General features: G+C 45.8%; 2 protein-coding genes and 1 long non-coding RNA gene across 3 annotated transcripts; 2 read left to right on the top strand and 1 right to left on the bottom strand.

Annotated features, from left to right (window-relative positions):
* Window positions 1-32401: 32401 nt before the first annotated feature.
* LOC127318430 (uncharacterized) lies at window positions 32402-36947 on the top strand. Its single transcript, XM_051348915.2, has 6 exons — window positions 32402-32704; window positions 32812-32936; window positions 33192-33288; window positions 33372-33481; window positions 34433-34507; window positions 36723-36947. Exons 1-6 carry the CDS (start codon window positions 32635-32637, stop codon window positions 36771-36773), a joined length of 528 nt encoding a protein of 175 aa, XP_051204875.1. The 5' UTR covers window positions 32402-32634; the 3' UTR covers window positions 36774-36947.
* Window positions 36948-36999: 52 nt separating this feature from the next.
* LOC139833704 (uncharacterized) lies at window positions 37000-38098 on the bottom strand. The gene is made up of 2 exons (XM_071824046.1): window positions 37605-38098; window positions 37000-37090 (listed from the first exon to the last, which is right to left on the bottom strand). Exons 1-2 carry the CDS (start codon window positions 38096-38098, stop codon window positions 37000-37002), a joined length of 585 nt encoding a protein of 194 aa, XP_071680147.1.
* An 18595-nt stretch (window positions 38099-56693) lies between these two features.
* LOC139833116 (uncharacterized) lies at window positions 56694-57998 on the top strand. The gene is made up of 3 exons (XR_011748208.1): window positions 56694-56761; window positions 57646-57721; window positions 57888-57998. It is a non-coding gene; the product is annotated as an uncharacterized lncRNA (long non-coding RNA).
* The last annotated feature ends 14091 nt before the right edge of the window (window positions 57999-72089 follow it).

Here is a 72089-nt window from a genome sequence, read left to right as displayed (position 1 = left end):
CACATGCTGCCTCTTCACCACCGTGTGGTCCGTATCTTCCGTTCCACCGAGAACCACCGCATGCAGGGCCGAGACTGCAAGTTCAACCTCAGGGATGAGAACATCGTGGCCGACTGGATGGACAAGCTCCTGGAGTTCACGAAGGGGACATGGACGACTGGTAGCAACCGGCCGGATGCCGTCAGCCTCGCGCGCGCCACGTTGACGGAGCTCCTGCCAGTCGAGGCGTCGGCCATCGCACGCCTGGTCCCGCGGGTCAAGGGACGCCCTGCGTAGTCCTCCGTCGAGCCGTCATCTCCAAGCACGCCACGGCCTCCCTCTCTTTTCCCATGCCGTGCACCGCGAATGCACATCCAACCCCAAAGTTGGCGCCGCCACCGTCGAATTAGCACGCGGGCGCCTGGAGCAGCAGCCGCCGCCATCGCTGGACGTCGGTGCTTAGAAACCCTTCCGACGTCAACCTTACTTGTGCGCCGCCGGGAGCAACTTGGCGACGCTCCTCGCCGCGACCGGCATGCCTGGAGCACGCATCGGCATGCTCTGGATGCAAACGCCGGCCCAAACTCCGGAGGAGGACCCACCGAAGGAGCGTGGTGCCGGTCTCGGAGGAGGATCTCCTTCGTCCTCGCCATCTCCCTCCTTGCCCCCCCCCCCCCCCCCCCCGCCGCCCACACGGCGTCGATCTCGTCAAGGCGGCATCCCCCGGAGCGAGCTGCGTCGGCGAACGCGGTAGCTTCCAAGACGTATGGGTGGCCGGACCACCGCGTCATGGTCACCGTGCGGGAGGAGTGGACCAACGCCGGCGGTCTTATCTATTTAGTGAACTTTGCAGCCTAGCCCACCTTTATTTTTATTATTTCAAAACTAGGACAATACCCGTGCGTTGCCACGAAGCAAATAAATTCATACATTGCTACGGGTTATCTCTATTAAAAAATCTATTAGTTCATGGAAAAAGTATCGGTGAACATTTCTGAATGAACAAGTTTTTTGTGATTCTTATCCCGACGTGATATAAAGTGCTTTTTCTTAATGTTCTTGTGTTTATTTTCGGAAAGGATTACTCCATATCTGACGTCATATGTGTCATCGTCAAGAAAACAGTTCGAACATCCACTTAGCAGGAAACTTCTTTGGTGTCTGGCATGACACATTCTCCTGTAGCTCTGGCCATGTTTAATACTTGTTGGCGTACCGAAGTGGAATGTCAATTACAACAAATTAAACATTGATTTTGGAATGTACAAAGAAAGTAAAGAAACTACATGCCTACTGTTGTGCGAATAGGAAAATTTGTTAGAATTTGCAGTAGGCAACCGCCGGTGACTTTAGGAAAATGTAGTTAGATTTGTTTTAGTGTGGGTAGCTGAATTTTCTTATTTCAACAATTAGCTAAATCTTTGGGACAAGCTTTGACTCTGAATGAAATGTTTGGAAGTGTGCACAGTGCATCACTGCATCCTGTATTCAGGACAGTAAACGAAATGAACCAAAGGCATCGTGTGTGTACTTCCTGGCGGATTTTCTCTTTTAACTTGGTGTATATGCTCTTGTCGAACCTGTGTATCAGCCTATCAGGTGCCTTTCTCAAATGTACTTCAGCTGCTAAAGGTATGCGCTACCAAAACATTGAGTAATATCCAAACTGAACTTCAGTATCCAAACTGAATTTCAGTTGAAGCTGTGTTTTATTTGTAATCCACAAGTTTAGTTTCAATGTTTAGCAAAAAGAAGTTTAGTTTCAATCGACTCACCAGCGCATCCGCTATCTCCAGGTTTTCTTTCATGCTTGTGCGTCTACAGCTGGCTAAAGCATCAACCTGGTCAGGAGGCGCAGCTTTGCGAGCGCGCTTCTCAGGGACAGAAGCAGCATTAGCAGGGCGGGGGAGCTTAAATGGGTTGAGCAGCAGAAGGAACAATTATTGCTGGAGAGTGGAGACTGGCCTAGTGGGAAGACGACGGCAGGTGTTCTTGCAGATAGAGGAATCGACCAACGCCGAGAGTTCGACCCGCAGAGTAGGGAGAAATCTGGGGTACGCTGCCATGGGGGTTTTGTGACAGAGCCGGGTGGCCACGACTGTGGAGCCGTGCGCTAGGGGCAGCGGGCGGTCCATCTTGGGGAAGCTGGAAAGCGCCGGCCGGGTCGGCGTTCAGAAAGGGGGAGAGGAAAAAGCCGATCGATGAAAAAATGAAGCCGAAACAGCCTATGCAGACCTCGTCTGCAACCTCCCAGCTCGCGCCTCCCGATTCAATCCATCGATCAGCCCCGCATGTCTCCTGGCTCCTCTTGCGCCGCTGGCAGGTCCCCCGCACCTCCGAGTTTTCCTCACGCCGCGTCATTCTCCAATCTCCAGGTCTGTCCGGGCGGAGCCTGGTTAGATCCGGCACTCGACGCTCGGATCCCCGCCCCACGCCGCGTCATTCTCCAATCTCCAGGTCCGTCCGGGCGGAGCCTGGTCAGATCCGGCACTCGACGCTCGGATCCCCGCCCTCCACAGCCACATCGTGGTTCTCGCGCCGGTCGCCGGATGCGACGCTCCCCGCCGGCTCTTTCTTCTTTCACCGTCCCAGCCTCTTTCGCGTTTGGAAAAAGAACGGACTATGCGTCAAACGAAACGTTTTCTTTTCACTATGCGGTGGCAGAGTCTGTAATTTTGACAAAAACTATGGGCAATAAAAAACGGACGAACAAGAAGCCTTATTTTCTTTATTATTAGGTATAGATAGATAGCAAAAGTGCCCGTGCGTTGCACCGGAAAAAAACAAATAATCAGATGTTACCCTGTTGGTTACATGTTTTTCTAATCACGACCAATCGATCTGTTGGTTACATGTTTTTCTAATCACGACCAATCGATTTGAGCACTTCCAGAGCTGCATCATCTCGCCGTAGTGCTTCTTCTCGTCATTGCAACGAGAGAGATAACCCGACAAAGTAAATTTTTTGCTGGTATAATGCATACTAAAAATACTCAAATAGTAGATATTTTATGTGTTCCAAATAACACTTCATTTTGTAGCCAACTCACACCTGGTCAAATAAAAAAAACTAAGAGGTGAGAAAAATTCATCAAGCAACCTAGTCTATTGTATATCTAACATTCAAGCCCTTCTTGTATTTAGGTCCCAAAATCACACTCTATTCAAAGGTCTTAACCAGACAAACCAGACAGAATGCACTCCATAGTATTTAATTAGTATAGATACGTCTATTGTATCATTAATTAATGTGTAAAAATACTCCATAATTTCTGTAGAAGAAACCAACGACATATTTATAAAAACAAAAGCATCAAGTTAATCCTTTAGGACTAATCTAGTAACCAAGACCAGCCGTGGTGCAACAATCAGGCCACAGCAAATCGGACAATCATCCACAACAAACTGAATTCAGGCTGGCATGTTATTCAGCTTGGCCACAAGAAAATACAGGTATCCAATTCTCAACGCAGATTCTAACAAAATCTGATCTGTGATATTTGTTGTATACTTACAGAATTCGGTCGCAGGTGTAGGCGTACGTCAGCAAGGCAGCACAGCCGGTGCATGCGCCCTGGAGGTTCCTGGCACTGATTCATCCCAGACTCAAACAGGCGACAGGAGGCCATCCTCGACAGGTCCGCCGTCGTCCGCCCACGCGGCGCACTCACAGCAGACCGGCAGACCGCCCTCACCAGATCGGGGGACAACGGGAGGAAAGGTAGTCGAGCGCCAGGAGGGCGACAGAGGGCCCGCGCTGGCCCTGCACGCGCGGTGTCGCGCGCACTTGACGGGACCGAGAGTAGCAGCCCGGCGTGCGCACGCGGTGGAGATCCATGGCAGGTGAAGATTGCTGCGTGTGGCAGCGGGTCATCATGGATTTTGCCGTCGGTGCTAACCCCATGGTAATGATACAGATTCAGATGAAGTCCGATAATTTGCAGAGCGCTCCCTGTGAAGGTTCACCCTGCACGTGATCGTGTAGATCACTTGTTCCATGAGTGAGTTTCCAATACTCAGCAACACCACGTCAGGGAAGACCTCCACGGGGACAACCCTGACTAACGAACAGATCCAGCTCCCACATGCCGGCGTAGTGGCGACTTGAAGAGGATGATGTCGATGTGCCCTCTTCGACGGATTTGGTGAGGAGAAGGGGAACCTTGCACCTCCCTGCGCACCAGTACGTGGCCGGCAGCGGCAATCAGACAGATCGAGCACAGCGTGCGGCTGAGCGGAGAGGTAGTCGGGAAAGGATCTCGGCGGCTAGGAACGTCTCTATCATCCCGGCGGGCGGCGGTGCCTGTGTCTCTGCTATGTCGCAGCGCATCATCCATGTCGTCGAGCATCTCACACGTTACGTCCACGTCGCCGTCTCGCGGATCACTGCGTCATCAACTCTTGTCGACGGGCGAGCTCGATGCTGGCGGCGAGGAATCGTTGAGATTGCAGGCGATGTGCGGCCTTTATTGAAGCAAATCCCAAAACTCCAGGCGTCGGGATTGAACTGGACTTCGTGAATCTAGCAATCAAGCGGTCGGGGTGAACTTGGACATCTTGTTGGACTCGGCTCCGGAAGACATACGATGGATGGCAAGCCGTGTTACGCGAGCTATGCTAACACAAACCTAGACGGACGTACGAAACGTTGCGACGGTTGACGGAAACAACGGACCAAACCACGGAAACGCTTTTCCCTTTATTATTACTAGCAAAAGTGCCCGTGCTTTGCACCGGGGGACAAATACTCAAACGCTCGAGCAAATCTTCTGCGTTGAAACTTCTCCTATTTGTTACCATCATCGATGGTGGTCATATTTTCTCTTATTCATGATGAAAATAATCACGATTGCAACAAGACAGCCTCATAAAGCACCTCCTATTCTTCGGAGTTTCCGTAGTTGAACTACCTTTTGCCCTAGAGAGAGCTAACATGTTCTGTTCATCTAATCACTGACACGACACCATCTCGTCCAAGAAACCAAAGATTACACCGAAATATCTCCAAAGCGATTTGCACACATGCAATAGCAGGTATAGATTGAGCCAAATATCTCAGCAATTCTTTATACAATACAAACTGTCAATTGTTTACTTGAAAAGTATTATATCGTTCACATGTAAAACACCCGTGAATGCCTGTAGTGGGGTCGTATGTGGGCATGGCGCTGGGTACAACAACATCTAGGTGATGTTCCACATCGGGCAAGTCCATGTTGGTTTCTCCTTGTATTGGAATTCATCATCAGCTTCAATTCTTCATCTTCATCGTCTTGGCCATGGTGATCCGCCGGCAGCATGGCCTACTTGAGCAACCCAAATTGTTCTCGTTTAGCTACAATCCCCACTTGTTCTGGGCTTGATCCTAGATCTTACAGTGTTGTGCCGGTGGCAGTGTGGCCGCCTCGAGCAACCCGCCGTAGTTGCAGGCTCGTAGCACCTGTTGTCGCTTGCCATGGCTAGCCGCTAGTGGTGTGAACTTCATGAGCAGCCCATCGTCGTTTGCCATGACGAGCCGCCAATAATGTGTTCTTCTCAAGCAGCCCAACAACCTCTACATCCCTCTGGCCGTCGTCTCCAGCTGGAGTTCTCTCCCATTCGGTCCCTCCCTCCGGTTGAGGTCTTCCGGTGCTGAGTTATATGGTGCACAATACATGTGTTGTAGTCGATCAGATATACTTTCGCGTTGAAACCTCATCCATCAGGTCGGCTTAGTGCGACCTGCTACATTTTGTGATTTTTGTTATCATATTTTAGGTTCCATGTTCTTCCTGCTCGATAATAAAAATATATGTGCTAGTAGCCTAGTAATGGTGTTCCTAACCCGTGGTAATTCATGCACCACGCAAGAATAATTATTCCAACTATTTATTCGTCTCCAGCTTTATTGCCGTCGTTTCTAAAAGTACCTCTAATGTTCTATTTTCTTTTTGAGCGTAACCTCTAATGTTTTATTAATGGAGGCTAAATTCCACAACAATGCTTAGCCAAAATAATTGGCCTCAAGTTGGGCTCAACTTGGCCTTTTCCCCAACCGCTTAATCCCCTTCCCGTGAGTTGGAAGTGTTCCCTCAAAAAAAAAAAGTGAGTTGGAAGTGGAGCCAGAAAACTCCCCTTCTTGTTGACTGGTTCCCTTGCCGTGGCTCGATTTGGATTAGATAGTTATGCTTCACTGATGACGGTGAAGCCAACGAAGAGCTAGAGCGCGCACGCGGAGATGACCGCCACTGCAGAGCTGCGCGTGGCCTTTTGCTTCTGCGGGCAGCGCGTAGGGGCGGCGAGTGCGCCGCGTCCGGATCCCAGGCGAGTTGCGCATCCCCACCCCTTCTGTTCGATTTTGAGTACCAACGAGCTGTCCTTCTGTGCCGTCTTCTGCTGGAGCGCCGCGCCGCTGTTCATCGTCGAACTCAGTCTCTCTATCACGGCAAGGACAACATGTAGTTCGTCCGGCCTCCCAATCCTTCTCTCGTCCCGCTCTTTTCCATCGCCGACAGCCGCCGTCTCGTGGCCGAGCTCCCCTCTTTTCAATGGTGCTACATCTCGTGATTCACCTTCCTGATATTCTAGGCTAATCAGAGCGTATATAAGGTGGTGGTATTTATCTTAATGTAACGATGTGGGACTATTGAACCCGTTCAATCAATTGACTGCAAGAACTTTCGTGATTTCTATTACCAACGGAATTGGCTTGTGGCCCATTAATTGATACAGGGACGGCCCTTTGCAGTCGATGAAACCGGCCGATGGAGTGGCACATGACCCGGAGCGTTGTGCGGTTCTGTGCAGCGTCGTCCGCGGAGGCAATTCTCGGAGAAAGGCATGGTCCGCAGCGGCAGTTCGCCATCGCCACGCATGGGGTGCCGAGCGGCGAGCAAGGGGCCGCAGGTCTACGCAACGGCAAGCGAGTGGGCGGAGCGAGAGGATCAGAAACTGGTGCGGCCTCCACAATCCAGGCGAATGAGTTCGTCGGCAGCGCGGCTGCGCGGGTCATCGGGGAGCTACCCCGTGGAGCAACAACGTCTGCGCGTGCGAGAAGAAAAGACAAGACGACGAACCGGTACAATGGCAATCTGCTTATGTATTTTGGTGGGAGGGCAAAACGGTCCAAAAAAAGCGTTGACAAAACTTTTTGGCAGAAACCTTAGGACCGAACCACGGAAACGCTTCTCCCTTTATTATTAGGTATAGATATAGATATATTATATTTCAAAATAGTTCTACCTGACTGGGTCCACAACGTGCCACATTGATAAATACTACGCTCTACCGTGAGGAGTGACCGTAGATGGAACACATGACCGTATTCAAGTACCGTAAATAGCATATTTCTAAGTCCAGTGACTGTATTGAAAAAGGCCAACAAGTTTGGTGACCTTGGATGGATTTTACTCGGAGAGGAAATCGAGGGGAAATTGAGCAGAGCTAGCGCGGGGGCAGGGTCGAGCGGGTGCTTGCGCTGCGGGCGTGCAAGGCGGGAGGATGGTGAGATGCGGAGTTGGGTGTTGCTCGCTGCGCGTGGGCGGTGGTGGCTGCGGGGTGGGCCAGGCGGCGTGGGCTCGCGCGCGGGGGCCTGGGCCTGCTGATGCAGAGCGCGGTGGTGGAGCGGCCTGGTGCGTCGGGAGCAAGCCTTGCGGCGAGCTGGCCGGTCGGGAGCGAGCGTGGCAGATCGAGGCGGCTGCGCATGGCTAGCGTGTGCTTGCGCTGGGCATTGACCCGCGGTGAGGTCCGTGAGGAGGCTCGCGGGAGCTTGTGGCTTGGGCGTGCGGCGGCTCGAGCGTGGGTGGGGCGGCGGTTGGTGCCGCTGGGCGAGCGGAAGGCACGGCGGGAGAGCAGGTGGGCAGAGCCGAGCGAGCGCGGTGCGGCTGGGGTGAAATAGGCCGGGCGGAATTTCCGCCGTACGCTGGAGCAAGCCTCTCAGGAACGTGTTTTGTCATCCGGATGGACGAAAAGTCGAAAACGGTACAGTTGTGCCCCGATTCCTTGTTTTCGTCCGAAATAGATCGTTTATCCGTCCGGAGAGTCCAGACCATCCCCGGCCCCCGGGGAGCGCTCGGACTCCAGACGAAACGAAAGCGCGGGAAACGCCGAGGAAACTTCCCGCGCGTCTGGTGGCCCCAACTTGTCAGCGAGAGACACCGATCGTCGTCATCATCGCATCGTCTTCCGCGCGCTGTAAAAGCCTGCCGCCGGTCAGTATCCGCCGGACGCGTAGCTTCCACGCGGCGAGTTAATGTCGTCGCCTCGGTATCACGCGCGCCTACGCCTACCTCTATTTATCGCCGAACTACCGCGTCTGCCCCGCATTCACCTCGCTCACCTTTCCCAAATCTTTCCTGAGCTCGAACGAACCAGCGGCGATCAAGCAATGGCGAACGACGGCGCGGGCAACAATGGCTTCGGCCGCCGCTCTCTCCACCAATGGGAGGGGCGGCTCCTCCACATGGCGGGCTACCCGGCGCTGCCGGACTTCCGCGCGCCAGGAGGATGGAGACTAAGCGTGGGCGGCGTGCCGATCCCGCCGACGCCAATGGGTCGGGCCGCCCTGGAGGCGGAGATCGAGGCAGTGCTCGCCATGTTCACCGATGAGCAGCGCGCGGAGCCGCGCTTCTTCCCCGACGCGTACGACTCGTGGACCGAGTTCTTCCGGCGCAGGTACGAGCGCGAACTCGCCGCGTATGACGACCCTTGATATGGGGTGGCCCGATCTTCTCAGTAAGCAACGGTGGTGATGATGATCACGGGTGGTAGCAGCGGAGGAACACGACAATGAAGTGGATGATAACCTGTATGACGCAACGAGATCTCTCGATTGGTCCCTGTCGCCAATGCAACAGCTCTCAACCCTGCAAGATATTCGCAACTCCACACACTTGCGCACGTAGCCGCCGACCACGAAGCGGTAAGTTGCAACCGTCTAATTCCCAATGGAACAGCAGATCACACAAGACTTTTTTAGGATCTACACAATATCAAGCAATATGGTGTAGGGATTCAATAGTTTTGCTAGAGCAAACAACTAAGAACCGAACTAGGGTTTATCTTAAACGTGGTCTAAAGCAGCTAGGGGGCGTCCTGGGCACTTATATAGGTGTCCGGGACGAGTTCTGGTCGAAAAGATACAAGAATAACCGACCCAGAATAGATCTGGTCGAGACAGACTCGGACGAATCCGGTCTGGAATCCGGTCAACCGGGCCAGGGACCGGGTCGGCCGGTCTGGCGTCCGGTCAACCGGGCGGCAACCGAAACTTCGCAACTTTCCGGTTTGCCCGGTACGATAAATCTCATCCGGTTGGCGGCCGGTTGGCGACATTCGACCAGGGCTGAGGCCGGGCCGGCCGGTCAGTGGCCGGATCGGCCAGTTCAGACCGGCACAGACGTCGTCTTCTCCTCTCGCGCATGCCTCCCCCTCCTCCCTCGCGCGACCATGAGATATCTTCTTGTCCAGCTCTATGTCCAGCTTCACGGCCATCTTGACGTCCGTCTTCATATCCAGCTGCTCCTCTACTCCTCGTGCGACGCTCGTCTCCTCTTGATACCTGATGATACATAAGTAATAGGACTTAGGCAGTATAAAGTTCTCATCAATCAAAGTACCGTTTAGAAACAAGTTCACATGTTGTTTAAGTAGCTTCGCACGAGCCCTTGTAATTGGTCCAATCCGAACTTCATTGGACTTGAGCTTCACAGCAGGTTCATCTTCATTTATCAATGACGGAGGTAGTGGTGTAGTAGGGATGTCCTCATCATCTCCCCCCCCCCCCTTCAAAAGGCGTCGACCTCGACGCTCCAAGGTCTTCTCCGTCATATGGTGTCAAATCAGCAACATTGAAAGAATTACTAACACCAAACTCATCAACTGGAAGATCTATCGAGTATGCATTATCATTGATCTTGGCAAACACTTTGTAAGGACCAGCACCACGAGGCTTCAACTTAGACTTCTGCAGCTTCGGGAACCTATCCTTGCGAAAATGTACCCAGACCATATCACCAGGCTTGAACAACATCTCTTTGCGCTTCTTGTTCATCCTTGCAGCATTGCTCTTGCCTTTCTTCTCGATCAACTCTTTAGTCTTCACATGGATCTTACGCACAAAATCTGCCCTCTTGGATGCCTCCATATTAACTCGCTCATGTATGGGCAAAGGCAACAAGTCAAGTGGAGTAATGGGTTTGAAACCATACACCACCTCGAAAGGACACAGCTCCGTGGTAGAATGTACCGCCCTGTTGTAAGCAAACTCTACATGCGGCAAACACTCTTCCCACTCCTTCAGGTTCTTCTTGATCATGGATCTCAACAGTTGTGACAAGGTTCGATTCACCACCTCGGTTTGACCATCAGTTTGAGGATGACAAGTAGTACTGAACAGTAGCTTTGTCCCTAGCTTTCCCCAAAGTGTCTTCCAGAAGTAGCTCATGAACTTCACATCACGATCCGAAACAATAGTCTTCGGGACTCCATGTAGTCGAACAATCTCCCTGAAAAACAGGTTAGCAATATGCGACGCATCGTCGCTTTTGTGGCAGGCAATAAAGTGTGACATTTTAGAAAATCTGTCCACTACCACAAATATAGAATCATGGCCTCTTTTAGTACGCGGCAAACCCAACACAAAATCCATACTTATATCCTCCCATGGTGTAGTAGGTGCCGGTAACGGAGTATACAAACCGTGAGGCTTCAGCTTGGACTTGGACTTGTTGCAAGTAATGCACCTCTTCACATACCTGTCCACATCCCGCCTCATCTTTGGCCAATAAAAGTGATCAGCGAGCATGAGTAGCGTCTTCTCACGCCCAAAATGACCAATCAAACCTCCAGCATGTGATTCCTGCAATAAGAGCAAACGCACAGACGATTCTGGAACACATAGTTTGTTAGCTCGAAACAAGAACCCATCATGTATGTGATATTTATCCCATGATTTACCAAGAGCACATAAGCGATATGGTTCAGCAAAATCATGATCCGTAGCATACAAATAACATAGTACCTCTAATCCAGGAATTTTAACATCAAATTGAGTTAATAGCATATTCTTCCTAGATAGAGCATCAGCAACAATATTATCTTTTCCTTTCTTATGCTTAATAATGTATGGAAAAGACTCAATGAACTCAACCCACTTAGCAAGACGCCTATGCAAAGTAGATTGGGCTTTCAGATATTTCAAAGCTTCATGATCAGAATGTATGATAAATTCTTTTGGCCACAAATAATGTTGCCAAACCTCAAGAACTCTAATTAAAGCATACAATTCTTTATCATATATTGGATAGTTCAACTTAGCACCAGAAAGTTTCTCAGAAAAATATGCAATTGGGCGATCCTCTTGCATCAACACACCACCAATTCCAATACCACTAGCATCACATTCAATCTCAAATTGCTTATTGAAATCAGGAAGTGCAAGCAACGGTGCAGAAGTTAACAATCGTTTCAGTTCATCAAAAGCATGATCTTGGGCAACGCCCCATTCAAATGCAACACCCTTGTTAGTCAATTCATTCAAAGGTGCAGCAATAGTAGAAAAATTGGGTACAAAACGGCGATAAAACCCAGCTAGACCATGAAAACTTCTTACTTGACTCACATTCATGGGAGTAGGCCAATTTTAAATAGCTTCAATTTTAGACACATCTACTTCTACTCCATGCTTAGAGACAACATAACCCAGAAATATGACCTTATCTTTGCAAAATGTGCACTTCTCAAGATTACCATAGAGTTTACTATCACACAACACTTGCAAAACATGTCGAATATGTATAATATGATCAGATTCATTGCGGCTGTAGATTAATATGTCATCAAAATACACAACCACAAACTTGCCAATAAAATCACGCAAAACATGGTTCATCAGTCTCATGAAAGTGTTAGGTGCATTAGTTAAACCAAAAGGCATTACTAACCACTCATATAAACCAAATTTTGTTTTAAAGGCGGTTTTCCACTCATCCCCTTCTTTCATCCTAATTTGATGATAACCACTACGCAAATCAATTTTAGTGAAAATAGCAGCACCACTCAATTCATCTAGCATATCCTCTAAACAGGGAATAGGATGACGATATCGAATAGTAATGTTATTTATCGCTCTACAATCTACGCACATACGCCATGTACCATCTTTCTTAGGAACAAGAATAACAGGAACAACACAAGGACTAAGGCTTATGCAGATATAACCTTTGTCGAGTAGCGCTTGTACTTGCTTCTGTATCTCCTTCGTCTCTTCGGGATTCATTCTATATGGCGCCCTATTGGGCAGCGATGCTCCGGGAATCAAGTCAATTTGATGCTCAATACCTCGCAATGGTGGAAGTCCTGCGGGTACCTCATCCGGAAACACGTCGCTGAATTCCTGCAAAACATTAGAAACACCAAAAGAAAGAGGGGTCATGTCGTTAGAAACCAAAACCGTACCCCTGTACAAGAGCACAAGAGGCATGGCTGTAGGATCCTCACTAAATTCTCTCATGTCTTCTTTAGTGGCTAATGAGACTAAGGAATTCACTCTCTCACTTTTCCTTATATCACTCACAACATTACAATTCTCTTGTCTATCTAATGAAGCATCCTCCAAGTTGACTTCAACTTTCTGACGAGACTCATTGACAATTTGCTGTGGTGTCATAGGCTGCAAATTAATTTTCTTGCCCTTGAACTCCAAGTGATATGTATTAGCACGGCCATTGTGTTGCACAGAACGGTCATAGAGCCAAGGCCGTCCCAATAATAGGTGACACACCATCATAGGAACGACATCAAAATCAATGCAATCCTTATACGGTCCAATAGCAAACTCAACACGCACCATGTGGTTTACCTTCATCTCACCATTGTCGCTCAACCACTGAATATAGTATGGATGCGGGTGCGGTAGATACTTCAACTTCAGCTTGGTACATAACTTCTTGCTTGCTAAATTGCGGCAACTCCCGCCATCAATAATGACCTTGCAAGCCTTGTCAGGACCAACTAAAGCCTTTGTTTGGAACAAATTGCAGCGCTGAGTAGATGCACTAGGCAACACATTAAGAGCACGCTGCGACACAACAATGGTGCGAGCATCAGACGGATATGCATCTTCACCATCAGTGTCATAGTCATCATCTTCTGGAGCATTAGGATCAACATCATCTCCAGTCTCATATTCATTGTCCTCATTGATAATCATGAGTTTGCGGTTAGGACAATCTCTCTTGAAATGACCCTTGCCACCACATGTATGACAAATCATATCACGGTTACGCGCAGTAGACACATTAGCGCCACTCGTACTTGCAGCAGATTCGGACTTCTTTGTGTTAGACACATTGGAGACCGGCTTACTAGGCGGAGTAGAAAAAGGTGCGGAGCGCGTTGAAGGCGCCGGCGCCGAAGATGGTGCCGCGCGGGGTGTGAAACGCCCAGCTCCTGTAGTTCGACCTTTGATCTTTGCTTCGTCAGCCAACTGTGATTCAGCTTCTCTTGCATGATGTAACAATTGATTCATATTGGTGTAGCTGTAGTAACGAACAATGCCTTTGATATCATACTTCAAACCGTTGAGAAAACGCTGCATTGTCATCTTGAGAGACTCACGGACACGGCCACGCTGCATAAGCATCTCCATCTCCATGTAGTATTCATCCACAGTCTTCACACCTTGTCTCAATAGAGTCCGCTTATCATATATATTTCGCAAGTAATTTGTAGGCACAAAGCGAGAAGTCATCGCCTCCTTCATGGCACGCCATGTGCGTATAGGTTGCTCACCATCCTTGTCTCGATTACGAACAAAAGCATCCCACCAACGCAAAGCGTAGCCATCAAATTCGGAAGAAGCAAGTTTAATCTTCCGATCTTCAGTATAATGTGGATGTAAGCTCCACAACTTCTCAATCTTCAGCTCCCAAGTGAGGTATTCTTCAACATCAGCTCCTCCTTCAAACTTGGGTATTGATGTCTACGGGTGCTTCTATTCTTGTAGACAGTGTTGGGCCTCCAAGAGCAGAGGTTTGTAGAACAGCAGCAAGTTTCCCTTAAGTGGATCACCCAAGGTTTATCGAAATCAGGGAGGAAGAGGTCAAAGATATCCCTCTCAAGCAACCCTGCAACCACAAAGCAAGAAGTCTCTTGTGTCCCCAACACACCTAATAGGTGCACTAGTTCGGCGAAGAGATAGTGAAATACAAGTGGTATGAATAAATATGAGCAGAGTAACGTAGCGCCGAAAAAAGTGCTTCTTTGGCGTGCGATTGATGGTAGTAATATTGCAGAAGTAAAGATGCGATAAAACAAGTAAACAAGCAGCGATAGCAGTATTTAGGAACAAGGCCTAGGGATCATACTTTCACTAGTGGACACTCTCAACATTGATCACATAACAGAATAAATAGATAGATGCTAGACTCTACACCCTCTTGTTGGATGATGAACACCACTAACTGTGTAGGATTACACGAACCCTCAATGCCGGAGTTAACAAGCTCCACAATATTCAATGTTCATATTTAAATAACCTTAGAGTGCATAACAGATCAACATAACCAAACCAAGTACTAACATAGCATGCACACTGTCACCTTCACACTACGAAAGGAGGAATAGATCACATCAATACTATCATAGCAATAGTTAACTTCATAATCTACAAGAGATCACAATCATAGCCTACGCCAAGTACTACACGATGCACACACTGTCACCATTACACCGTGCAGGAGGAATAAACTACTTTAATAACATCACTAGAGTAGCACACAGATAAATTGTGATACAAAACACATTGCAATCATAAAGAGATATAAATAAGCACTTCACTATGCCATTCATAACAGTGAATAAGTATTCTGTGAAATATAGCCTAAGAGACCCACACGGTGCACACACTGTCACCTTTACACACGTGGGACAAGGAGTCTCCGGAGATCACATAAGTAAAATCCACTTGACTAGCATAATGACATCTAGATTACAAGCATCATCATATGAATCTCAATCATGTAAGGCAGCTCATGAGATTATTGTATTGAAGTACATAGGAGAGAGATGAACCACATAGCTACCGGTACAGCCCCGAGCCTCGATGGAGAACTACTCCCTCCTCATGGGAGACAGTAGCGTTGATGAAGATGGCGGTGGTGTCGATGGAGAAGCCTTCCGGGGGCACTTCCCCGTCCGTGGCGTGCCGGAACAGAGACTCCTATCCCCCAGATCTTGGCTTCGCGATGGCGGCGGCTCTGGAAGGTTTTCTCTGGTTTCGTCGAACGTGATAGGGTTTTCGCGACGGAGACCTTAAGTAGGCGGAAGGGCAGGTCAGGGGGCCACACGAGGGCCCCACACGACAGGCCGGCGCGGCCAAGGCCCAGGCCGCGCCGCCCTGGTGTCGGGCCACCTCGTGGCCCCACTTCGTAAGCCCTCCGGTCTTCTGGAAGCTTCGTGTAAAAATAGGCCCCTGGGCGTTGATTTCGTCCAATTCCGAGAATATTTCCTTACTAGGATTTCTGAAACCAAAAACAGCAGAAAACAGGAACTGGCACTTCGGCATCTCGTCAATAGGTTAGTTCCGGAAAACGCATAAATATGACATATAATGTGTATAAAACATGTAGATATCATCAATAATGTGGCATGGAACATAAGAAATTATCGATACGTCGGAGACGTATCAGCATCCCCAAGCTTAGTTCATGCTCGTCCCGAGCAGGTAAACGATAACAAAGATAATTTCTGGAGTGACATGCCATCATAACCTTGATCATACTATTGTAAGCATATGTAATGAATGCAGCGATCAAAACAATGGTAATGTCATGAGTAAACAAATGAATCATAAAGCAAAGACTTTTCATGAATAGTACTTCAAGACAAGCATCAATAAGTCTTGCATAGGAGTTAACTCATAAAGCAATAATTCAAAGTAAAAGGTATTGAAGCAACATAAAGGAAGATTAAGTTTCAGCGGTTGCTTTCAACTTATAACATGTATATCTCATGGATAATTGTCAACATAGAGTAATATAACAAATGCAATATGCAAGTATGTAGGAATCAATGCACAGTTCACACAAGTGTTTGCTTCTTGAGGTGGAGAGAAATAGGTGAACTGACTCAACATAAAAGTAAAAGAAAGGTCCTTCAAAGAGGAAAGCATCGATTGCTATATTTGTGCTAGAGCTTTGGTTTTGAAAACATGAAACAATTTTGTCAATGGTAGTAATAAAGCATATGTATCATGTAAATTATATCTTACAAGTTGCAAGCCTCATGCATAGTGTACTAATAGTGCCCGCACCTTGTCCTAATTAGCTTGGGTTAACACGGATTATCATTGCATGACATATGTTTCAACCAAGTGTCACAAAGGGGTACCTCTATGCCGCCTGTACAAGGGTCTAAGGAGAAAGTTCGCATTGGATTTCTCGCTTTTGATCATTCTTCAACTTAGACACCCATACCGGGACAACATAGACAACAGATAATGGACTCCTCTTTTAATGCTTAAGCATTCAACAACAGTTAATATTCTCATAAGAGATTGAGGTTTTATGTCCAAACTGAAACTTCCACCATGATTCATGGCTTTAGTTAGCGGCCCAATGTTCTTCTCTAACAGTATGCATACTCAAACCATTTGATTGTGAAAACCGCCCTTACTTCAGACAAGACGAACATGCATAGCAACTCACATGATATTCAACAAAGAGTTGATGGCGTCCCCAGGAAACATGGTTATCGCACAACAAGCAACTTAATAAGGGATAAAGTGCATAAGTACATATTCAATACCACAATAGTTTTTAAGGCTATTTTGTCCCATGAGCTATATATTGCAAAGGCGAATGATGGAAATTTAAAGGTAGCACTCAAGCAATTTAGTTTGGAATGGCGGAGAAATACCATGTAGTAGGTAGGTATGGTGGACACAAATGGCATAGTGGTTGGCTCAAGGATTTTGGATGCATGAGAAGTATTCCCTCTCGATACAAGGTTTAGGCTAGCAAGGTTATTTGAAACAAACACAAGGATGAACCGGTGCAGCAAAACTCACATAAAAGACATATTGTAAACATTATAAGACTCTACACCGTCTTCCTTGTTGTTCAAACTCTTTACTAGAAATTATCTAGACCTTTAGAGAGACCAATTATGCAAACCAAATTTTAGCAAGCTCTATGTATTTCTTCATTAATAGGTGCAAAGTATATGATGCAAGAGCTTAAACATGAGCACAACAATTGCCAAGTATCACATTATCCAAGACATTTTACCAATTACTACATGTAGCATTTTCCATTTCCAACCATATAACAATGAACGAAGCAGTTTCAACCTTCGCCATGAACATTAAGAGTAAAGCTAAGAACACATGTGTTCATACGCAACAGCGGAGCGTGTCTCTCTCCCACACAAGCATTTATTCAAACATAAACAAAAACAAACAGACGCTTCAAGTAAAGTACATAAGATGTGACCGAATAAAAATATAGTTTCAAGAAAAGAAACCTGATAAGTTGTCGATGAAGAAGGGGATGCCTTGGGCATCCCCAAGCTTAGACGCTTGGGTCTTCTTGAAATATGCAGGGATGAACCACGGGTGCATCCCCAAGCTTAGACTTTTCACTCTTCTTGATCATAGTATATCATCCTCCTCTCTTGACCCTTGAAAACTTCCTCCACACCAAACTCGAAACAAACTCATTAGAGGGTTAGTGCATAATCAAAAATTCACATGTTCAGAGGTGACACAATCATTCTTAACACTTCTGGACATTGCACAAAGCTACTGGAAGTCAATGGAACAAAGAAATCCATCCAACACAGCAAAAGAGGCAATGCGAAATAAAAGGCAGAATCTGTCAAAACAGAACAGTCCGTAAAGACGAATTTTAAAGTGGCACCATACTTGCTCAGATGAAAATGCCCAAATTGAATGAAAGTTGCGTACATATCTGAGGATCACGCACGTAAATTGGCAGATTTTTCTGAGTTACCTACAGAGAATTCTGCCCAGATTCGTGACAGACAGAAATCTGTTTCTGCGCAGTAATCCAAATCTAGTATCAACCTTGCTATCAAAGACTTTACTTGGCACAACAATGCAATAAAATAAGATAAGGAGAGGTTGCTACAGTAGTAACAACTTCCAAGACTCAAATATAAAACAAAGTACTGTAGTAAAGAAAACACATGGGTTATCTCCCAAGAAGTTCTTTCTTTATAGCCATTAAGATGGGCTCAGTAATTTCAATGATGCACTCGCAAGAAATAAGAGTTGAAGCAAAAGAGAGCATCAAAAAGCAAATTCAAAACACATTTAAGTCTAACATGCTTCCTATGCATAGGAATTTTGTAAATAAACAAGTTCATGAAGAGCAAAGTAACAAGCATAGGAAGATAAAACCAGTGTAACTTCAAAAATTTCAGCATATAGAGAGGTGTTTTAGTAACATGAAAATTTATACAACCGTATTTTCCTCTCTCAACCACATGAGTAGCATCCAGCTTTTGGGAGATCTCTTCAACCTTCCCATTAAGCACATCGTCCTGAGCGCGGAATTCACGTCGCATCTCATTACGAAGAGCCTCATATTCCCTCCATGTGATGATATCGGCAGCACTCTTGTTTTCCTGGTTAACAAGTTTATGATCACTAGCAGACATCGTTAGTAGATTAGTGCACTAAATCAAAAATATATGGTGGTACTCTCACAACTCACTCAAAACTGATAAGAAAAGGAAATCTTACCGTTCCAAAGTAAATTAGTGTTGCTTACCACTTGTAGTAACAACTAGTGCACGGATGTAGCGAAGCGAATATCAAGGGTAGAAGAACAAATCACACGACAAAGCAGGGTATATGTGGGGCTGTAGGTAGGCTACCTATTTGCACCAATAACAAGCTCTAGCGCTGACCGTAGACAACCAATGATACTCACACAAGGCGATATAATGGGGCAATGCAACTATATGTAGGAAAAGTTGCAATGCACTAGAGAGACGCTAGCAAAGCTCAACGAGACAGGCACAAGATTGCTCAACTACGGGTGCAGTAAAGTAAACTTAGACCTTCACTTGATTCAACTAGCACGTCACTTTTCTTTTGTATAACACACGCAGCTATGTAGCTCTTTTTGCTTCTTTTCAATTTTCTCGTTTTTTTTGACTTTTGACTCAACTCCTTGATAACACGGCCAACAGAAATATGCAAAGCACCGATAACCTAACGAGCAGCCTGTCGAGCGGTAAAACTAGTCTCTTCTGGGGAAGTTCCTAGTCACTTATATCGATAGGCTGTGTCTATGGTTGGGAACAAGCACACTATACGCTATGTGGACTCGGAGTAACAAAAACTGACACACTATGATAAACTAGATGATAGAGGAAACACAAACCCTAACAATTCTACTAGAAGAAAGATAAAGATATGCAAAAATAACTACGAAAAGCAACTAAAACTCGAAATTAGTGCAATCTAAGGCTATGGCAAACCATAACCCTAACTTTTTATGGCTTTTTTTCTGGATAGGAAACACTCACAACTCAACTATGGGGTGGATTGTGGATGGCTTACCGAGGAAAACTGGAAATCTGATACCAAGATGATATGGGGTGGCCCGATCTTCTCAGTAAGCAACGGTGGTGATGATGATCACGGGTGGTAGCAGCGGAGGAACACGACGATGAAGTGGATGATAACCTGTATGACGCAACAAGATCTCTCGATTGGTCCCTATCGCCAATGCAACAGCTCTCAACCCTGCAAGATATTCGCAACTCCACACACTTGCGCACGTAGCCGCCGACCACGAAGCGGTAAGTTGCAACTGTCTAATTCCCAATAGAACAGCAGATCACACAAGACTTTTTCAGGATCTACACAATATCAAGCAATATGGTGTAGGGATTCAATAGTTTTGCTAGAGCAAACAACTAAGAACTAGGGTTTATCTTAAACGTGGTCTAAAGCAGCTAGGGGGGCGTCCTGGGCACTTATATAGGTGTCCGGGACGAGTTCTGGTCGAAAAGATACAAGAATAACCGACCCAGAATAGATCTGGTCGAGACAGACTCGGACGAATCCGATCTGGAATCCGGTCAACCGGGCCAGGGACCGGGTCGGCCGGTCTGGCGTCCGGTCAACCGGGCGGCAACCGGAAACTTCGCAACTTTCCGGTTTTTGCCCGGTACGATAAATATCATCCGGTTGGCGGCCGGTTGGCGACCGGTCGACCGGCCAGACGACCGGGCTGGCCGGTCACAGTGGCCGGTTCTGGATCGGGTTCTGGACCGGCCTGGACGTCGTCTTCTCCTCTCGCGCATGCCTCCCGCTCCTCCCTCGCGCGACCATGAGATATCTTCTTGTCCAGCTCTATGTCCAGCTTCACGGCCATCTTGACGTCCGTCTTCATATCCAGCTGCTCCTCTACTCCTCGTGCGACGCTCGTCTCCTCTTGATACCTGATGATACATAAGTAATAGGACTTAGGCAGTATAAAGTTATCATCAATCAAAGTACCGTTTAGAAACAAGTTCACCTGTTGTTTAAGTAGCTTCGCACGAGCCCTTGTAATTGGTCCAATCCGAACTTCATTGGACTTGAGCTTCGCAGCAGGTTCATCTTCATTTATCAATGACGGAGGTAGTGGTGTAGTAGGGATGTCCTCATCAACCCTCCTCCTTCGGCAAGGAACAACGCCGCCGGCCGCCGCCGGTGGTGGAGCGCGCCTGGACGCACCCTCCCGAATGTGTTCGCGCACATCGAGGGCGGGAACTACCCCGTCCTGGAAATGCCGCCGCCGGGGCGGCTACCGTGTCGCGTCGGCACGCTAGCTCCTGGATGTCGAGGAGGATGGCTCCGTCCTCCTCCTCGTCTGGGTCAAGGTCGGCGTCCAGGTCCGGCGGGTCGACGCCGGTTGATACGTCTCCGACGTATCGATAATTTCTTATGTTCCATGCCACATTATTGATGATATCTACATGTTTTATACACATTATATGTCGTATTTATGCATTTTCCGACACTAACCTATTAACAAGATGCCGAAGAGCCGATTCTTTGTTTTTACTGCTGTTTTGGTTTCAGAAATCCTAGTAAGGAAATATTCTCGGAATTGGACGAAATCAACGCCCAGGGGCCTATTTTTACACGAAGCTTCCAGAAGACCGAGGGGGAAAGGAAGTGGGGCCACGAGGCGCCGCCACACTAGGGCGGCGCGGCCCAGGCCTTGGCCGCGCGGCCCTAGCGTGTGGGGCCCTCGTGTGGCCCCCTGCGTTGCCCTTCCGCCTACTTAAAGCCTCCGTCGCGAAACCCCCAGTACCGAGAGCCACGATACGGAAAACCTTCCAGAGACGCCGCCGCCGCCAATCCCATCTCGGGGGATTCAGGAGATCGCCTCCGGCACCCTGCCGGAGAGGGAAATCATCTCCCAGAGGACTCTTCACCGCCATGGTCGCCTCCGGAGTGATGAGTGAGTAGTTCACCCCTGGACTATGGGTCCATAGCAGTAGCTAGATGGTTGTCTTCTCCTCATGTGCTTCATTGTTGGATCTTGTGAGCTGCTTAACATGATCAAGATCATCTATCTGTAATTCTATATGTTGTGTTTGTCGGGATCCGATGGATAGAGAATACTATGTTATGGTGATTATCAATCTATTGCCTATGTGTTGTTTATGATCTTGCATGCTCTCCGTTATTAGTAGAGGCTCTGGCCAAGTTTTTGCTCTTAACTCCAAGAGGGAGTATTTATGCTCGATAGTGGGTTCATGCCTCCATTAAATGCAGGACGATGACAGAAAGTTCTAAGGTTGTGGATGTGCTGTTGCCACTAGGGATAAAACATTGATGCTATGTCCAAGGATGTAGTTATTGATTACATTACGCACCATACTTAATGCAATTGTCTGTTGTTTGCAACTTAATACTGGAAGGGGTTCGGATGATAACCTGAAGGTGGACTTTTTTAGGCATAGATGCATGCTGGATAGCGGTCTATGTACTTTGTCGTAATGCCCAATTAAATCTCACTATATTTATCATATCATGTATGTGCATTGTCATGCCCTCTCTATTTGTCAATTGCCCGACTGTAATTTGTTCACCCAACATGCTATTTATCTTATGGGAGAGACACCTCTAGTGAACTGTGGACCCCGGTCCTATTCTTTACATCGCATACAATCTACTGCAATACTTGTTCTTTACTGTTTTCTGCAAACAATCATCTTCCACACAATATGGTTAATCCTTTGTTACAGCAAGCCGGTGAGATTGACAACCTCACTGTTTCGTTGGGGCAAAGTACTTTGGTTGTGTTGTGCAGGTTCCACGTTGGCGCCGGAATCCCTGGTGTTGCGTCGCACTACATCCCGCCGCCATCAACCTTCAATGTGCTTCTTGGCTCCTACTGGTTCGATAAACCTTGGTTTCTTTCTGAGGGAAAACTTGCTACTGTCTGCATCACACCTTCCTCTTGGGGTTCCCAACGGACGTGTGTTAATTGCACGCATCAAGCTAATTTTCTGGCGCCGTTGCCGGGGAGATCAAGACACGCTGCAAGGGGAGTCTCCACAATCCAATCGCTTTACTTTGTTTTTGTCTTGCTTTATTTTATTTAGTACTTTGTTTGCTGCACTTAAACAAAACACAAAAAAAATTAGTTGCTAGCTTTACTTTATTTACTGTCTTGTTCTCTATATCAAAAACACAAAAAAAAATTAGTTACTTGCATTTACTTTATTTACTTTTTGTTTATTTCATCATGTTTCCTCCTAAGTACATTCTAAAAGACATACCGGTAGGACGTGGGTCTATAATTAGGAGAGATAATATAGAAGATTTTTTCACTCATGTTAGTACCACTGAAGATTTTGAAGATAGACACTTGGTGGAACTTGCTCCTACTTATGAAATTGCTGCTGCTTCTTTAGTTCACATGTTGGAAACTAAATTTGTTAATCTTAATCCTATAATCCAACACATGTTTCTCACACTTGGCGATATGGAAGAAGGGGAAAAGAAAGATTTTGTTTTAGAAACCTTTCTTAAAGAATTTGGTGGCGTAGCAAGAGAGGCTAGAAAAGTCTTTATCAAATATAAGATTCTTGGTTCTTGCACCAACTTTGCTAGTACCCTTGAAAAGATGGACATTGATAGAATAAAGTACACTAATAATATTAATGATGTAGGGGATATTAAGACATCAATACCTTGCAAGCTCGCAGGAATGTTCGAGGCACTAGAAAAGAATTATGATTGGATTGTTCCTGAAAATTTGTTTAATGAGAATAGCAAGCCTAAGAGTAATGAAAAGGGAGCCTCTGAAACTTACATAGATAAGATAACGTGCATTGTTGAGGCAACTCCCAACACCCCTCGTAAGAATGTTGATGCTTCATCTCTTGATAACACTTGATATACACTTTCTGCGCCTAGCTGAAAGGCGTTAAAGAAAAAGCGCTTATGGGAGACAACCCATGTTTTTACTACAGTACTTTATTTTATATTTGAGTCTTGGAAGTTGTTTACTACTGTAGCAACCTCTCCTTATCTTAGTTTTGTGCATTGTTGTGCCAAGTAAAGTCGTTGATGGTAAAGTTGATGCTAGATTTGGATTGCTGCACAGAAACAGCATTGCTGTCTGTCACGAATTCACGCAGAAGTATCTGTAAAAAAATCAAATAAATCTGCAAATTTACGTGCGCGATCCTCAGATATGTACGCAACTTTCATTAGTTTTGAGTTTTTCCGTTTGAGCAAGTTAAGTGCCCCTTCCAGGTTCATCTTTACGGACTGTTCTGTTTTTGATAGATTCTGCCTTTTATTTCGCATTGCCTCTTTTGCTATGTTGGATGAATTTCTTTGTTACATTAATGTCCAGTAGCTTTGTGCAATGTCCAGAAGTATTAAGAATGATTGTATCACCTCTGAACATGTGGATTTTTATTGTGCACTAACCCTCTAATGAGTTTGCTTGAAGTTTGGTGTGAAGGAAGTTTTCAAGGGTCAAGAGAGGAGTATGATATACTATGATCAAGAGGAGTGAAAGCTCTAAGCTTGGGGATGCCCCGGTGGTTCACCCATGCATATTTTAAGAAGACTCAAGCGTCTAATCTTGGGGATGCCAAGGCATCCCCTTCTTCATCGACAACATCATCAGGTTCCTCCCCTGAAACTATATTTTTATTCAGTCACATCTTATGTACTTTGCTTGGAGTGTCTGTTTGTTTTTATTTTTGTTTTTGTTTTTGTTTGAATAAAATGGATCCTAGCATTCATTGTGTGGGAGAGAGACACGCTCCGCTGTTGCATATGGACAAATATGTCCTTAGGCTTTACTCATAGTATTCATGGCGAAGGTTGAATCTTCTTCGTTAAATTGTTATATGGTTGGAATCGGGAAATGCTACATGTAGTAATTCTAAAATGTCTTGAATAATTTGATACTTGGCAATTGTTGTGCTCGTGTTTAAGCTCTTGCATCATATACTTTGCACCCATTAATGAAGAAATACATAGAGCTTGCTAAAATTTGGTTTGCATATTTGGTCTCTCTAAAGTCTAGATAATTTCTAGTATTGAGTTTTGAACAACAAGGAAGACGGTGTAGAGTCTTATAATGTTTACAATATGTCTTTTATGTGAGTTTTGCTGCACCGGTTCATCCTTGTGTTTGTTTCAAATAAACCTTGCTAGCCTAAACCTTGTATCGAGAGGGAATACTTCTCATGCATCCAAAATCCTTGAGCCAACCACTATGCCATTTGTGTCCACCATACCTACCTACTACATGGTATTTCTCCGCCATTCCAAAGTAAATTGCTTGAGTGCTACCTTTAAATTTCCATCATTCGCCTTTGCAATATATAGCTCATGGGACAAAATAGCCTTAAAAACTATTGTGGTATTGAATATGTACTTATGCACTTTATCTCTTATTAAGTTGCTTGTTGTGCGATAACCATGTTCCTGGGGACGCCATCAACTCTTTGTTGAATATCATGTGAGTTGCTATGCATGTTCGTCTTGTCCAAGTAAGGGCGGTTTTCACAATCAAATGGTTTGAGTATGCATACTGTTAGAGAAGAACATTGGGCCGCTAACTAAAGCCATGAATCATGGTGGAAGTTTCAGTTTGGACATAAAACCTCAATCTCTTAAGAGAATATTAACTGTTGTTGAATGCTTAAGCATTAAAAGAGGAGTCCATTATCTGTTGTCTATGTTGTCCCGGTATGGGTGTCTAAGTTGAAGAATGATCAAAAGCGAGAAATCCAATGCGAACTTTCTTCTTAGACCCTTGTACAGGCGGCATAGAGGTACCCCTTTGTGACACTTGGTTGAAACATATGTTATGCAATGATGATCAGTGTTAACCCAAGCTAATTAGGACAAGGTGCGAGCACTATTAGTATACTATGCATGAGGCTTGCAACTTGTAAGATATAATTTACATGATACATATGCTTTATTACTACCGTTGACAAAATTGTTTCATGTTTTCAAAATAAAAGCTCTAGCACAAATATAGCAATCGATGCTTCCCTCTTTGAAGGACCTTTCTTTTACTTTTATGTTGAGTCAGTTCACCTATTTCTCTCCACCTTAAGAAGCAAACACTTGTGTGAACTGTGCATTGATTCCTACATACTTGCATATTGCACTTGTTATATTACTTTACATTGAAACTATCCATGAGATATACATGTTATAAGTTGAAAGCAACCACTGAAACTTAATCTTCTTTTGTGTTTCTTCAATACCTTTACTTTGATTTATTGCTTTATGAGTAAACTCTTATGCAAGACTTATTGATGCTTGTCTTGAAGTACTATTCATGAGAAGTCTTTGCTTTATGATTCATTTGTTTACTCATGTCATTAACATTGTTTTGATCGCTGCATTCATTACATATGCTTACAATAGTATGATCAAGGTTATGATGGCATGTCACTCTAGAAATTATCTTTGTTATCGTTTACCTGCTCGGGAAGAGCAGGAACTAAGCTTGGGGATGCTGACACGTCTCCGACGTATCGATAATTTCTTATGTTCCATGCCACATTATTGATGATATCTACATGTTTTATACACATTATATGTCGTATTTATGCATTTTCCGGCACTAACCTATTAACAAGATGCCGAAGAGCCAGTTGCTGTTTTCTGCTATTTTTGGTTTCAGAAATCCTAGTAAGGAAATATTCTCGGAATTGGACGAAATCAACGCCCAGGGGCCTATTTTTACACGAAGCTTCCAGAAGACCGAGGGGGAAAGGAAGTGGGGCCACGAGGCGCCGCCACACTAGGGCGGCGCGGCCCAGGCCTTGGCCGCGCGGCCCTAGCGTGTGGGGCCCTCGTGTGGCCCCCTGCGTTGCCCTTCCGCCTACCTGAAGCCTCCGTCGCGAAACCCCCAGTACCGAGAGCCACGATACGGAAAACCTTCCAGAGACGCCGCCGCCGCCAATCCCATCTCGGGGGATTCAGGAGATCGCCTCCGGCACCCTGCCGGAGAGGGGAATCATCTCCCGGAGGACTCTTCACCGCCATGGTCGCCTCCGGAGTGATGAGTGAGTAGTTCACCCCTGGACTATGGGTCCATAGCAGTAGCTAGATGGTTGTCTTCTCCTCATGTGCTTCATTGTTGGATCTTGTGAGCTGCCTAACATGATCAAGATCATCTATCTGTAATTCTATATGTTGTGTTTGTCGGGATCCGATGGATAGAGAATACTATGTTATGGTGATTATCAATCTATTGCCTATGTGTTGTTTATGATCTTGCATGCTCTCCGTTATTAGTAGAGGCTCTGGCCAAGTTTTTGCTCTTAACTCCAAGAGGGAGTATTTATGCTCGATAGTGGGTTCATGCCTCCATTAAATCTGGGACAGCGACAGAAAGTTCTAAGGTTGTGGATGTGCTGTTGCCACTAGGGATAAAACATTGATGCCATCTCCAAGGATGTAGTTATTGATTACATTACGCACCATACTTAATGCAATTGTCTATTGTTTGCAACTTAATACTGGAAGGGGTTCGGATGATAACCTGAAGGTGGACTTTTTTAGGCACAGATGCATGCTGGATAGCGGTCTATGTACTTTGTTGTAATGCCCAATTAAATCTCACTATATTTATCATATCATGTATGTGCATTGTCATGCCCTCTCTATTTGTCAATTGCCCGACTGTAATTTGTTCACCCAACATGCTATTTATCTTATGGGAGAGACACCTCTAGTGAACTGTGGACCCCGGTCCTATTCTTTACATCGCATACAATCTACTGCAATACTTGTTCTTTCTTGTTTTACGCAAACAATCATCTTCCACACAATACGGTTAATCCTTTGTTACAGCAAGCCGGTGAGATTGACAACCTCACTGTTTCGTTGGGGCAAAGTACTTTGGTTGTGTTGTGCAGGTTCCACGTTGGCGCCGGAATCCCTGGTGTTGCGCCGCACTACATCCCGCCGCCATCAACCTTCAACGTGCTTCTTGGCTCCTACTGGTTCGATAAACCTTGGTTTCTTTCTGAGGGAAAACTTGCTACTATCTGCATCACACCTTCCTCTTGGGGTTCCCAACGGACGTGTGTTAATTGCACGCATCACCGGTCTTCGTCAAGAAGGAGTCGGCGTCTCCGTCGACGCCGACCTTCGTCAAGAAGGAACCGGCGTCTCCACCGCCGACCAGAGGGCGCAGCAGCGGCGCACTCGTCATCCGTGACCAACCCTCCTTTCCGCAGCGCGGGCGGAAGAGGAAGTCAGCGAAGCAGGAGGCCGCCGCCAACCAGCTCGCCGAGGAGGAGGCGAAGCGCGCGGAGGACGCCGCGGTGTCGGAGGCGATCGCCAGGTCGCTGAAGGACCTGGTGCCCGCCGACAACAGCCTCCCTATCGACGCCGCACTGGAGTGGTCCAGGCGCGGCCCCGGGAGCGCCAGAGGCGGAGCGACGGCAGCGGCGGCCTGGATCGGCCGCCGCGCGTCAACTCGCCGCCCGCGCCGCCGCACCAGCCGCCGGAAGGAACGCCGCGCCCAGGGAGGTGATCAAGCTCGAGGAGAGCAGCGACGACGACATCTACCAGCCGTCGCCGCCACGCGCCGGTGATGCTGGCCATGGTACGAGCCGCCGGTACGAGGCGCCGCCGCACAGGACACCGCCGGCTCGAGCGACGACGATGACGGCGACGACTACACAGCCTTCTACCGCCATTTCAGCATGTAGGAGGCCGGTTTTAGTTTAAGTTTAAGTTATCCCATCGCCGAATTAAAATATATGTACGAAATCGGTCTATTTATGTACGAACTCGCCTCTATATGTTAAATATCATTAAATTTCTCTTATGTTTGAACGAACTTCGCTCAATTTTGTCTGAATTCGCCGTATTACGTCAAAATACTTTCTTCCATCCTAGACTCGTGGCTGGGAAAATGGGCCTCCCCAGGCCATTTTTACATCCATCCGGCGCTATTTAGCGCCGGATTTGGGCCTGGGGAGCCCCAACGGTTGGAGATGCTCTTACCCGTAGTATCGATTTTTCCAGATATTTCGGATCTGAGATCTGCGGGGCGGAGATTGCGAGATTAATCGCTGGATTTTGAGGGACAAATGATAAAATTTGTCTAAGAAAAGTTGGGAAAACATAGATCAACACCAATAACAACAGATCTGTGGACCAAAATCACAAAAAACACAATAAATTCTGAGATCCAAATTCGAGCTATTTTTTAGGGCAATTTTATTTTGGGATTTTCAAATTTTTTAAAGAAAAAACTTTTGTGAGTCAAATCCGTGGCAATCAAGGAGCTCTTGATACCATATGATGTAGGATAAGGCGCGTGGGTTGCCCGATCTTCACGAATTAGCCTAATGGAGTGTGATTGCGGAGGGGATTCGCGGGGAGGTGGACGCACGCGAAGAACACGATACAAACACACGCACACAAATCGGTTATCCTTGTTGGCCCGAACGACCAACTCGATAGAATTGCAAGACAAATACCAAGTGGGAGAATCTCTCGCAAAAGATCAACAAATCCAAATAGAATTCCAAAGAGTAAAAGATCAATTGAGAATAGAGTTTTCAAAGCAAGAGATTCTCAATAGATAGAATTAGCAGAATGGAAAAGATCCGGATAAGAAGGGATACAATAAATTGGTAATCTAAGGAGGCAGTTTCCCTAATCCATTAGGGATGGAGGCACAAGCCAAGTTCATCTAAACATCATCTCTTCTTCATGAAGGTGGGGGTAGGTGCCTATTTATAGGTAGGGGACGAAGGGGTAAGTTACAAGCCAAAAGGTTGATCTGCATGTAGGCTTCGTAGGGGTGGAAGTTCTGTCCCTTGGGGGTGAAAGTTCCGGCCATGCGGTAGTAACGGTCTTGAGGGGCGGTAGTACCGGCTTGGAGCATCTAGCTCCTCTTCCTCCTTCTCTTTCATGCTTCCGTGACATTGGCCTTGCATCCTCGCGTCTCCATGACATCCTCCCTTCCCTTCGTACTTGTCATCGAGTTCCTATCATCAAGATATGACAGAGTATGAAGTAGTATACCGTTCCATATAGACGATTGTAGGCACACATAAAGGAGAAGATTCACCTTTGTGTGACGTGTTGGCGATGGAGCACATGATGTGGCGAAGACCAAAGGTCGAGCTACATCATCTGGTCAACTCTTAGGCCGACAGGTCTTGTCAGGCCACGGAATCCCGAGGGCGGGTTCTCGGGGAAGCCGTTAGCGATTAGTGCCTGGCCGCGAATAAATGCCCCATCGACGGCTCCTTCTTCCACCTCGCGTCTACTTCTCTCGCAATTTCTGCTCTTCGTTTCCATGCTCTCTCTCTCTCATTTCCCTCACATTGAAGCTATTTTATGTCCAATCTTTTGCATTCTTCAAAAATCTTGTAGCTAGACCAACAAGAAAGCTATAGAAACTCAGATCTGTTGATGGGTTAGTTAGTGGAGGCGTTTAGGTGGTGGTGCTGGGGGTGGCTGTTCGTGGTGTTGTTGTTGGTGTTGTTCGTGGTGGTGCTGCTGATCATGGTGGTTCGGTGAATCTTCGCAGCTAGACGGAGTGGCTTCGCACGCTTCAAAAGGTAAACCCTAATCCCTGGCTAATTATTTGTTAGTGGATTTAGTTGTGGTGGGTGGGGGGTAGACGGTACGGCGAGACATTAATGTTTACATTGGTCTAATTAGTTTACATGTATTTGTAGTTGGCTCGAGAGAAAATATTTATTTAGTTGAACCAGGAGAAAATATTTATTTAGTTGGCCAAGGAGAAAATATTTAATTACTTGACTTGGTAGTAAATAATTATTTAGTTTGCCCGGGATAAATTATTTATTTAGTTGACTCAGTAGTAAATATTTATTTTATTGGCCGCGCTTCCAATTTTTTTATGTGTCTGAATTCTATATAGGTGAGGAGACATATCTGACTTAGTAAAATTTGTTGTTCACTATTGTCGTGGCAATGTTTGAATAACTCTGATGGGAGCTGTCTTGAGTGAGTTCCAGTTTGTTGAGCTGGATTTGTCGAACCCAAAGACTCTAGAGTGGTTGACATTAAATTTTAGACTTAATCCTGAAACATACACTGTCGGTGTCCATGCTTTGTGGAGCAACTCAAGTACAAAAATAATCTGACCTTTGAAGATGATAGAGCGGACCTCTCAGTGGGTGAATTGGTTGGAAGCGTGCAAGAGCAGGGGAACTCACCCCATCGCCTTAATGCTTCATGTGGGGTGAGTTCCATCCAGGCCAGAGCAGTGAAACATCCGATGTTGGAAGCATCAGTTTTCAATCAGGGCAAAGTAGTCGCGCATGAGGAGGTAATGCTGGTAATAGCAAGGTTGATGGCGACGACAAAGAAGAGTACATGCATCACATGATGGAAGATGAAGACCAATATGGATTGGATGATGATCTCGATACTAATTGGTCAAATGAATCCGATGATTCATAGAAAGATGAGAATGAGGAAGAGGTCCCGATCCGATGATTCAGGCCATTTTCTAGTATTATCACCATGTTCTTCTGCTGCCTTCGTCTGGTCAGCTCTTTTGCTTTTCCGCATTCTCTCCGCCTCACGGAGCTCCTTCCGCACCTGTTCCTTATCCTTCGTCATTCTTGTCCCCCTGTTATCAAGCCACTCTCATTTCTCCTCACGATGGTTCTTCACCCATCTCTCTCTCACTGCTTTCGCCTTTGCAGCAGCCTCCTCTGCCCCCTCCTCGTCCTCGTTGAACTCGGCCCACGCACGACAGTGCCTATCCTCAATCTCTTTGGCCGCCCACTCAGGCTGCTCCGTGTCACTCCAATGGTACCAGATACACAGTAGCAGAGGAGACTACACCACAAATAAGAACGTTAGTTCAAAGAAAAAAAATACCAAACAATATGTCTATTCCCCTTTCTTACAACATACCAGAGGCCTAAGGTACGTCGTGCTTGCCGGTGCATCGTAATCATAGTTGGCACACATGAAAAACTTCATGCCAAACTTATCAGAGATATTTTCCGCCTCCTTCACCTTCACAAGATCGCCGCACTGGCAACGATTTGCTCGAATCCCTTGGGCATGCTTGTGTCATTTTTCTTCCTCGACATCCAGTCCTGGTCTGAGCAATGTACACTCATGGCAGCAAAGAGTTGGTTAGAATAAATGGGTTAGACGAAAGGGAGAGAATCACTAGTACTTCGAAACAATCCGGTGGCTCGGTTTTTTTTATAGCAGAAAAGTTTAGTGTTGAAGAAATTATTGAGACATTTGATCTTCGTGCCATAAAGCCGAGTTCAAATTGATAGATATGTAATTTCATTCATATTCCAGAAAAGCATGCAGACCTATTAAAGTTTACTGTGTTGTGAGACAAAAAAAAACTATGATTTTGATGCTTATGCTTCAACCCCGTCTTCCATTTGTGGCTCTGTCTCTGTGTGAGGGTGATGGCGTCCCCTCCTATTAGGTTAGTCTTTTGGGGAGAGAGGTTTCAAAACCTCTTTGTAGGTTTGTGTCGGTCTCTAATCGAGCCAAGTTGGTGGGCGAAGACACTCTTACAATGGACACATTACATATGTGGGTCGGAAAACTGATTAAATGGACACGAGATTGTGATTATAAAGTTGTTGCCGTCTCCAATGACACAGTTGACCAAACTTCTAATCTGATACTTCATCCGGACCATAATTCTTGTCATGTATTTGAACTAAAACCACAAGAAAAATTATAAAACAAAGAAAATACATTGAAAAGCCTACTTTTATTAATATATATACTCTGCTATAGATCAAGTTTCGATGGAGGATGCCGCGGCTAGGGTTTTTTGAGAGATGTCGGCGCTTCCTATCCGTATGGCGCACTTCTGTTAATCAGTCGAGCGTTGTTAGCATTGCAAAAATACCAATCCGGTGAAATGATGAATGATGAAATATTCACGTACCAATATACCGGACGGCCCTGATTAGTGCTAGTCAGCCTGCTGCCGATGCAGATTTGTCACGCTCAGGCTCAAGATCTGTTCGCGAGTCCTGTCTTGTCCCCAAACTGAGCCAGCCAGCAGCCCTACCGCCACCGCCACCGCCGTCGCCCTCTCCCTCTCCCGTGCACCGCCGCTGCATTTTCCCGGCGAACTCCTCCTCCGCGACCCGGCCGAGATGGGGAGCACCTCATCGATGCTCACCCAGTACGACATCGAGGAGGTCCAGGACCACTGCAGCCACGCATGTGAGTTCGCTGCTGATTAACCATCGATCTTATTCCCCACCCGTCGGTTCGCTGCTGATGCGGTTGCTCCCTGGTCCGATCTGCTACTTCGCGATGGTGGCCGCTAGTCTCGCAGCAGGAGATCGTGTCGCTGTACCACCGCTTCTGCCAGCTCGACCGCAACGGCGGCGGCTTCGTCTCCGCCGACGAGTTTATGACCGTCCCCGAGTTCGCCGTCAACCCCCTTTCCCAGGTAAGCCCACAGTATCGCATCACAATTCAGTTCTCACGTTTTTTTTCCTTTCATTCATAGGAGTGTTTGTTATCTCTGTTCATAACTTCATATAACATGTTTTGTTAAATCAAGAGATTTGGCTAAGAGAAGTAGAGGACTGAGTAGTGTGATATAAGGAGAAGAGTGAACTGAACATTATGGTTGAGGATGTTTAGTGATTTCATAAAATTGAGAATGCTGTGTGATTGATGCAATTTGCGATGTATCTCACAGAGGCTCCTGAGGATGCTGGATGGACTAAACTTCAAGGAGTACGTCGCATTCTTATCGGCGTTCAGTCCCCACACGAGTCTGCAGCAAAAGATTGAATGTCGGTGCTCGATTCTTTTTGCACTTCCCTGTTAGCTTTCAAGTCTCTGCTATTCAGATCTCGTAATTTTGTTTCCTATATAGTTATTTTCAAGGTCTACGACACTGACTGCAATGGGAAGGTTGCGTTTGATGACATCTTGAACATATTGCGAGATCTGACTGGTTCTTTTATGACGGAGCAACAGAGGCAGGTATAATATGTTCAGGAATTCTGATGCCTTCTTGTTTTATGTCACATGATAGACATTTTATGGATCATATCATCAAATAAATGTAGAGCCTTCAACTGTTAACATTGTGCTGTCTGATGAATTATAGCGACCCCAAGAAGTCACCCAGGGCTTATTGGCTAGCACCAATGATGGTGGGCTAGCCAGGCTGGGTTCAAATTTCGGCCCCATCTGAATTAAAATTGATGTCTAGTTCCTCCTAGAGATTACTCATTCTCTTTAAAGTGACCCCTGTTTGTTTCCATCTAGTGATTTTTCCAAGACATTCCTTCTAAATGCTCATTCATGTCAGTAGAGGTTGTAGTGGCATACAGTTGTAAGTACATTTGCTAAATGAATGCTCGTGTTGTTGCAACTGGAATACTGCTCAAAGGGATACCTCATATGTTGCTGCCTGCTGGTGGTCCAGCATCAGTTCTAATTTCTGTGCTGAATTACATATCTGTGCCATAATTATAAATGTAGTCATGCTTGACTGTTAGATTGGTGGTTGTTAATTTTGAATCTACCTGGGAGGAGTTAATTCCAGTAAATTTTAAAGCTACCATTAACTTTGTCACAGAGCACTTCTAAGAAATATTAGCTTTTAGCTAGGGCCCTGTCCCAACATTTTTCTCAAGCTGCAGTTTAGTATAAAATATAAACATGCAAAAAAAAATTATTCCCATTTGAAATCACCATATGTTTTTATACATTTGATGCTTCATACATGTCCATCCTGTATGAAGCCATGATGTCATGTCCCATAGTCATTAAATAGTGTGATTCGACCTGTCATAGCTATGAACAATATGTCCAGCTATCTATGCTTCTACTGGCCAGTACAATAGGTAGTTCATGTTTCAGAATAGACTGTATTTACCACATTAATTTTCTACTGTACTGACGATAATATTTGGTATGGAATATCAGAAAGTCTTGACTCATGTTTTAGAAGAAGCTGGCTATACAAAAGATTCGAATTTCACTCTGCCAGACTTTGTGAAGGTAAGCTCCGATCTACCTTTTTTGTATTGAATCTGTCTGGAACCTTAATGTATGAGAATATGGTCTGCACCAGAGTATTACCAGCATGCACATTATTCTACCAGGGTCAGAAAAATATTTTTTGTTTCAAAGAAGATATGTTGTTTGATAAACATACTTTGAATTTGACGTATTGCGGTAAGGGAGCCTGCAGCACATTCATTAAACTAACAAAAAGCTTACAAGCCTAAGTACGTACAACAGAGCTAAAAGGATCCTACCAGAGGTAGGGAAGGTTGGTCTAAAATTGAAATCTTATCTATGCCGCCTTCCTCTTCGTTGACAAGTAGTCATTCTAGCTTTAATTTTTTCTGCACTAGGCTCTCTTGACTTTATGATGGCATATAATGATTTAAATGATAGGTCGTACTTTATACAAATCAACACGGTCGCATTTTTTTTTTTTTTTTTTTGGAGAGAAAGCATATAGCTTTATTACGCAACAATCTGGGCAGAATCGCCCATTACAGCAATACTGGCGCACTCTGGCATCTCATACTCCCACAACAACGTGGAGTTTACATCACATTTAAGACCATGTTGGGCTAGTTCATGAGCAGCTCTATCAGTAACTCGCCTGGTATATAGGATTGAACATGAAGAAAACCATGTTCTGCTCTGAACCTTGAGGTCCTCCACGATCACCGTCTCCCTTGAGAAGCCAGGCTTCCTGCTGTTCAGCGCCATAGCTAACACTTAGCATCAGTTTCAAAAACAACTCTGATCATGCCTAGCTCTGCTGCAAGATTAAAGGCTTCCTCCATTGCCCTGAGGTCAGCTGAGAAAGCGTCATGGATGGCGGCTGAGCTGCCAGCTCGAGCTGCAACAACCTGTCTGTCAGCCGAACACGCTAAGGCTTGTCCCTCCACAAAAGCTCAATAGGTATTTATCTTTATAGTGTCTTCTGGCGGTGGCCTCCAAGCTCCCCTCATTTAATCTTGACTGGTCTGTATCCTTTGCAAAGCAGGACTAAAATTCAGCTGCAGTGCACTTAACCTGATGTGCTAGATTATGTATCTGCGTTGGAATTTCTCCCCCTCGTATCCTGCTTCGTTCCTGCCACCGTAGCCACCACATGGTAATGGTTTGTATCTTTTGTGTTTCTGGCAAACTCCAGACAACATCCATTGCTGCTTCAGTATTACTAGTCTCCAGATTGTGTCTCAGATTTTCATATGCCAGTGATCGCCAAAGCAGTTTCACTTCTTTACACTTCACAAATAGGTGACAACCCTCCTCATGAGCACAATTGCAGATCAAGCAATTTGTGTTCTCTATAGTAACACCTCTCCTGATTAGATTGTCTCTGATGGCGAGGGACTTGTGGGCACATCTCCACCAAAAATGTTTGACTTTATTTGGGAACTTGAGCTTCCAGATACGCCACCATTTCTGCTTTCCTCCTCCTCCAAGGACCTCTGGTCTCTGCAGACTAGAGCCAGCATCAGTTCCGGTTCAGTAAAAAAATTGTAGGCATTCTTGACCTAATGAAGGCCATGGGGATCAAAATGCCAGGCTATGAAATCCACCGCTCCGTCCCGAAGAGGCATGTCAAGTATCATACGTGCTTCCGCTGCTGAAAACATATCCACAACCAGCTGTTGATCCCATTGTTCTGTGACTGGACTTATGAGCTCGGCCACCTTAGTCAGCATACTGTGTATATTGGTTGGATGAAACTTAGCTGTTTTTTTTTTCTAATAATAGAAAAAGAAATTGGCAGCGAAATGCTTTTGTTATGCCAGTATGCTGCACACCATTAATATATCTATTTTAAACCAGATTTTAGTTGAAGCTATGATAATTCATTAATGACCACATGTGCATGAAAGATGAAACATTCCCATTACCCTTTCGTCAAATATGGACAGCACTACTTCACAGGTCAGTGTAGTAAATCAACCAACTAATTAAACAGCTGAGAGGTGAAAAGGCTACTGTGGAAGAGGAACATACTTCCCTCCCCAGGTTATTATATTCTAAGATATTATACTCATAAACCTGTGACTATTATGATTTTGACATAAACAAATACTGTTGTTTTCATTGCATTGGAATTCTACTGTACTCATTTCAAACCATACACCATCAAAGTTAATAATGCACCTTCACATTACTCGATTTTAAGCTGGAAAGATGGCCTTCTTAACTCCCTGAACTTGTTTTCATTTTTCAGGTCCTTGGCAATTCTGATCTTAAGATGGAAGTTGAAGTTCCTATCGACTAAGAAGTACTTGTATAATTGTGCTGCTTCCAGCATATATATATATATGTTAATTTATGTCAGTGAAAGCTGCCCGACTATTTACTAGATCCGTGTACTTCATATCATGAGTGAAGCTGTAATTAAGGAAGCATATGTACTTAAGTTTTTTGGCGTTTAATTTGACCTATTTACATAGACCATGTTCTGTTTCTTCTTATTCATGCCTCCTGTGCTCTTTCAGGTACTGTTACCACTTACCACTGTAAAGTTTACACTCCAATACGTGCGCAGCAATTTCCACATATTCAAGAGGCATGCGAAGTGATATTCTTTCAGATCTGTCGAAAAAAATTAAAATGTTTTTAAGTGCTTAATATGTGAAGATAAAAGACAGAAATTGGAACTATTGCATCATGCAGAGTTACATGTTTTGTGGGTATCCGCATGACTGCAGATGTGAGGAAGAATCAGTACTTTGCCTTTCTCGTGATAGAATGTGAACTTCTATATCGCTAGGTCTGCTTGACTAATAAGGCAGCTTTAAGGAACGGTGAGTCGGTGACGAAGGATTAGAAGTTCTAAAATGGCAGTTTATGTTGGGCAGCTAAAATAATTAGAAAAATTATAGTACTAGATTTTTTTTTTGAGCAAAACTCCGCCTTTATTAAACCCGAACAGGGATACAAAGGCCCAGGCGGATCTACAAACCAAACTCTACGACTAAACTCTTCAAAAACTGCACTACGCGCAAGATTGTGCGCCTCTTTATTTGAAACTCTTCGTTCATAACTAAAAGATAGCTCGTCGAAATCAGAACGAGCTGCCAAAACCTCCTGGATGACATGTGCATACCTGCCCAGCGATCGCTCCTCCAGGCTTCGCACCACATTCTGGCAGTCTGTCGCCACCCTGATCCTGTGCAGGTTCAAGTCTCTTGCCAGTTCGACAGCTTCCCGGCAAGCTAAGGCCTCGAGGGTCTCCGCATCAGTACGACCTTTGAAGATTGTCGCCGATGCTCCAAGAAATTCTCCAAGTTCATTCCTAGCTACTGCGGCCGCCGCGCCCCTGATGGAGTTCTTCCCTACCGCTGCATCGACGTTGATTTTCGCCATGCCGCTCGGTGGCGGGATCCATCCTTCATTGGTTGGCACATGCCTGGCCGATGCTTGTTTCTTCTTCTCCTGCTCACTAAGGTTCAAGTCTGAGACGAAATTCTCCACAAACATGTGAACTGTGAGAGGGCTTTGGAAAATCTGCTCGTGGATAGCCTTCCGACGTGCATGCCAGATGGCCCACAGAGTGACAAACACTCTTGTTTGATCATCATGTTTTAGTGACTGCATCATCGCTGCCAGCCACTCTCGCGTTCCCCTCCTCTGAGCAAGAGACATGCTCAGCGAGTTCTGTGTTCGCTAGCGCCCACACGCATCGGGGCATAGTGCATTCTAGGAGTGCATGACGCCACGAGTCATGGCAGCCACAGAGCTGGCAGCTGCTCGATTCTGCCATCCTCCGCCTGAAGCTGACCTCGTTGGTCGGTATCGATTGCTTTGCCAATCGCCAAAGGAAGACCCTCACCTTGGAGGGCACCGATGTACTCCACAGCGAGCTCCATTGCTTCTCTATTCTCCTCAGATCCGAGCCCGATGCTCTCCCATCTAACCATGCTTCTCTGTTTTCACGTGTATTGATTAGCATGTTATATGCCGATTTGACCGAGAAGACTCCCTTCCTCTCGTAATGCCAGCTCCAAAAGTCCTCCTGCCTCCGATGGCTCAACGGGATCTCCATGATTGCATGTACATCCATCGGTAGGAAGACCTACTTCAGCTTGTCTTCGTTCCACTCCGCTGCACCAGGCAGTATGAAATCTGCTACCCTACTCGGAGGGTTATCGGAGATACACGATATAGGGCGCAGCATACCCTCCCTCGGTATCCACTGATCGTTGATCGTATCAGTGTCCTCCCCGGTGCCAATACGCTTTATCAGCCCAGTTTGAGCACTTCAAGCCCATCTTGGACGGCCCTCCAAATTAATGAAGGGTTTGAGCCGGTGGTCGCCTGCAATAAGCTCTTATCAGGGTAGTATCTGGCCTTGAGAACGCGAGCACTTAGTGATTCAGGGTTCTTCAACAGCCGCCACCCTTGACGGGCCAGTAACGCTAGGTTAAAGAGCTCCAGGTCTCTGAAACCCAAACCCCCTAGATGCTTGGGTTTGCACATATCTCTCCATGATACCCAGCTGGGTTTCCTTTCTCCTTCACGACATCCCCACCAGAACTTCCGCAACATCGAGTTAATATGCTCACAGAGTCCCTTTGGTATTCTGAAACATGCCATGGAAAAGACTGGGATGGCCTGCGCGCCAGATTTGATAAGCACCTCTTTCCCCCCTGTCGAGAGAAGTCTCTCCAACCATCCCTGAATTTTCTTCCAAACTCTATCCTTTAGGTATTTGAAAGCACCACTCTTGGACCTGCCCACATCCGATGGCATTCCCAAGTACTTCTCATTCAAAGTTTCTGATTGCACATGAAGAATGTTCTTTACTTCCTCCTTTACTGTCCCCGGACATCTCTTGCTGAAGAAAATAGAAGATTTGTCACGGTTTATCTGCTGGCCAGAGGCCCTACAATACAAGTCCAGTATGTCCTGCACTTTCCCCGCTATCTCTGTCTCTGTCTTGAAAAGCAACAGGCTGTCATCAGCAAAAAGGAGATGACCGACCGCCGGAGCTGACGGTGCCACCTTTAATCCATGGAGCTCCGATGAGAAACTGTGTTTTAAGAGGCACGAAAGGCCCTCTGCCGCTAACAGGAACAAATAAGGAGATATTGGGTCACCCTGCCGCACACCTCGAGTGGGCGTAAATTCATCCAGTTTGCCTCCATTGAAAAGCACCTGGAAAGAAACCGTGGTGACCAGACACATCACCATCTCAACCCATCTCGTGTGAAAACCCAGCTTGATCATAATAGCCTCAAGGTAGGTGACAAGGGATTAACTTGTCAATGCCTACAGGTTGTAGACTAGGGTTTAGTTGGAAGTAGAGGGCAAGTAGATCTCGAAGGTTTCAGCCGAAAAGTACTCGATGATTATGAAAACTAGGGTTTGAGAAACAATGATTCGATGCTTTCTTTGTCCCTCGACTCCCCCTTATATAAGAGGTGGAGCCGAGGGATTAAATATCGTACAAATTACGTAGTCCGGGAGGGTTTCCAACTCATCCCGCAAGATTACAAACATCATCTCCTAATACAACTCTAGCTTTCCTTAATATCAACTTGGGCTTCCGATTCTTCTTATTCTTCGGGTCGTGGGCCTTCAGTAAACCCCGGGTACTATCTTCGGCAGGCCCATTGGGGATGCCTATGTCAGTAGCCCCCGAGATTTTGCTTGAATCGTAGAGTCAGGGAAAATCTCCACTGTTTATATTTACTCGACAACTTTAAGCTTTTCTATATTTCTTCATATGAATTTCTATATTGTACAGGGATAATGGTAGTTGGGGCTAGTTCATCTGACGGATCGGGTACTAGTTAACTGCTCTAGTGGCAATCCGCAAAAACCTACTTCAAGATCACGTCCCTGGACATGATCTCGGGATACTGGTGTAAACTTCGACAGGTGCCGCTTAAGGTCTTACCATTCTGTCGAGTCCCAGTCATATTTATCGGGTACCTAACGCGTCCGTTAGGATTTTTCTTCGTATCTGTTGATACGGATAAAAGTAGCAAACCGACGTCAGAGACGGCGCCACGCCACACAGAACGGATCTGGGGTCTTACCTTCGCAAATTTGCGGCATTCAGAAATTGTTCGCAACTTTGGCGTTCTGAGAATATATTGTCGAGTGCTTATTCGGCTGTTGGAATGGCACATTTTATTGAGTCAACGGATGACTTATATTGCTCTCCCGATGGGAGTATATGTAGAGTTACTTATAACTCGAAATATACTCTCTTGTTCTTCTATCTTTCTTTCTTTTTTTATAATTTCATCGGGCACGTGAACAGCGTTCCCGATGGGAGTAGCCCCCGAGGCTGCAGCCAAGGACTTGTGCTTGGGTGTAGGCTCCACGTCTTATGCCGCTATATTTTCTTTCTCTCCCGAAATTTTCAAATCTCTCGGGTGCGCGAACAGCGCTCCCGATGGGAGTAGCCCCCGAGGCTATGAGCAAATATTTGTATTTGATCATAGGCTCACGCCATTTCTATTTTGTCTTTCTCGAATTTTTCATTTTTCCAAAGTAGCCCCCGAGCATTTGATCAAAAACTTGTATTTGATCAAAGGCTCTCCAATATTTTTTGCTGTCAACACCCGGATTTTTAAGTCCGAATGCCTATTATGTCATACATCGAAATCCCAGGAATATTGTTGTTGCGAGGCATAATAGTTAAGTATCACAGTCATCATTCATTACAAACCATAAGTCTTACAAATTGGAATCACATGATCCATATTACACGAATAGTTGATCTATTGATCAACGAACAAACACAAGTTCATAGTTCAACATAGCGGAAGCGTAAGATACAAGGACTCTCTAGTCCACAGGCCAACGCTTGACGTCGGAAGGCGCTTAGTTGTCGTAGGCGTCCTGCTGGTCATCTCCTTGGTTGTCTTCATACTCTGGCCATTTGAATAGCCAGGGACAAGGCCGTGAGTACGTTGAGTACTCGCAAACTAATACTAATGTAAGTGCTAGACATTCTAGTAGGGTTTGCTAAGCTCTAGTTTCTTTGCATAAAGCTAGTTTTATTTCACAAAGTTTTGAGAAAAAGCTTACTCAAGTGCTAACTAACTTAAGTGGGAACATTAGTGTCATTCCCACCATTCAAGTGGTGATTTCAGTTCAATCCACCACAAGTCATTTCACCATCATCCTTTTCAACATCATTTTCAAAGATATGATATCGGAAACTGTATGGCCTTTCCAACCGTCCGTAACCGTGGACGCGGCTATTCGAATAGGTTTACACTCTGCAGAGGTTGCACACTTGTGCCACAACATTTGATTTCATCCGTCGGGATTTCCCCGAATCATCGTAACACAGTACGCGGATCATCAACCATAACCTTTCACTTACGAATCCTAGTATGAGCACCTCTCCCCATGAGCTTGGCCTCCCGGTGAAGACAGACGATCGGCACTGGGAACTGCACAGGGCTTGGGCCGGACATTCACCTCATTTCGCATCATATCGTATCGTTTCTTTTGTGGTAGAGGCAGCTTTCGGCATAACCCCGATGACGCTTGTTTAGAGGGAACCCATACTAAAACGCGTAAACTTCCAGTTAAGCCCTACCCATAATCAGGTATTGTGGGGGTACTTGATAATTGGAAAGGTATCGCATTCAAACCAACATCATGTTTTATCAAAAAAAATCACCATCTTCTCTTGGTCATATTCACCTTCAAAAATCATTCAATGGAATGCATCTTCATTCCAAGGTTTTTAAAAATCCTTTCAAAGTCACATGGTTCCCATCTAGAGTAGTCAAGTTTTAATTCATTAGCACTAGCTCTAATTCATGAGGGGTGCTAACTTGCTTTGCTTGGGGGAAGACTAACTCACTACTCTAGTAATCAACTTGTACTTTGACCAAAGTTAACTATAAAAGTAACTCATTTCGAAAACAAGTAAAAACTTGTAAAGCAAAAACTTGGGATGGGTTCATATAAGAAAAGATAAGAATCATGGTGCCTTGCCCCAAGGGGGCTTTGCACCTTGCAAGAATAATAGCTTGCATAGTAATTTAGCTTGCCTTGGTAGTTCTCAAACTGTTCCTCCTCCTCTGGTAGCAACCTTCTTCTTCGGCGTACTCTCCGGTGCTACCGTCTAAATTTGAATACGAGTATAATTACTCACTAATTCAATGGCTATTCCACACATCACAAATAAACACACATGCTACTCTATGCACATCAAATAAATAAACTAGGGTGCATGGGTTGTGGGACTTAAATAGAATTTGTATTCCATATGTAAATGATGGTTTCCATAGGGTTCTTGAGAAATAACTTCCTCTCATTGAAATCTTCTTAAGATTTAATTTCTCCAACAATCATGGATGAACTCATATTGACCTAAGTCAAATGTTCATCATCATCATTTGGGAAAATGATTTAAATGAGGTGGATCACCTCATACCATTTAAACAACACTACCTTTAATTTAAATCTCAAGTAATCCATATAAGAGAGTCTGGAACCAGGGGTCCAAACATCCCATGAATCCATGTGAGACAAGTTTAAATGAAGTGTAAGACTTCACACCATTTATCTTAATAGTTTTGGATAGTATCAACTAGTTAAACTAGCCATAATATCCATTCATTAAACCATGGCATGATCATGCAAAGTGACCACACCATTTTATTGCATAAACAATTAGTGTAAGTCAAATGTGAGCTATTAGAGTTGGAACTAACTTAATCTCTATTTTGGTTGATTTTTAAGAATTATTTGAATAGGGAAAAGTCCCTGCCTTGTTATTTTTATCACATTAATTCTACAAAGAAATTGACCATGAGGCCAGTGGCATGTTGTAGAGAATTTCAGTGGCTTTCTAACAATATAAACTTCACTAAATTTGGTTTAGCCAATTTGAAATGGTTGAATTTCAAAGTTTGGGCAGTACTGGAATTTATTTGAAATAGTTAAACTGGTTTTGAATTTAACAGGCCGGCGGGAAAAGCTAATTGGGCCAAATGGTTTGAAAACGGCCCGAGCCAGCCCACCACGGTCCAGTGCCGCGCGGGCTGCCTGACAGGGTGGGGTCCGCCTGTCAGCGGCTCATCTAACCCGAATCGGTACGTTTTAAAGTGAGGCGTTGGATTAGAAGTGAATCCGACGGTCGAGGTTCATCGTCTTCTCCGACGAGAACCCGACGCTCTGGCGGCGGACCTAGGGGGTCGGAGGGCTAACCCGTGCTCCAGCGAGGGATGGCAGTGTGCGTGGGGAAGTTGTGGACGACGGCGGAGCTCCTGGTACCGGCGGCTCCTCCTGGAACAGCTCCAATCGACGGCGGCGACCTCCGGGTACGGGCGGCGTCGATCTTCAAATTGGAGCAGCTCCGGCGACGATCGAGTGAGTGGAGTGGTGGTGGAGAAGCGGTGAGAGGTGGGGAGTGAGGTGGTGTGCTCAGTTGCTTCCAGGGAACGCTCTATTTATAGGATTGAGCAAGGGGTGCGGGGCAGTGGCAAGGTCGACCATGGCGCGGCTTCTCCGGCGGCTGGTCGAGCTAGGCGTGGTCATGGCGATGCTCTACGTGTCCAGGCGAGGCGAATGGTGGCGACAGCTTGGTCGGGGAGGGCCTGGTTGGGTCGCATTGCTTCCAAGACGGCCGCGGCGTTCCACGGGATGTGGTCGTCGTCTCCGGCGCCGGCGGTCACGGGTCTGAGGCTGGGCGCGTGTGCGGCGGCGTCGCGGTGTCACTGCGGTGCTCAACACGTTCACGGGGGTCCAGGGAGGGCTCGAGGTGGTGGCGCGGCGCGTGTCCAGGGCGCGCACTTGTGCGACGTCCACGGCATGGCGTCGCCGTGCCGGGCGCGTGCGTTCCGGCCAGTGTCGAGCTTCTCCTCGACCGTGGCTTGCCCTAGCATGCTTGGTAGGATGCGGTGGCGTTGTTTGGCAAGGTGGGCAGGGGTGGCGATGAAGGAGAGAGGAGGTGGGGCGGCATGGTGGTGCCATGGCCGGCATGCCATGCACATGTGAGCTACCCCCTCCTCCTTAGCTCTACTATGTGTTCTTGATGGTTAGAGGTGTAGACCACTATAGCAAATAGTGTCTAAATAGTGTTCAATTTTGGAAATTACAAAATTATCCAAATTGGAAATAATTCAAAAGGTGAAAGTTTTTGAAATGTGAGTGTTGAGATAAGTTGTAAATGACCAGAGGTGATTGGAGGTGGTGGTGGAAAAATTTGAATTCAAAGATTGGCAAAAATGGCTAAGTGGAGATTGTTGCACTTGTTAAAATGTTGCAACTTTGGATGAGCATAGCTATTGATCAAGGATGAATTTGGCAGGGTGATCTTCATCAAAGTTGTTCACCTTGATGTTGACTTTGAAATGGTGCAAAGAGTTAGCAAGAATTGGTTTGGGAAAATTGATTTGCAGGGGCTCAAAGTAGTGATCAGACTATATTTGGCAGATTTGGCCATTATCTCATGTGAGTGGGAATTGTGTTTGAATTTCATTTGAAAAGTGAAACCTTGATTCCAAAAGTTGTAATAAGTGTTTAAAAACATTATCCAACTAATGGTGAAGACCAAATAGGGCTAGGGTCAAGATTTATAAAAATGCCATAGGGCATATGTGAGGGTTTTTAGGGTTTTGCATTTTAGGGAATTTCTTCCTCTTTGATTTATTTGGTTTGTGATCTTTCTATGATCACTCTAGGGTTTTAGAGCATATCAAGTACAAGTAGTAACAATCATCATGGTATATCACTCAAATGCACAAGTCCTATGCATGGTACTATATGCAAAAGAAAAGTTTTTGTTGGTTTGAAATTTTGCTTTCTGGAATTCTCTAACTTTCTTTTTATTGAAATTTGGGGTGTTACAAACCCTTCCCCCTTACAAAAGATCTCGTCCCGAGATCGAAAAGAAAGTTAGGTACTAAAGAGATCTGGGTATTCCTTCTTCATGAAGTCTTCGCGTTCCCAGGTGGCTTCATCCTCGGTATGATTGCTCCATTGGATCTTCAGAAACTTGATGCTTCGGGTGCGGGTGGTTCGGTAAGCTTCTTCCAGGATGCGAATCGGCACTTCGCGGTAAGTCAGATCCTTGTTGATATCCACTGATCGGTGATCGATGTTCTTGAACACTTCGGTCTTCTCAGGGACTTCAAGACATTTCCGGAGAAGTGAGATGTGAAAAACGTCGTGCACAGCCGACATTTCTTCAGGCAACTCCAGTTGATAAGATACTTCACCTCGGCGGCTGAGGACTTGGAAAGGTCCCACATAGCGAGGTGCAAGCTTTCCTTTCAGCTGAAACCTTTGCATCCCTTTCAAGGGGGATACTTTGAGATAGACGAAATCTCCGATCTCAAAGGTCATCTCCCGACGTCTCTTGTCGGCGTAGCTCTTCTGTCTGGATTGCGCAGTCTTGAGGTACTCGCGGATCTTGTGAACCTTCTCTTCGGCTTCACGAAGAACATCTGGGCCGAAAACTTGACTCTCTCCGACTTCTGACCAGTTCAGGGGGGTACGGCACTTCCTTCCGTACAAGGCTTCAAAGGGGGCCATCTGTAGGCTGGCTTGATAACTATTGTTGTAAGAGAATTCTGCGTAAGGTAGGCAGTCTTCCCATTTGGATCCGTATTCCAGTACGCATGCTCTAAGCATGTCTTCTAGTATCTGGTTTACTCTCTCAGTCTGTCCGTCGGTCTGAGGGTGATAGGCGGTGCTAAAATTTAGGCGAGTGCCTAGTCCTTCATGCACTTTCTCGCCGTAACCTTGAGGTGAATCGGGATCCTCTATCTGACACTATCGATTTGGGGGTGCCGTGCAAAGCGACTATTCTGGAGATGTAGAGTTCAGCTAACTTGGGGCCTTGATAGGTGGTTTTTACGGCGATGAAATGGGCGACTTTGGTCAATCTATCGACCACTACCCATATGGAATCATTGCCTTTGCTGGATTTGGGCAGTCCGGTGATAAAGTCCATTCCTACGGAGTCCCATTTCCATTCTGGAATCTGAAGAGGTTGCAACAGTCCGGCGGGTCTTTGGTGTTCTGCCTTGACTCTCTGACAGATGTCACACTTAGCGATATAGCTACCGATCTCTCTCTTCATTCCGTGCCACCAAAATTGTTCCTTTAGGTCCTGGTACATCTTGGTACCTCCGGGGTGGATTGAGTAAAGGGTGTCATGGGCTTCTTGCAAGATGACTTGTTTCAAGTCAGAGTCCGATGGTACGCAGAGACGTTCTTTGTACCAAAGCACTCCGGCCTCGTCTACGGTGAATCCGGGGGCTTTTCCTTCGGCTATCTGTTTCTTGATTCCGTCAATGCTAGCGTTGTCCTTCTGGGCTTCCTTGATCTGACCAACCAAGGTGGGTTGCAGTTCTATGCTGGCTAAGAATCCTTCACTCACAAGTTCAAGTCTGAACTGTTCAAACTCCTGGTGCAAACTGGGCTGTTCGGTTGCGAGCATGGAGTTCAACTGGCACGGCAGTCGACTCAAAGCATCCGCTACCACATTGGCCTTGCCGGGGTGGTAGTGAATCTCCATGTCGTAATCCTTGATCAATTCGATCCATCGGCGTTGTCTCATGTTCAACTCCTTCTGGGTGAAAATATATTTGAGGCTTTTGTGGTCTGAGTAGATCTCGCATCGATTACCCATGAGGTAATGACGCCAAACTTTCAGGGCTAAGACCACGGCTGCAAGCTCGAGGTCATGGGTGGGGTAATTTTGTTCATGTTGCTTGAGTTGTCTTGAAAGGTAGGATACAACCTTGCCTTCTTGCATAAGCACGCATCCAAGTCCAGTCTTGGAGGCGTCGCAATATACGTCAAAGGGCTTTGCGATATCTGGCATGATCAGGATTGGGGCTGTGGTCAGTCTACTCTTGAGCTGCTGAAAGCTCTCTTCACATTTGTCGGTCCACTCAAACTTTCTGTCCTTTTTCAGCAGTTGGGTCATTGGTCGAGCGATGCTCGAAAAACCTTCTACAAATCTGCGGTAATATCCGGCTAATCCAAGAAAAGCGCGGACCTCGGTTTGTGTGGTTGGGGCTTTCCATTCCATAACAGTTTTGATCTTGGCGGGATCTACGGCAATTCCTCCTGCAGACAAGATGTGTCCGAGGAATCCAACTTCTTCCAGCCAAAACTCACACTTGCTATAAGTGAACTAGTGCAACTACTCCTCATCATCGATATCAATCGGGACGTAGTCATCGGGTCCTGCCTCCAGGAACTCGTAGTCCTCCTCCTCGGTGTTCTCATCCTCCTCAAAGTCGTCGTCATCGCTCAGAAAAGCGTCTCCTCCTCGAATGTCGATGCCTCCATCGTCATCCTCCAGCTGACGAATCTGATCCTCCTGGGCCTTGACAGTGGCCTCAAGTGACGCGATCCGGGCGCGAAGGCGGCGAATCGTAGCGTCCTTCTTGGCACGCTGCTGGCGAAGGCTCTTGCGGTCGTTGTTGAGTAGCTTGATCGCCTCACCCTGCTCGGTGATGTGAGCATGGGTCTGGTTCGCGTAAGCGCGAGTGGCGTCGAGGTCCCTCTGAGTCTGGTAGAGCATGAAGTCCAGGTGCTCAGCATGGTGCCTCAACTCCGGGTGCGGCTGCAGCTCCATGGGCACTCCCGCAGCATCACGCCTCACAAGGTGGGCGTAGCGAGAGGCGAGGATGCGCACCAAGTTCTGTCCACAGAGGCGTGCAAGTGCCTCCTGTAGGCCACGTGCGAGTCCGTCGAGCCAGTTGCTCTCGCGGAAGGAGAAGAGGATCCTCTCCGAGGTGGGAGGCTCCATCTTGCCCCTCAAGTCGGCAGTGATCACCCACTGCAACTCTCCTCCGGGCGTGTCGTCCAGCTGAACCCCGTGAAACTCGGGGTGTGGGCGCCCAAGGAAGTCAGAGACGGCGTTGAGGTCGTGCTCAAAGATCAAGCTTCCTCCGTTCCCAAGCTGATAAAACTTGGTGTTGATGGGTTCATTCGGCTCCATCTGAAAGAGAATTGGATGAGTAAGTTAGAGAGTGCAAAGTGTGGCAAAGTTTTAAGTTGATTCAAATAAGATGGAACATGATTCCTCAAATTTTGGCAAAGTCTCAAAGACAAGAGGGTAGTAAATTTTCACAAATAAGTTCTTCCATTTTGATTTCCAAGTTAAGTTTTTCAGAACGCCCATTCTAACTAAGGTCTTCTAAGGTCAAACAATGGCTCTGATACCAACTTGTCAACACCCGGATTTTTAAGTCCGAATGCCTATTATGTCATACATCGCAATCCCAGGAATATTGTTGTTGCGAGGCATAATAGTTAAGTATCACAGTCATCATTCATTACAAACCATAAGTCTTACAAATTGGAATCACATGATCCATATTACACGAATAGTTGATCTATTGATCAACGAACAAACACAAATTCATAGTTCAACATAGCGGAAGCGTAAGATACAAGGACTCTCTAGTCCACAGGCCAACGCTTGACGTCGGAAGGCGCTTAGTTGTCGTAGGCGTCCTGCTGGTCATCTCCTTGGTTGTCTTCATACTCTGGCCATTTGAATAGCCAGGGACAAGGCCGTGAGTACGTTGAGTACTCGCAAACTAATACTAATGTAAGTGCTAGACATTCTAGTAGGGTTTGCTAAGCTCTAGTTTCTTTGCATAAAGCTAGTTTTATTTCACAAAGTTTTGAGAAAAAGCTTACTCAAGTGCTAACTAACTCAAGTGGGAACATTAGTGTCATTCCCACCATTCAAGTGGTGATTTCAGTTCAATCCACCACAAGTCATTTCACCATCATCCTTTTCAACATCATTTTCAAAGATATGATATCGGAAACTGTATGGCCTTTCCAACCGTCCGTAACCGTGGACGCGGCTATTCGAATAGGTTTACACTCTGCAGAGGTTGCACACTTGTGCCACAACATTTGATTTCATCCGTCGGGATTTCCCCGAATCATCGTAACACAGTACGCGGATCATCAACCATAACCTTTCACTTACGAATCCTAGTATGAGCACCTCTCCCCATGAGCTTGGCCTCCCAGTGAAGACAGAGTCGGCACTGGGAACCGCACGAGGCTTGGGCCGGACATTCACCTCATTTCGCATCATATCGTATCGTTTCTTTTGTGGTAGAGGCAGCTTTCGGCATAACCCCGATGACGCTTGTTTAGAGGGAACCCATACTAAAACGCGTAAACTTCCAGTTAAGCCCTACCCATAATCAGGTATTGTGGGGGTACTTGATAATTGGAAAGGTATCGCATTCAAACCAACATCATGTTTTATCAAAAAAAAATCACCATCTTCTCTTGGTCATATTCACCTTCAAAAATCATTCAATGGAATGCATCTTCATTCCAAGGTTTTTAAAAATCCTTTCAAAGTCACATGGTTCCCATCTAGAGTAGTCAAGTTTTAATTCATTAGCACTAGCTCTAATTCATGAGGGGTGCTAACTTGCTTTGCTTGGGGGAAGACTAACTCACTACTCTAGTAATCAACTTGTACTTTGACCAAAGTTAACTATAAAAGTAACTCATTTCGAAAACAAGTAAAAACTTGTAAAGCAAAAACTTGGGATGGGTTCATATAAGAAAAGATAAGAATCATGGTGCCTTGCCCCAAGGGGGCTTTGCACCTTGCAAGAATAATAGCTTGCATAGTAATTTAGCTTGCCTTGGTAGTTCTCAAACTGTTCCTCCTCCTCCTGGTAGCAACCTTCTTCTTCGGCGTACTCTCCGGTGCTACCGTCTAAATTTGAATACGAGTATAATTACTCACTAATTCAATGGCTATTCCACACATCACAAATAAACACACATGCTACTCTATGCACATCAAATAAATAAACTAGGGTGCATGGGTTGTGGGACTTAAATAGAATTTGTATTCCATATGTAAATGATGGTTTCCATAGGGTTCTTGAGAAATAACTTCCTCTCATTGAAATCTTCTTAAGATTTAATTTCTCCAACAATCATGGATGAACTCATATTGACCTAAGTCAAATTTTCATCATCATCATTTGGGAAAATGATTTAAATGAGGTGGATCACCTCATACCATTTAAACAACACTACCTTTAATTTAAATCTCAAGTAATCCATATAAGAGAGTCTGGAACCAGGGGTCCAAACATCCCATGAATCCATGTGAGACAAGTTTAAATGAAGTGTAAGACTTCACACCATTTATCTTAATAGTTTTGGATAGTATCAACTAGTTAAACTAGCCATAATATCCATTCATTAAACCATGGCATGATCATGCAAAGTGACCACACCATTTTATTGCATAAACAATTAGTGTAAGTCAAATGTGAGCTATTAGAGTTGGAACTAACTTAATCTCTATTTTGGTTGATTTTTAAGAATTATTTGAATAGGGAAAAGTCCCTGCCTTGTTATTTTTATCACATTAATTCTACAAAGAAATTGACCATGAGGCCAGTGGCATGTTGTAGAGAATTTCAGTGGCTTTCTAACAATATAAACTTCACTAAATTTGGTTTAGCCAATTTGAAATGGTTGAATTTCAAAGTTTGGGCAGTACTGGAATTTATTTGAAATAGTTAAACTGGTTTTGAATTTAACAGGCCGGCGGGAAAAGCTAATTGGGCCAAATGGTTTGAAAACGGCCCGAGCCAGCCCACCACGGTCCAGTGCCGCGCGGGCTGCCTGACAGGGTGGGGTCCGCCTGTCAGCGGCTCATCTAACCCGAATCGGTACGTTTTAAAGTGAGGCGTTGGATTAGAAGTGAATCCGACGGTCGAGGTTCATCGTCTTCTCCGACGAGAACCCGACGCTCTGGCGGCGGACCTAGGGGGTCGGAGGGCTAACCCGTGCTCCAGCGAGGGATGGCAGTGTGCGTGGGGAAGTTGTGGACGACGGCGGAGCTCCTGGTACCGGCGGCTCCTCCTGGAACAGCTCCAATCGACGGCGGCGACCTCCGGGTACGGGCGGCGTCGATCTTCAAATTGGAGCAGCTCCGGCAACGATCGAGTGAGTGGAGTGGTGGTGGAGAAGCGGTGAGAGGTGGGGAGTGAGGTGGTGTGCTCAGTTGCTTCCAGGGAACGCTCTATTTATAGGATTGAGCAAGGGGTGCGGGGCAGTGGCAAGGTCGACCATGGCGCAGCTTCTCCGGCGGCTGGTCGAGCTAGGCGTGGTCATGGCGATGCTCTACGTGTCCAGGCGAGGCGAATGGTGGCGACAGCTTGGTCGGGGAGGGCCTGGTTGGGTCGCATTGCTTCCAAGACGGCCGCGGCGTTCACGGGATGTGGTCGTCGTCTCCGGCGCCGGCGGTCACGGGTCTGGGCTGGGCGCGTGTCTGGCGGCGTCGCGGTGTCACTGCAGTGCTCAACGCGTTCACAGGGGGTCCAGGGAGGGCTCGAGGTGGTGGCGCGGCGCGTGTCCAGGGCGCGCACTTGTGCGACGTCCACGGCATGGCGTCGCCGTGCCGGGCGCGTGCGTTCCGGCCAGTGTCGAGCTTCTCCTCGACCGTGGCTTGCCCTAGCATGCTTGGTAGGATGCGGTGGCGTTGTTTGGCAAGGTGGGCAGGGGTGGCGATGAAGGAGAGAGGAGGTGGGGCGGCATGGTGGTGCCATGGCTGGCATGCCATGCACATGTGAGCTACCCCCTCCTCCTTAGCTCTACTATGTGTTCTTGATGGTTAGAGGTGTAGACCACTATAGCAAATAGTGTCTAAATAGTGTTCAATTTTGGAAATTACAAAATTATCCAAATTGGAAATAATTCAAAAGGTGAAAGTTTTTGAAATGTGAGTGTTGAGATAAGTTGTAAATGACCAGAGGTGATTGGAGGTGGTGGTGGAAAAATTTGAATTCAAAGATTGGCAAAAATGGCTAAGTGGAGATTGTTGCACTTGTTAAAATGTTGCAACTTTGGATGAGCATAGCTATTGATCAAGGATGAATTTGGCAGGGTGATCTTCATCAAAGTTGTTCACCTTGATGTTGACTTTGAAATGGTGCAAAGAGTTAGCAAGAATTGGTTTGGGAAAATTGATTTGCAGGGGCTCAAAGTAGTGATCAGACTATATTTGGCAGATTTGGCCATTATCTCATGTGAGTGGGAATTGTGTTTGAATTTCATTTGAAAAGTGAAACCTTGATTCCAAAAGTTGTAATAAGTGTTTAAAAACATTATCCAACTAATGGTGAAGACCAAATAGGGCTAGGGTCAAGATTTATAAAAATGCCATAGGGCATATGTGAGGGTTTTTAGGGTTTTGCATTTTAGGGAATTTCTTCCTCTTTGATTTATTTGGTTTGTGATCTTCCTATGATCACTCTAGGGTTTTAGAGCATATCAAATACAAGTAGTAACAATCATCATGGTATATCACTCAAATGCACAAGTCCTATGCATGGTACTATATGCAAAAGAAAAGTTTTTGTTGGTTTGAAATTTTGCTTTCTGGAATTCTCTAACTTTCTTTTTATTGAAATTTGGGGTGTTTGGGGTTTTGTCGATCATCTCATCCCCGGCCTTTCTGCCCCATTCACCCTTTTCTTCGGGGGTTGCTTTTTGTCTATGGACTGCAACTTCATCACCTCACACCCAATTCTATCCTCCACATTTCCATCTTCATCACCCTCTGCGAGTCCTTCCTCGGCGTCCAGCCTAACTGGGCGCTGTGGAAGCGCATTTTCTTTTGTCGCCGCAATGGCTCTCCCAATGTCGCCTATAATATAGGCGGCGTTGTTATCTGCGTTCGCCCTAATGTCGATTACTTCGATGTCAAATTCCCTGACTCAGTTCAAGGATGGCGCAAGAAGTGGCTGTACATGCATGAGGAGAACCATGGATGTGCTGAAGACAACATCCCTCCTTTTGACGGTGCCGAGAAAATCTATCGTCACCGCTCTTGGGATGCAGAGGCTACCGAAGAAGAAAAAATGGTGACGGAGGCGCTGATGACCCGCATCCATGAACTGCAAAACACCCGCGGCAAAGAGCTGTCGGGTATCCAGATCACGGCATATTTCCTTAGAATCAGAGTGCAGCCTCTACAGGCTCGCAAAAATCCCCTCTGGAGGTATGCTGGCGACAATGATGTGGATCGGTTGTCGGTGGATTTGTCGGTCAAGGACTTAGAAAAACTTGTCCGGAAATTCTCCTCCCTAACCTCGAAAGATCCTGTCCCTTCTTCTTGTCGCGTAAAACCATATAGCGCCACCAATGCGCTTCCCAAGGTAACCTTTATCGACTGGCTCATTTTTGTTTGCCGTCCTTTACATAACTCTTTTGTTGACGCCTCCCCTTATTTTTGTATAGAACCATCCAGATCTTGTCTCGCTTCCTCCCCTTCCTGAAGGTGGAGAAGTTGAAGAACGAGCCGTTGTCACTGATGACAACCAAGAAGCTCCTTCTTTTGAGAATGAACCCGCAGGTTCTCGAAAATCTGCGGGATCCTCTGAAAAGGAAGCTGCCTCTGAGGCTACCACATCTGCACAGTCTCCTCCTCCTGCTGTTTCCCCAAAGAACAAAAGGAAAAGGGCTGATGTCGAAGATTCCGGCACCTCCAAAGCCGAAGAAGCTGCTCCTTCACGTCGGAAGGCAGCTTTCGATCCATACCTTGAAGCCCTCGTCAGTTCGTAAGTCACCTTTTGATTTTTACTGTTTTGCTACTTGAAGATTGTAACGCCCCGCTTTCGAAAAACTTGTTTATTTGTCCTTATTGCAAAAATTAGGGGGAACAAAAACTTTTTCTATAGACTAATTAAGATGAATTGCCTTGATCTGTTTGTTATGATGAATTGCCTTGATCTGTTGGTAGATGTATTGTCTTGATTTCTTGTTGAGTTTTGTCTTGAGCCACCTCTTAGAACAACACCTCTAGTGGTAAAACAAACAACTCACCTAATAAAACACATGTGTGTCCTAGGAAAAGTTGTTTTCCTTTTTACTACACCAAACTCTTCCCCTGATGGCAACCTGAGTGTGCCTTCTTGATTTTTCTCCTTGTGGTACAACCTAGCTCAATCATCCTAAATTTAAAACTTGGGATCATCTACCCCTAGCTACATCCCTCTCCTATACCCACTCATCCTTGTTTGTTTTGAGGCCATGTCGACCATTTGTGTTGACAGGCTTGAAATGTCCAGACTTTGGCAATTGATCTCTAAGCACCCACAATTGTTATTGTTGACCTCAGTGCATGGATCTCATGTATGCAACACCCTCTTCAACCTCCACGTCTTGCATGTCTCAGTCAATCCTTGCAGCTCATATATTCAACTTGATCTTGTATCCTATTCAATGATTCGACACTAGATCCCTTCCTTCAATTTTACCTCTTGTTTTTATTCAAGTTTAATCTTCACAAAACCAAGAGTGGGAATGGTGGGTACATTTTGCAGCCATCATCTGCCCTTGAGAACACTTCTCCCTAAATTAGTTTTCTCTCTCAAAAATCCTATTGATTTTCCTTCTCTAGTTTTGATCACAAAACTACTTCTAGTTTTACTAAAACTTTTCAAGATATTTCTTCAAAGAAAACAAGGAACTGAAATGGGTTTTGTTTTTCATCCCATTTCTACCAAGTACTGATTTCTGAAACATTACTTTCTATTTCGTTTTCTTTTTAACAAAAGGCTTGTTTATGGTACCTATACCATTTCTTGTTTTCCCTCTTGCTTATTTTTACATTTGACAAAAACTCTACTTTACTTGAGAAAGTAAGTAGAATATTTTGAACTCCTATGTTCCAACTAGTTCTCTCCACATTTCCAAATTCCATTCCACTTGAGTTCATTCCCAATTGTCCCTAGACAATTGAGGTGTTTCAAATACTTTTCAAATAAGTTCTATTTTAAATGATAACTCTTGCACATCTTGTGATCTACCCCATAATGTTCCTTCATCCACCAATTCTTGATCAAGTAGATGATCTCTTGATACTTTCTATGGACTCCCTTCTCCTTTCAACTAAACCCTTGACTCAGGGAGTATTTCAACCCACTCCCAATTGACCTCTTATTTGAAGAGCAACTTATGTTTCATCATACATACCTCACTCCTCCATTTCTTTCCATCATCACCTTGACCTCATGAATTGGAGATTCATGTCACCATATTCATCCTTGTGAGTATATGGTTATTCCCCTCACCATCTCTCTTAGTCTTGCTCTGCAACCCACCATCACCTCCATCATCTCTTGGTCAGATTGACATATTGATCATGTGGATTTATTCTTCAAACTTGGCACCAATGTTTATTCTCATTTCTCTTCCTAATTTAAAGACACCATCAAATCATTTTTAGCTAACCATCCCAATCCTCAATCTTGGTCGGCCATGCCATGCATGGCACACAAGCATCATGCTTCTCCATCTCTCTCTCCCTCATTGTTCATTTTTTTGGCAAGGATGGAGCCGGCCAATTTTTGTATGCATTCAAATTTTGGCCAGAACTACCTCCTCTTTTTCTTCTTATACAAGCCAGGCCTCCCAACTACCCCAACAATTAAATGGGCAGCCACCTTCCTTGGCCAATCAAAAAAGGAGGCAGCCACCCCTCTCCCTCTATAAAAACCCCCTAGCCAGCCACACCTCCACCTTTGGCTCTCATTTTTCTTCTCTCCACTCCCTCACACTCCCCTCCACCTCTCCACCACGAGCTGCTGCTCTCCCTTGCTCACATGGCCGGCCATGGCCATAGAAATCCACCAAGATGAAGCTCCCCTCCTCCCTCAAGCTTCCCCTCACCATGAGAGCATCGCTCTCACTCTCTTCTCCCCTAATCTTTGATGAATCCAGCTCTCTTTCTTCTTTCTCCTCTCACTAGATTGGATCTTGATGCAGGTGGATGTTGGTCCAAGCATGGAGAAGATTGAGCTATCCTCAGATCTGAAGTTCTTGAGCAAAGTTCGTCCAAAACCTTGCAGTAATTTCTGTATCTTGCTGTTTCAGATTCTGGTACGAACTTGTAAAATCCGTCAAATCTTGTGTGCAGATCCAAATCGAGTGATTCAAAGTTCCACAGATAGGTATTGAAAAGATATACAACTTGGCGTTGGTTTCATCCTCAAATTCGTTACGGATTTCGCATGGTAAATAAAGTTCTGTAAACATGCAGAATCACTGTTTGTTAGATTTATCCCGTTTTACAAAACCTTTTTGAGCAAACTCAACTGTGGGTGAAAGCCCTCTTCAGTACCTTCATTTTGGCGTTGGTTTCATTCAAATGACCTCCTGAAATTGAAATGGTTCACAGATCAATATCTGGTCAGATCTGACTTTGTCAAATTAAACCAGGATCTTGGAAACGAATTTCTGAATGAAACCAACTGGGTAAGAACCACCTATTCAATACCTTTCAGATGCAGAAGACCTCATATTTTTGTGATTTGTGTTTGATTTTTGGTGAATTAAACTTGTTCTGTGTGTTCTGCAGACATGGCTGTTAGCTTTTAAATCACCAAAAATCCATTTTTGAACCTAATTGAGTGATTCCAATTTTGTAGGACTTCTGAATGTTTTCTTAATCATCTCAAACAAGTTTCAAACATTTATCTGTTGTGTAAATCCAGAGAGAAAGAAAATGGTACAGACATGCAGTAAACTTGTAAATCCATTTGTGAGAGTTTGAGAAACAATTTGAACCCAAATCCAATTATGTGTGAATCTATGTTTAAATATCTTTGAAATGCAAGGGGCCTCATATTTTTAGGATTTTTCTACGATTTATGGCTTACAGATCTTGTTTTCTATACAGTCAGATTCAAAGAAATTCCTAAAATTATAGGTTTAATATTTTTGGGTGATTCCAATTGGGTTAGTCTTGTATTAGTACTGGCCATCTAGGAAAAATATTATTAGTCTCTGTTAATGCATATTTGTTGCTGTTAGTAATGTGTATGTGTGACATGCATTGTTGAAGCAAAACTTTTCGGTTTATTTAAAAACTCTTGACCAACTCTTTTTAGTAGAGATGGGCAACCTTTGTTTTATGATTGCAAAACAAAACCCCTGCAACTTAACATTAGCTCTTTTGTTTAGCTTGAGTTTTCAAATGGTGTGGTATATTGCTTGCTTCCTATTATTGTATAGTGTTAAGTGAGCAAATTTAATTAGGAAAACTGATTTCTACTTTTCCAAAAATGTTTGAAATTATGTTGTGGATGTTTGTAATGTCAAACTAATGCTCTTGTCCTCTTCATGATGTTATCCACCAGGGGATAATTGGTTTATACCATGGTGATAACCGAGAGAGGCAATTGCTATGTTGTGATGCACTCATGCCTCTACTAGGTAAATAAATGGGATTTTCTAAATTAAAACTCTTAAATTTGTTTTGTGGTATCTATAAGTCCTTAGTATGTTATACCTTGGCTGCATGATTAGTTGTTGATTGTTGAATGTTGTCTTGTTGATGCAATGTGATTGATTGTGTTCCTTTTATATTTTTCGGCGATAGATACGAACAATTCCGGAGAAGAAGAAGAAGTGGAATCGGACGAGGATTTTATTTATATATGTTGTTGGAATTCTTATATTGATGGAGTTGAAGAAGTGCAGGGACAAATAAGCCAAGGCAAGCCATCTTTTGATCTCTGATTTGGTGTCTAGTTGGGTGTCATTTGTTGATGTCCAAAGCACCTTAATTCTATGTGTGTTATTCTCTCTATTTATGTCATCTATGTGTAATTGCAAATGGGGTACTCCCTAGTGGTGATACTCCACTATTGTCCTTGTGTTATGGGATGCATGGTATCATGGCCGTGCTATTCCTCTTGATTATCTTGTATGCTCGACTTGAGCATGTTCCATCTCCAGATAATGACTTACACCACACACACACACCATTTTTCTAGTATAGAGGTATCAATGTCATGATCTTGGTGTATTCTCAACTTGAGAGGAGTATACCGTGTACCCATTGGAGAGTATGTTGGATAGTGATACTCCACTATCTAAGTTGTACTTTTAGCACCTCAAATCTGAAAGTATAATCCTCTTGTGTTGTCATCATACATGCTTATCTTAAGCGAGTATGATCCACCCATTACCTTCTATGGCAAGATGACTCTCATCTCGGCCATAGTGCAATACTAGTTCAACTCATGAAACTATAGGTTGGGAACCCCTCAAGGCTTACCTTGTTGTAAATGTTTATGAAAACCTTGGGTGAGTTAACCCAAGTGTATGGTTTAAGAAAGCAAAGGATCTTAATAAGGATGTTTGGGAAAGTGGTGTATGGCTGTTTGTTGAACAACCAAGGTGTTGTGGGAAAAATGGTTTTAAAAAGGAGCACTGCGTATAAGTGTACACCAGCCCAACTTTTATCGCGCAACCACTCTACCCTGGTGTGGGACGGGGCTTATCCCGTAGTTTGTTGAAGCTGGCATGAGCACCCTTCACAACTTTCTAGGGAGGATCACGATGACCTCCGACGCCGGGTTGCGCTCTGGAGGAGGCAATACACTGTCTTAACTGATAGCCGGACGATTACTGAGGGTCTTCTGTCATGGCGCCGGAGATACGCTCAAAAGGAGGTATGCTGCCGGGGTGCCGGGAAGGGGTAAGCCCGCAGGGAAGGACTCGTGCAAGTGGAGATGGGCGAAAGGTTATGTCCGGGTATCCGTCGTGGCATATGTTGTTATGCGGGGATGATGCCCACACGATAGGTATCCGGATAGTTGTGGGGAAAGTGTGCTAACTCTGCAGAGTCAAATCTATTCGAATAGCCGTGTCCGCGGTCATGGACGGGTTGCAAAGGTCTACCTTTACCGGGGCTTGCGTTTTGTTTTGACAAATGCTTTGCAAAGGAAGTGTTGTGTTTATATGTACCGGAAAGGTACGGAAAATGGGCGTGTGTTGACCATATGGAGATGGTCGTGGGAAAATTGAGACCAAGTGGGGAACTCTTTCCTAATGTTTCTTGAAGAGGAACTCTTCCTTAACAAAGATATAGAGATGTCATAGATATCTTTTGAAGTATCCTCTTCAATAAAGATATAGATATGTCATAGGAATTCTCTAGCATCCCCATCAACTGAGATGGCCTTATGCTAACTCTTCTTCAATAAAGATGTAGATATTTCATAGAACTTCCTAGCGTTCCCATCAATTGAGATGGTGGTATGCTACCTTTCCTCCTAGATGTTTAGTGGATGTGTTTGAAAACACCATAGTGTCCGCATCACTTGAGATGCCGGCATGCTATATCCACTAGAGAAACTGACGCTCTTGTGCTTGCTATGCCCACAAGAGAAACTATATCTCTTTCACATGCTATATCCACAAGAGAAACTGATTCTCTTCCTCATGCTATTCCCACTAGAGAAAATAGCTCTTCCTTCTTGCCTTCTTAGATTAGCACTTGTCATCCTGCACTCTTGCAACGTACCTTTCTTGATGGTTTGCGAGTACAATTCCAAATGTACTCATGGCTTTGTCCCTGGCTATTTACTTGGCCAGACTTGGAGGAACACGACGGATGAAGAAGGAGTTGGCGACGTCTATGCGAGCTAGGAACGTCTTCCCAGTCAGTTGCCTGTAGGGTTATGGCAGATGACTTGGGTGCTACTTATTTGCTGAAGTGATGATGCTACTCTGATGTTTAGTTAGGCCCTTCGAGGCTATTATGTAAGTATTGGTCATGTGACCATGTTGTAATTTTCTTATTCCGTTTTGTAATGGATGGTGTAATTTGATATCAGTTCGGGTATGTGTTCACGGCGCACTGATCATGGGATCGTGAACTGCATACATAACAGGGAATTCGGACAGCTAGTCTGGGGTCCCCACAAAGATTTCTGTCTATCTTGCTTCTTATACTGCCGCCATTTAATCGTAGTGGCGACGAGGAAGAAATGCCAGCTTTTGATGCGACTGCTCGAACGAGTACGTCGCATACTCTAGTTGTTTCTGAAGTGCAAGTTGAAGGAGAAGAATCTTCGCCTCCTCAACAAAACACCGACGAACCTGCTCCTCCTGCGAGCCCCCTTGTCCCTTCACCAAAAAGGGCGAGGGTTGAAAGAATCACAGAGCCTGCCCTGCAATTGGGTAGCTCCTCGACTCCTCTTCTGGATGATGTAAGTCCTTGAATGCTTCCTGATGCTGTCGATATTTTCACTGTTTGCTTCTTTTTATTTTGTGATATCGCATTTTTGTCTCCTACCGACACTTTCTTTCTTTGTCTTTCTTTAACAGCCTTTAATTAAGGAGTTCATCCGCTTCGGTGCCCAATTCGTTGGGTACCGCGAGTATGCTAGCAAAGCTGAAGGTACTGACTTCCTGCTTCTCTTTGCCCATGACTTCTTGCTCCTTTCTTGTCGTAATTTTTACTTACTTTTGGCTATTTTGGCAGAAAAACTTGCGGAGGCCAACAAACGCGCTGACACTCTTGCTCAGAAACTAGAGCAAAGTGAGGAGGCTCGTAAGAAGGCCGAATCTGATGCTAGTAAAGCTAAGGCAGAGGCTGACAAGGCCAAAGCAGAAGCTGCTGGTGTCGAAGAGCTTCAGAAGAGGCTTCATGACGCCGAGACTGCCTTGAGCGAGCATAAAACCGCACAAGCTGCTCGTGAAGAGGCGATTCTCAAGCGCTTGGATTCACAAAACCGTCGCTTTGTCAGTAAGTACTCGATCTATTTTGCATTCCTTGGACTTGCTTTTATTTACTTATTTGTTGACCAACATATTTTTTCCGCGACAGGGAAAACAAACCAAGAATTTGAACTTGAAGATCCTGACGATGATCCCCTCCTCGACGCACTTTCTTTCCTCGAGTTTCACGGAACAGAAGCCCGTGACGGCATTGAGCAGGCCCAGGAAGGATTGTCGCGGCTCTACCCTTACTTCTTCCCGAAGAAAAAGGAACCCGCGACTTTCCTTGCTCTTGCCAAGGACTTTAATCCGCCAGAAGATCTTGGACTGAAACTGCGCCAAGAAAACATGAAGGTTGCCGTTGAAAGCACTGTCGCCCTGGTTGCTGACAGTCAACAAAGCATCGACTGGACCAAGGTTGGCGACACGCAGGAGATGGAGGCTACGAAGTGGCGATCGCTGATCAAGGCTGCGAAGCCCAACACAAAGAAGATCCTTGCTTATCTTGGATTCAAGCCCACTCCTTCTCCTAGCTCGTCGAAGCCAGAGGTCTAGTAGAATGCCCTTATCTTTTTCTGTTTTTATTTCTACTGCTTCTTTTGATGTTGTCGTCGTAGTAACTTTGGCGACAACCGTCATAGTAATTCTTTTGAAAAACTCCCTCTGTAATATCTGTGTAAATGTCCCGAAGATCAATGGAATTCTATCTTGCGTGATCATTGATATTGAAATTTTCTTTTCCAGTTGATATTTGATAACTACTCCGCAAATCCTCATCATGCCGATACTTCTCCTGCTTCTTCCCTCTCGAAGAGAACACTTGTTGACGATAACCTTATCGAAGGTTCTTCGAGTAAACACTTGTCGCAAGATTTGCAAGAACTTCGCCAACAACTTCAATCCATGAAAAAGCAAACTCTTGCGATGATGGAGCAGTCCCGTAAAGCATCCGAAAGAGAGAAGATTGCCCTTCAACAAGCTAAAGAAGCCATAGCTGCCAAAGACGCTGCTATTTCGGAAGCTGAAAAAGCAACTGCTCGAGAAAATAATATGCTCGAGCTAATGACTGAAGCTAGTGTGGATATGTTAGGTATGTTTTTCAACCTAACACTGTCTCTGCTTTTTGCTGTACCCCCCTTTTTTTGAATTTTTTGCTCTGTCGCTCAATAGGTTCTGTTCTCGACACTGCTGCTGAAGATGAAAGGGTGAATGTCAGAACGAACCTTCCTCGTTAATCTTTCTCTTAACCATGGCTGCTTGTTCTGGGCCACTCCTGAACGAACCCAACAAATTGTCAGGTTCCAAGATCGCGCCTGTCAGGTTCGCGAATTTCTTAACTTCTGCACGAGAACCTTGACCCTTGTTTACAAGACTCTGTTCCCTTGAGATGAAGCTCCCGAAACTCTTCTTGGATTGATGGAGAAATTCCGAGATGCCCCTCGTATTCATAACTTTGTGCGAGCTCAATTGACTGCTGGAGCAAGATTCTCCATGATCATGATACATATTTGCCATCCCAAATTGGACCTGACGAAGATTGTCGCTGACTGCTTGGCCAAAAAATCGCGACGAAAAAATCACATTGACGAAATCAATGATATGGTGACTCCTGTGGCCGAGGCGATGATGGATGAACTTCTTTGGATGGATTCTGAATTCTTCGTCAAGGGAACCTATGCTGAGCATAAGACAACCAAAGGTTTATCCATAGATAGTATATTAGGCCTTGACTGAGTTGTACTATATTGCGAAAAGTTTTGTCTATATTTTTTTGTTGAATTCTTTGTATTGATGAAGTTGTCTATATTGTAAAGTGTAATCTATATTGCGAAGCCCCCGAGCCTTTGGCTGGAGCTTATACTATTTTGTTATCTCGAAGAATTTATTTTTTTGCGAGAATATATATATTTTGCTGTCGTGGGTTATGAGCCCCCGAGCCTGTCGAAAAAAGATGTATCTCATCACTCTCTTTTATTATATTGCAGCACCGCGAGCCCGCCTCATTAAAAACCTTTCCAGCCCCACTCGGTTCCCTGAAAAGGAAAAGAGTGCGTCTGAAAACTCGCGGGCGTTTCAGTACATTGTATTTTTACAAAGGAGGACTATATTTTTGCTCTACGCGTAGAAACGCCTGAGCTGCGCCACGTTCCAGGGGTTTTTCTTGGGAACCCCTGTCTTCTTGTCCTTGATCCTGTATGCTCCTCCTTCAATTACTTCCGTGACGACGTAAGGGCCCAGCCATGGTGACTCGAGATTTTCAGTACTTTGCTGATTGAGCCGTAGGACCAAATCGCCGACCTGAAAAGATCTTGGCCGCAATCGTCGACTGTGGTAGTTTTTCAGGTCCTGCTGGTACTTGGTGACTCGTGATAGTAGTTCATCTCGAGCTTCATCGAGTGCATCTACATCGTCCTCCAAAGCTTTTCTTGAAGTTTCCTCGTCATACTCTGTCACTCTTGGGGAGTCATGCTCTATTTCAATTGGTAGTACTGCCTCAGCTCCATGGACGAGGAAGAACGGAGTTTCTTGTGTCGCCGTGTTTGGTGTTGTTCGGATACTCCACAAAACACTTGGCAGTTCTTCTGGCCAGGTGTGTCGAGCCTTTTCAAGCGGTCCTAGTAGGCGTTTTTGATACCGCTGCAGATAATTCCATTGGCTTTCTCGACTTGGCCGTTGGTTTGCGGGTGCCCAACTGACGCGAAGTGCAATTTAATGCCTACTTCTGCGTAGTATGCCTTGAACTCCTTGGACGTAAAGTTACTACCATTGTCTATGACAATGCTGTGAGGTACACCAAACCGAAAAACGATGCCCTTCACGAATTTTATTGCTGACGCTGCATCTGGTGAATTTATTGGCTTCGCTTCTATCCACTTGGTGAATTTATCGACAGCAACCAACATGTACTCATATCCTCCTGGCGAAGCCTTGTGTAATTTTCCCACCATATCGAGTCCCCATTGGGCAAAAGGCCAAGACAATGGTATTGACATCAACTCTGCTGCCGGAGAGTGGGGTTTTGCGGCGAATCTCTGGCACGCATCACAGGTTCGTACTATCTCTTTTGCATCCTCGATTGCTGTCAGCCAGTAAAATCCAGCCCGAAAAACCTTGGCCGCAATAGCTCGACTGCTTGCGTGGTGACCACATATTCCCTCGTGCACGTCCTTTAAGATTATCCTTCCTTCTTCGGGTGTAACGCACCGTTGTAAGACGCCCGAAATACTTCGTTTGTACAACTCCCCTTTGACCACTGTGAAGGCTTTGGATCGTCGAATAACTCGCCTTGCTTCAACTGGATCGTCGGGTATTTCTTTTCTCAGGATATATGATATGTACGCTTGCATCCATGGAACTTCTACCATCATCACCAGCTCCTAGTCCTCTTCTTCGTCTAGAGTTTCTTTGAGAGGCGCCGACGTTTTCTCCTCCTTCGTCTTTTTCTGCGCCTTCTTTGTCTTTGTGGATCTTTCAGCTATTTCCTCCCAAAACACGTCTGGCGGGATTGGAAGGCACTGCGACCCGATGTTTGCGAGAACGTCGGCTTCATCATTGCTCAGCCTACTGATGTGATTTACTTCGCATCCATCAAACAGCTTCTGGAGCTCGTTGTACACTTCCTTGTATGCCACCATGCTATCATTGACTGCATCACATTGGTTCATAACCTGCTGAGCTACCAATTGTGAGTCGCCAAAGATTTTTAGTCGAGTTGCACCGCAAGATTTCGCCATCTTCATCCCGTGTATAAGGGCTTCATATTCTGCCTCATTGTTAGATGCGTTTGGGAACGTCATCCGTAGGACATATTTCAATTTGTCGCCTTCAGGTGATATGAGTATCACCTCTGCACCAGCTCCTTCTACTCTCTTGGATCCATCTAAGTTCATGGTCCAAGTTCTCGACAAATCTGGGGGTCCTGTATTTTGCAGCTCCATCCACTCTGCAATGAGATCTGGCAGGACTTGCGACTTGATTGCCTTTCTTTTTTCGTACGTGATGTCCCGAGGGGAAAGTTCTATTCCCCAAAGGGAGACACGCCCTGTAGCTTCTGGATTGTTCAGTATATTTGATAGAGGTGCTTCATTGACCACTATTATCGGGTGTGCCGAAAAATAATGGCGCAATTTTCTTGTTGTTGTGATCACTCCATATGCTAACTTCTGGTACTGCGGGTACCGCTGCTTGGAAGGCGATAAAACCTCATTGATGAAATATACCGGCCTTTGCACTCCATGGAGTTTTCCTTCTTCTTCTCTTTCAACGACTAGCACCGTGCTAACCACCTGAGGTGTGGCTGCGATGTATAGTAGGAGAGGTTCCTTCTCTTTCGGCGCCACCAAGATTGGTGGTGTCGAAATTGTGCGCTTTAAATCCTCTAAGGCTCTATCGGCCTCTTCGTTCCACTGGAATTTCTCCCCTTGCTTAATTAAAGCATAGAAAGGTAACGCTTTTTCTCCCAGCCTGGCGACAAATCTGCTTAAAGCTGCGACTCGCCCAGTTAGCTGTTGTATTTCCTTCAACTTTGTTGGCTTCCTCATTGTTACGATAGCTTGGATTTTTTCGGGATTTGCTTCAATCCCTCTCGCTGAAACTAGAAACCCAAGAAGTTCTCCTGCAGGGACGCCAAAGGAACACTTCGTTGGGTTCAACTTGAGGCAGAATTTGTCGAGATTGTCGAATGTTTCCTTCAGATCCTCGATTAGCGTTGTCCCCTTCTTTGATGTTTGGACGACATCGTCGATGTACACTTGTACGTTTTTCCCAATCTGGGTCGCCAAACACTTTTGCATCATCCTCTGGTATGTTGCTCCCGCGGTTTTCAAACCAAAAGGCATTGTTCTGTAGCAAAACACGCCGTAAGGTGTGATGAACGCTGTTTTGACCTCATCTTCTTCTTTCAATCTGATCTGGTTATAACCAGAATATGCATCCAGGAAGGAAAGACGTTCACATCCTGCCGTGGAGTCGATAATTTGATCGATCCTTGGGAGGGGAAAGTGATCCTTTGGATAATGTTTATTGAGACACGTAAAATCGACGCACATGCGAAGGACTTTAGTGTTTTTCTTCGGCACCAACACTGGATTGGCTACCCATGTGGCCTCTGTATGCAGCTCCTTGATAAAACCAGCTTCTCTTAGTCGATCGATTTCTGACAGCATAGCTTTGCGGTTTGGCTCCGAAAAACGCCGCAAAGGTTGTTTGATTGGTCTTGCTAGTGGATCCAAGTTTAGGTGGTGCTCGGCAAGTTCCCTGGGTACTCCTGGCATGTCAGCTGGACACCATGCGAAGATTTTCCAGTGCTCACGGAGGAACTCGATGAGCGCGCTTTCCTATGCGAGATCCATGTCTTTTGCGATGGACGTCGTCTTTTTCGGGTCTGTCGGGTGAATCTGCACCTCCTTAGAATTTTTCTCAGTGTTGAAAGTTGATTCTTTCTTTGGCCTTCCTACATCTGGCAGCACGTCATAGTCAGTCGTGAGCCTTGACGCCATGTACTCTGCTTGCATCCCGAAAGTTTCTGACAGTCGATGAAAATCCTTACCGCACTTATCGGCTAGCGCAAAGCTTCCTTTGACTGTGATTGGTCCCTTAGGTCCAGGCATCCTCCACAACAAGTACGTATAATGTGGTACCGCCATAAACCTAGCATATGCGGGTCGTCCCAACAAAGCGTGGTATTGCGATGGGAAATCCACGACTTCGAATTCCAGCCTCTCTATTCTGTAGTTTTCTCGGGTTCCAAACTGAACGACGAGATTAATCTTCCCCAGCGGATAACTTGGCTTCTCTGGTGTGATACCGTAGAATCACGTGTCAGTTGGTTTTAAGTTTGCTAGGGATATGTTCATCTTCCTTAATGTATCTGCATACATAAGGTTTAAGCTGCTGCCGCCATCTATGAACACGCGAGATACGTCGAATCCTGCGATTACTGCTGGTAAGATAAGTGCTGATTGCCCTGGTCGAGGAACTTGTTGTGGATGATCCGCAATTGTGAAGCCAATATCTTGCCCTGACCAATTAAGATACTCGACTGTTGGTGGAGGCATCTTTTCTGCCATGAACACCTGTCGCGAGATTACTTTCTGAGCTCTATTGGATGGCCTGCCTTTCTGAATCATCGAGACCGCTCCATTGGAATTGGGATCAACATAAGGCGGTGGTGCAGGTGCTGCCGCAATTCTGAGCTGATGTCGATTATCATCCGTAATTGCGGGAGGAGGTGGCAGGTGAATCTCACTCCTGGGTCCTTGAGGATTTCTGGGTGCTGCCTGAGCATTGGCATGCCCTGCCCACCTTAACATTGCCTAAAAATTTCGGCAATCCTTCTGCAAGTGTCCCGACTGTTTTTTTCCGTTGTTGTCAAGATAAAAATGCATTTGACACGGCCCGTTCATCATCTCCTCGGGAGACACGAAAGGCCTCTGAAACCTCGACCCGGTATTTTGTCTGTTGTTTCGAGAGTCATCTCTATTGTCGCCTCGCTGCTCGTTGCTCCTCTGGTAATCATCTCTATTGTTTCCTCCGGCGCTTGCTCGGAAGCCAGCCGAAATTTGCCCAGGTGCATCATAGCCCGAGTACTGCCGAGGAAATCGTCGCCTATTTTGATAATTTCGGCCGCGGTCCTCCTCTGGTGACCTATGCCGTTTGTTGTGAACAACATCTTCTCCATCTGCCCATCTGTTTGCTATCTCCATCAATGCTGATACTGTCTTTGGATTGGTTCTCCCCAAATCCTCGACAAAATCTCCTCGCCTGATTCCTGCGACAAACGTATCTATCGCTCTCTCGTCAGATATATTCTCTGCCGAGTTTTTGATAATATTCCACCTTTGGATGTATTTTCTCATTGATTCGTCTGGCTTCTGTCGACATGCCCTCAATTCCTCTAGCGATGCGGGTTTTTTGCAGGTGGACCGGAAATTCTTGACGAATATGTCCTTGAAGCTATCCCAGCTGTCGATAGATCCTGGAGGGAGCTTCTTAATCCAAGATCGCGCGGCTCCACTTAAATGCACCTGGATGCTTTGCATAGCTATTGCTCTGGTACCTCCAGTGAGCTTCACCGTCTCGAGGTAATCAACTAGCCAATCCTCTGGATCTTGCAGGCCGTCGAATTTCTTGAAGTTATCAGGCAACTTAAATCCCGAAGGGACTCGAGTTTTTCGTACTCTCCTCGTGAAGCATGGCAAACCGCACATATCCTCGTCGTTTAGCTCTGGGGAGTACCGATGTTCCCTTCTACTTTGCCGTGCTCTGTCCACCCTTGCATGTGCTGCCGTGTCTCTTGCTCCACTTGTTCCTTCGGGAGTCACTGCTGCTGCTGCCGCAGGTCGTGGACTATTTTGCCTTGCTGTTCCTTCGGGAGGTGTTGATGCAAACGCCGTTCCCATGGCTCCAACTCCTGCCATTGCCATGTTGTACAGTGCCTCCCTTGGATCTCCTGGAGGTGGCCTGGATGGAAGGATAAAGGCTTGTGTCGCCATATACCCAGCTTCTGGTGTCTTGGGGATAATATTCCCTCTCGTGTCTATCGACATAAAAGACATGTCGAGGTTTTGAACCAAATGCTCTCTTTCTCCTTCGGGTATATGTTGCAACCTTGATCTTGCTCTGTTTCGAGCTTCCCTGTGGCTATCTCCCGAGGTTCCCGATTGTCGACTCAGCTCTGCCCTTCGCCTGCTTGACGCAGAGGCTGCCTCCTTTCTTCTGTTCAGGGCAGCTGTCTGTTTTTCCAATTCCCTCGCAGCCCGTGCGAGCCTATATTGATATGCTTGCAACTCTTCTGGCGTGGCTGTTGTGGCCATTGGTTCTGAGCCATCCATAGCTCTTGCGGCTCTATCCCATGCTGCTTGCGGGAGTTGAACTCTATCACGAGGCTCAGATCCGATATATTTGTTGCCTAGACCTCGTCGTAAATCAGAGGGATCGACATATGGATTTCCCAAATCGTCGAAAGCCTCATATGTTTCCTCCTGATCGCGGCTTGGCTCTCCGATGGCATAAATCTGATGGTATTTTGTATTCAGATCTGTGTTGGGTTTGGTGACACCATCATAAAGATTGGTGAAGACCTTGCCCACTGTAGTGGATTTATCGATGAAGTTGAAGCTGTCGACACTGCTCGAGTCATCGCTTATATAGGAGTCCGCAGATGACTCGAAGGACATGTCGCTGAAGATCTTGGCGAGCTTTTCGCTTGCCCTGGTGCTGATGAAGCGTGGCGATGAAGTCTCCTCTTCGCCTGACTCGATTGACGATGTTGAGCTCAAAAAATCGGAATCGACCGCCGACAATCCCGACGAAATCGGAATTTCAAGATGATACGTTCCCTCTTTCTCGACGCGAAAGTGGAATCTTCCGAACGTCATCTCCATAGGCTCCTCCAGATACGCATATGCATCCAAACGGGAGGGCGGGTGAGGAACAAAATCGACAGGACCAGTTGCGATCTGTTTACCTCGATCCATCGCGTTGCTTGCAGCTGATGAAGTCGACGATCTTGAACGTGCCATCGAGATCAGATCCTTGACGCCTCTAATTCCCACAGACGGCGCCAATTGACAAGGGATTAACTTGTCAATGCCTACAGGTTGTAGACTAGTGTTTAGTTGGAAGTAGAGGGCAAGTAGATCTCGAAGGCTTCAGCCGAAAAGTACTCGACGATTATGAAAACTAGGGTTTGAGAAACAATGATTCGATGCTTTCTTTGTCCCTCGACTCCCCCTTATATAAGAGGTGGAGCCGAGGGATTCGTATCGTACAAGTTACAGAGTCCGGGAGGGTTTCCAACTCATCCCGCAAGATTACAAACATCATCTCCTAATACAACTCTAGCTTTCCTTAATATCAACTTGGGCTTCCGATTCTTCTTATTCTTCGGGTCGTGGGCCTTCAGTAAACCCCGGGTACTATCTTCGGCAGGCCCATTGGGGATGCCTATGTCAGTAGGTCCACTCTAAACGGTCGTAAGCCTTTCTCGTGTCGCTTGAGAGCACAATAACGGTTCTTTTTTGCACGGTTCCGCTTCATGAAGTGTAGACATTCATAGGCGGTGATGATGTTATCCGTGATTAATCTACCCGGAACAAACGCCGACTGCTCCTCCGAGATGATTTCTGGCAACAAAACTTTCAATCTATTTGCCATCACCTTCGAGGCGATTTTGTAAATGACATTACATAGGCTTATCTGTCTGAACTGTCCCAGTTCCTCTGTACTCGCTAATTTTGGGATCATAACAATAAAGTCTTGTTAATCTCCCTCATGTCATCTTCCCCTCGGAGAACTCGGATAACCGCCGAGGTAACTTCCTCCCCACAAACCTCCCAATGCGTTTGAAAAAAATGTGCCGGGTACCCATCAGGTCAAGGAGCCTTGGTTGGGAACATTTGGAACAATGCCTCCTTCACCTCTTTCCCCTCGAAAGGTTTCAGCAGACCCACATTCATCTCCGCCGTCACCTTGACAGGGACCACGTCGATGACCTCCTGCATATTCTCCACCCCTTCCGACATGTATAACGTGTCGTAGAAATTACGCGTGAGGGCGGCCATCTCCTCAGGATTCTCCGCCACCGACCCATCTGGTTGTTTGAGTGTACTGATTTTGTTCTACTTCTTTTGTTGGCTAGCCCGTAAATGAAAGAAACGGGTATTTCTGTCACCCTCAGCTAGCCATTGAACTCTAGACCGCTGGCGCCACATCACCTTTTCCCTTTGGTACAGTTCAAGCAGTCGTTGATGAACCACAGTCTCTTCGCTTGTTGGTTCTTGCCTCGAGACATCTGCTCGCAATACCGTCAGACGCTCGTTCAGCTGTCTAATTTCCCTTTGGACATTTCCAAAGGTAGTCTTTCCCCAATTCTCCAGAGAGCCTGACACATCAGTCAATTTTTGGTGGAGCTGCTACATGCTTGTTGCCTTTCCCCTTTCTTCCCATGCATTGCTCAAGAAAGGTTTGAAGTCAGCGTGTCTCTCCCACATGAGCTCATACCGAAAAATCTTACTTTCAGTAGATCGGCGCTGCCTGGCCGACTCTCTCCACCTGAGGAATATTGGGCAGTGATCTGAATTCACTCCCGTGAGGTGGATTACTATCGCCATGGGGAACCTCGTGCTCCATGGAGCTGATGCTACCGCTGATAAGGGCTAAGCCCAAGGATGTGCCCGATCTTCACGGATTTGGGTGGAACTCGTGGGGGTAGGTGGATGAACGCGATGAACACGAAGAACGCGAGGGGGAATCGTGAGGATACAACACACACACGCACACAAACCGGTTTTCCCTCGTTGGCCTGATACACCAACTCGATAGAGGTTGCGAGAAAAGACCTTCCGGTAGAAGTCCCGCAAAGAGATCGACAAATCGAAGCTCGCAAGATCTAGAAGGGTGAAAAGACCGGAAGGTTGATAGAAGTGCAAGCAAAAGACCAAATAGGTAGAAGTGCAAGCAAAAGATCAAACAAACGGTAGAAGTCACCAAAGAGATCTTGACAAGTCGATAAGGAGCCCGGGTGGGTACAAGATCAAAGATCTAGGTAGGGTTCCCACAAGGGTGAGCTAAGCTCAGGTTTAATTTCACATCAAGTCTAATCTCAGATCTGAGCCAACAAGGCTATTTATAGGTGGGGGCGAAGAGGTAAGTTACACGCTGAAAAGTGCTGTTGTGCTGAAGTTCGATGGGGCGGAAGTTCCGGTCAACTTAGTTCCGGTCGGGGCGGAAGTTCCGGCCAAGTTCCGGCCTTGTTCCGGAATTGCGCCATTGTCCCGCAGTAACATCCAGTAGGGTTTTCGCCGACTTTCGGAACTTGGGCGGAACTTGGGCGGAAGTTCCGGCGGGCGGAAGTTCCGGTCTCCAGGGGCGGAAGTTCCGGCTGGATCCTTTCTTCTGGGCGCTGGAAGGCATCTGGAGGGAATCTGGCCGGAAGTTCCGGTCCTGGGGGCGGAAGTTCCGACCTGAGTGCTGTAGCTCCATCTTCATCATTTCCAGCTCTCTCTTCATTGGCTTGGTCTCCATGGCTCACTTCTTGGTCGATGTACCTGATTGAACATAGGGTATTGGC

Source organism: Lolium perenne, chromosome 7, assembly GCF_019359855.2.
Source record: "Lolium perenne isolate Kyuss_39 chromosome 7, Kyuss_2.0, whole genome shotgun sequence".
Classification (NCBI taxonomy): Eukaryota; Viridiplantae; Streptophyta; class Magnoliopsida; order Poales; family Poaceae; genus Lolium; species Lolium perenne.
The sequence above is the reverse complement of the archived record's forward strand: the minus strand, read 5'-3'. Positions and strand labels throughout refer to the sequence as shown.

What these genes read in the sequence shown, in the direction of transcription:
- LOC127318430 (XM_051348915.2), top strand. Translation starts at nt 32,635, where the DNA reads ATGGGGAGCACCTCATCGATGCTCACCCAGTACGACATCGAGGAGGTC. An exon ending in TGACGGAGCAACAGAGGCAG is followed by an intron (nt 33,482 to 34,432) that starts GTATAATATGTT and finishes ATGGAATATCAG; the next exon opens with AAAGTCTTGACTCATGTTTT. An exon ending in CTCTGCCAGACTTTGTGAAG is followed by an intron (nt 34,508 to 36,722) that starts GTAAGCTCCGAT and finishes TTCATTTTTCAG; the next exon opens with GTCCTTGGCAATTCTGATCT.
- LOC139833704 (XM_071824046.1), bottom strand. Translation starts at nt 38,098, where the DNA reads ATGATGCAGTCACTAAAACATGATGATCAAACAAGAGTGTTTGTCACT. An exon ending in GAGGAGCGATCGCTGGGCAG is followed by an intron (nt 37,091 to 37,604) that starts GTATGCACATGT and finishes TTTTTTCGACAG; the next exon opens with ATCTGAAAGAATATCACTTC.